This window comes from Dama dama, chromosome 2 (genome assembly GCF_033118175.1).
Source record: "Dama dama isolate Ldn47 chromosome 2, ASM3311817v1, whole genome shotgun sequence".
Classification (NCBI taxonomy): domain Eukaryota; kingdom Metazoa; phylum Chordata; class Mammalia; order Artiodactyla; family Cervidae; genus Dama; species Dama dama.
The window spans coordinates 13,651,609-13,722,233 of record NC_083682.1 but is presented as its reverse complement, the minus strand read 5'-3'; the positions used below and the strand labels follow the sequence as shown (position 1 = coordinate 13,722,233).

The window sequence follows — 70,625 nt, the reverse complement described above, 5'->3', positions numbered from 1 at the left end:
TGTGGATGCAAAAGTGAACACACCGTCCCCAGGTTCAAGGAAGTCACCTTCTTGGTTGGGACTTTAGAAGAAACAAGATATCTCCCTATTCTAGCCATCTCAGTCCTTCAGATGACCTTGATCAGGAACGGAATACATATTAAAGTGGTCATTCTGTTTCTGTCTGCTTCTCAATACTGAGTCTTGTTATGCTGGTGAACCCTGATACTGGGAAAGACTGAAGGCAAGAGGAGAAGGGGATGATAGAGGACAAGATGGTTGAATGGCATCTCAATGGACATGAGTTTGAGCAAGCTCTGGGAGATGGTGAAGGACAGGGAAGCCTGGCGTGCTGCAGTCCATGGGATTGCAAAGAGTTGGGCATAACTGAGTGACTGAACAACAACAAATGCTGGTGGACTGGATGAAGATATGATGTGAACAGAAGTAAGGAAGGTGAGACAGGCAGGTCAAAATGTGAGGTAACAAAGACAAGATACTTAAGAAGCTGAGATATTGAGAAAGACTTGCAACCTGAGTTGGAAAAGCAGTTTTCCAAAAGAAGTTTGACTGTGTGGTAGATTTAATCCCCAATTCAGTGCTCAGGAGATCTCCAGTGAAGACTTTGTCTTTTCTATTTGTCCCGTGAGCTCTCAGGTCAGATCCACGTAGCTGTTTCTCATTTTGCTCCTCCCTAGTGACTCCCACACTGTGCCTTGCATTTCGGCCTGATCCATCTTTTTGGATGGATCTTTTGTGTCTCTTGAGGCAGGGGGTGGTAGCTACTTATGAAATTGCCATTCTCAGGTTATTTTTAAAAACAGAATGCCTTCTGTTATATAGCCATGTGCCCAGTAGCTACAAGATTGCATTTCCCACCCTCCTTTGCTCTTAGTCATGACTGGTGACTTTGTGATATAAGCAGACCTGTAAGAAGGATTTCTTGGAAGACTGCCTTCAAAGAGCTGATTCAGTTGAGAGATGAGTCTCTTTCCTTCCCCACCTTCATCTTAACTGTTGTCTGGACTTCAGATATGATGGTTGGAACTCCTGCAGTTGTACTGGCCCATCATGTGACCTTGGAGATGGAAACTAGGCAAGCTCTGGATGGCCCACATCCAGACTTCTTTTTGTGGGAGAAAAAAAAAATAAAATTTTATCTTCTTAAAGATATTGATGTTTTGGGTTTTTTGCAACGTGCACCCAAACTTAAACCTGACACTATATGTGCTTAATATTGTAAGGCTTTATTATTATTTATTAGTTGGATTTGATCAATAAGTTCAGTTCAGTTGCTCAGTCTTGTCCGACTCTTTGCAACCCCATGGACTGCAGCACACCAGGCTTCCCTGTCCATCACCAACTCCCGGAGCTTGCTCAAACTCATGTCCATCGAGTTGGTGATGCCATCCAACCATCTCATTCTCTGTCGTCCCCTTCTCCTCCTGCCTTCAGTCTTTCCCAGCATCGGGGGCTTTCCCAATGAATCAGTTCTTCTCATCATTTGGCCAAAGTATTGGAGCTTCAGGTTCAGCATCAGTCCTTCCAAAGAATATTCAGGACTGGTTTCCTTTAGGATTGACTGATTTGATCTCCTTGCAGTCCAAGGGACTCTCAAGAGTCTTCTCCAGCACCACAGTTCAAAAGCATCAATTCTTTGGCACTCAGCTTACTTTATAGTCCAACTCTCACATCCATTCACAACTACTAGAAAAACAATAGCTTTGTCTAGACCTTTGTTGGCAAAGTTATGTCTCTGCTTTTTAATATGCTGTGTAGGTTTGTCATAACTTTTCTTGTAAGGAGCAAGCATCTTTTAATTTCATGGCTGTAGTCACCATCTGTGGTTATTTTGGAGCCCAGAGAAATAAAGTCTCTCACTGTTTCCATTGTTTTCCCATTTTTGCCATGAAGTGATGGGACTGGATGCCATGATCTTGGTTTTTTGAATGTTGAGTTTTAAGCCAACTTTGTCATTTTATTCTTGCACTTTCATTAAGAGGCTCTTTAGTTCTTCTTCATTTTTTGCCATAAGGGTAGTGTCATCTGCATATATGAGGTTATTGATATTACTCCCAACAATCTTGATTCCAGCTTGTGCTTTATCCAGTCTGGCATTTCTCATGATGTACTCTGCATATAAGTTAAATAAGCAGGTTGACAATGTACAGCCTTGATGTATTCCTTTCCTAATTTGGTCAATAAATGTATATTTAAATTTCTTTCCTTTATGTTTTTTGTTAAATTTATTTATAAACTGCATACATACCTAATCCTATATAAATGCAGAGTTGCAATTACAAGCATGTTTTCTAATAGATTTTGGACTTCTTTCTTTTTTTTTTGGCTTGGTTTCCCCACTTATTAAGAGCCTTGTATATGCCCTGCCATATAAATCCCTCTCATCTAAATCTGAATCTACAGGTCAAAACAGGCTGAGAGCAGGGTGGGGAGAACCAAAGACAAACAAAGCACAGGGACATGAATGAAGGGTGGCGGCCCTTGTTGCTCGTCGTGAATGTTCTGCAGTAGGATCACATGCCCCTGCCCTTCTGTGTACCCACCATCCCCAGGTTTGCCACGACCATGGAAGTTACTTCAGCCAGTGGAGTTTGAGTAGAAGTGATATGTCACTTCCAAGTGGAACCCTTTAAGAAACAGAGCCCAATTTGCCACACACTCCCTTCCCCTACATCCAGAGGGAGCCTCCACCCGCTTTCCTCCCTGAGAGAGTGTGATGAGCAGGGCTCCCTGTCCACTAAGTCAGATGTGAGTGAGAAATAAACCTCAGTTATGTCAAGACTTTGAGGTTTGGGGGTTTTATGTCTTCATAGTGTAACTCAGTTTCTCTCCACTTAAACAGGAGGGTATAACAGGCACTCCTAATTGTCTCCTTCTTCATTTGGTAACTAAACCCCTAGACTAGGGCCACCGAGCTAAAAAGTTCATTTCCTAGCCTCTATGACTTGATCGTGGCCAATGAAAAATGAGTGGAAGTGAGTTTATAACTTTTGGTTGTGGCCTTTAATGAAAGGGGCATATCCCCCTTCTGTCCTCCTAGCTGGAATGCAGATGTAATAACAGGAGCTGGAGCAGCCATGTTAGACCAGAGGTGAGTATCACATGTGGAAGATGGCAAAGCAGCAAGAAAAAACTGGGTCCCCATCACTGTGGAGTGATCTGGACTATTACTGCGTGAAAGAAATGGAAGTGTATTCTATTGAAGGCAATGTTATTTAGGCTTTGATTACAACAGTTGAGCCTGTAACCTAACACTCATAATCTATTAACAAATCTCTGTGTTAACTTTGCTTTGACAATTAGAGTCTGATGGATACAGACAAGATCTCACATGGACTTACAAGTGAGTCAAGTAAGATCCCTGCATTCTGGAACCTGTGGTCTAGCATGGACTTCAGAAACTCAAGCAAGGACAAAGCTACATAGCTGAGACAGCATCAAGATGCTGTAGGAAGACTTGGAAGGGGAACCTATATCACTTGGGGTTTCAGGGGGGTTGCCTAAAGAAGGGGGTCATCTTAGGTCATTTGCCCCAGAGTAGCCCATGATGCCAGGTTTCCTGTACAAGTGATTTATTTCAGAGATCTTCCCGAGAAACCAGTGAGGGCACAGGGGAAGCAGGACAGGAAAATGGATGAAACCGAGCCTTGTGTGATATCATGGAAGTCTTGGAGAGGGGAACTGTAGCCTGCTCCCACAGGCAGCTCTGGAACATAAGTTGTGCCTCAAACATGCCCTGATCCAACGCTCGGGAGCTGGGCTTTCACACTCCCACTGGCTCCTATCTCTCAGCCTTCAACTAATGACCATCCACTGTCTATGGGCTCTTGTATGAGATCCTCCAAAATCAAAGGTGCCCACTAGAAGCCAAAGAACACCAAAGCCAGGGAAAAGGCAACTTCAGATAATGTTGAATTGCTCTGCATTTGCTCTGCCGGCTCCAGCATCACATCAGGAATCCCATGAGGAAAAAGAGCCCATTCTAGTCTTTAGAAGAAACCTATCTTTTTAAAATTTAACTTTTATTTTATATTGGGGTATATATGAGTTACAATATTATGTTAGTTTCAGGTATACAGCAAAGCAATTTGGTTATTTTTATATATCCATTCTTTTTAACATTCTTTTCCCATATAAGTTACTACAGAATATTGAGTAGACTAGACTTTCCTGTGCTATAGAATAGCTCTTTTTTGATTTCATACTTTACATATATTAGTGCTTTATATATATATATTACTTTATACATATGTATTATATATAATGCATATAATAATATATAAACATATTAAAATATATAAATATAATATATATTACTTTATATGTATTAGCCCCAAACTCTCAATTTATCCCTCATCCCCTCCACCTTTCCTCTTTGGTTGCCATAAATTTGTTTTTGAAGGCTATTTCTGTTTTGAAGAAATCATTCCTGATGAACCAGAATGATATATCAGCTGGAGTGAGGGTGCACTTCACCCCAATGGAAAGCATTTCACCCTAGCATTTAAGTCCCCCATAAAGCTTGCACACACACACACACACACACACACACACACACTTAAACCTTTTTTAACAGCATGATGCATGAACTGGTGTAATTATTGATAAAATGCTCAGCCAAGACATTCGAGGTTCGGTGTCTAGTTTGGGTACCCTTTGGTGTTACACTGCAGCCCTGCGTATTTCCATCCCCATTGACCTTGGCATTGGCTGTGATAAGGCTCCAGAAGGACAAAGAAAACTCCCCAGCCACTCAGGCCAGATGGATGTAAGAAGGAAAAAACAGCTCTCTTCCAGGCAGCAGTCCCAAGGCAGCCCCGAGAGCAGCCGCAGGTCAGACAGCCTCTGCTCGCCTTGCTCAGGCCTGGAGGCCCACAGTGTAGCCCATTCATTCCACCGCTGGACAGCTCTGCACAGCACTCACACAGCTCTCCAGAGGCTGACTCATGGCTCCAACCGCCTGAGTTCCAGTCCTTAGTTTGTCACTAAACTCCCTTGGTCTACAGCGACTTTTCCTGATGGCTTGGTGCATAAAGAATCTGCCCGCAATGCAGGAGACACAGGAGATGTGCGCTTGATCCCTGGGTGGGAAGATCCCTGGGAGGAGGAAATGTCAACCCACTTCTGTATTCTTGCCTGAAAAATCCCATGGACAGAGGAGCCTGGCAGGCTACAGAGTCAGACATACCTGAGCGACTCAGTATGCATGCACACATTTTTGCTCAAGTATTTTGAGGAAGAGATTACCATTTCACAAAGTATCAGTCAGTTCAGTTCAGTCACTCAGTCATGTCCGACTCTTTGCAACCCCATGAATCGCAGCACGCCAGGCCTCCCTGTCCATCACCAACTCCCGGAGTTTACTCAAACTCATGTCAATCGAGTCGGTGATGCCATCCAGCCATCTCATCCTCTGTCGTCCCCTTCTCCCCCTGCCCCCAACCTCTCCCAGCATCAGGGTCTTTTCCAGTGAGTCCACTCTTCGCATGAGGTGGCCAGAGTATTGGAGTTTCAGCTTCAGCATCAGTCCTTCCAATGAACACCCAGGACTGATCTCCTTTAGGATGGACTGGTTGGATCTCCTTGCAGTCCAAGGGACTCTCAAGAGTCTTCTCCAACACGACAGTTCAAAAGCATCAATTCTTCGGTGCTCAGCTTTCTTCACAGTCCAACTCTTACATCCATACATGACCACTGGAGAAACCATAGCCTTGACTAGAGGGATCTTTGTTTCACAAAGTATAAACAACCACAATGCTATTTTGTTCCAAACAAAAGTAACATCTAGTATCCCATCCGTGTCCAATCCTCTAAAAAAAAAAAAAAAAAAAGACTTTTCACAGTTTGTTGATTCAAATCAGAATCTAGAGAATGGACACGTATTGCATTTGGTTGTTGTCTTTGAAGACTTTAAATAAGTAACAGTCTCCCCTCCTTTTATGTCATTTATTTGTTTAAAATATTTGAGGAGGTGAGGTTATTTGTCTTATAGAATGTCCCAAGTACTGGCTTTAGAGCAGGGGCCCACAACCCCCTGGCTGTAGACCAGTACCGGTCCTTCAGTCCTTGGTCTATTAGGAACCAGACCCACAGCAGGAGGTGAGCAGCAGGCCAGTGAATGAGGCTTCATCTGCATTTATAGTTGCTCCCCATCACTCTCCCATCACCCCCAGATGGAACAGTCTAGTTCCAGGAAAACAAGCTCAGGGCTCCCACTGATATTGCATTATGGTGAGTTGTATAATTATTTCATTATATATCACAATGTAATAATAATAGAAATAAAATGCACAATAAATGTAATGCCCTTGAATCATCCCCAAACCATCCCCACATGTCCTCCTCCTCCTGCTGCCACCCCATGCCCCTCTGCCCCAGCCCCAACCTGTCCTTGGAAAAATTGTCTTCCAGGAAACCAGACCCTGTTGCCAAAAAGATTAGGGACTGCTGATTTAGAGGATTGCCGCTCTGTTCCTCTATCTGTGTATTTCCCCGCAAACTGGTAGTTAGATCTAGTCATGAGTTGAAAATTTTTCATTGGAATATTTCATACAGAGCTCCATATATTTCTTGTGGCACCACTTCAAGAGGCTCATAACTTCTAGTTGATCCACTTTGATAGATGCTGAGATGCTGTGGGTCCTGATGTCAAACTCATACACCCATTTATAAATTTCCCCTTTGAGTTTTCATCCTATGGTTTTAGTGTCCATTGATGACCTTTGCCTAGATCTACTGTTTCATGAGGATGTTGCAAAACAATGATTTGCTGTTTCTACCACTCCTTCTGAATTTAATTCCTAGAATTCTTCAATTAAAAAGAGTATTCCTTCAACTATGTGTAGTTACATGAAATATGCTTCACAGCAACAAAAATAGCATAAATATTGATGATTATTTCCCTTTCTCAATGGTCAAAATAATGAGTTGGTACCACTGTGATCTGTCACAGTGACAAATTAGATCGTTGGCTATTACCATTTGGAACTACTGGATTTTCATATATTTGCTGTGATGCTAAAATTGTCCCACCTTTGATCTTTTCACATGGATTTGTAAACTTTGTCTGACCTCTTATGGTCTTTGAAGGTCCTCAACTTTCTGGTCCTTCAAGATTCCCAGGCTTATCTTCTGCATTTCTTGGTCCAGCCCTGAAGTCAACCATTTCTTCAAAAATTTCTGCATGTTCTAATGAGAAATGGTAATTAGAGGCCACAAGCTATGCCTCAGGATAGTCACAGTTAGCACATTGCCATTGCTTCGAGGCTTTTTAGTGGTCAGCCTGAAGAAGTACAGATATTCTGTAAAGAAAAAAAAAAAAGGAAAAGAACTAATGGGTACAAACTTATTTTTCCAAGTTTAAAGACTGTAGGCTTCCACTTACACTTTTTTGTTTTATACTTAAACATCTTTTCCCTATCCACTGAAAGTCTTGCTTCAGAACAACATTAACATTAATTACTTATTTGCTTTAACCTGTAACATAAAACATGATACTTTCAAAATAACAGTAGAACTATCACCAGCCATAAGGTATTGGATACAGTCTCACATTTCTCTGGATTTTTGAATTTGTTTTGGAGGGAGGGTGCTTTTCTTTGTTTCTCTTTGCCCGTAGAAGTACTCTACTCTGAACACACAGTCAAAATCCTGCATTTAAAATCCTCTTAAATAATGTTTTGTTCTGTGCAACTGTGTCACCAGCTTGAAACAACTAGGTTCATTTGTCTTAGTTTGTTCTCAGTTTTGACAGATATATTTTTCTATTTTTGATACTATATGTTTGCAAAGTCAAACTATAAAACAAGAAAAAAACTCACTTTTGTCTCTGCCCCTCTTCTTTAAATTACTATTTTTATTGGTTTTGGTTTAGTTTTCCACTGTTTCTTATTGAAAATAGACATGCATGTGTATGTAAAAGCAACAAACTATAGGTACTTTTCCAGTCCCTCTGTTTTAAAAACTAAACAGTGCACCCTGAAGATCTCACCCATTCCCCGCCTCCCTCCATCCACATCACACCCAGGTGTTGGGATGCCCTGTGCCTTAATTCACACTCCCGGGTGGATGGTGACTTCAGGTCTATTTCTGATCTTCTGCTTTTACAAACAATGTTGCAGTGAGTAGCTTGTGCATCTGGATTTTTTGTATTCTTGCCAGTGAATCTTTGGGATAATTTCCTAGTAGCAGAATTGCTGAGGTAAATGGTATTTGTGTGTGTCATTTGCTAGGTGCTGTCAAATTCCTTCTGTAGTGATTGAGTCACAAAAACTGAAACTTAACAATTTGTAAAAACTGAGGGTTAAGACAAATCACCCCAACTATCACTGACCTGGTGACTAACACCCTCCTGTTGTTTTATGAAAGGGACAGGCCTGGATAGAAAGCAGGCAGGAACACCCAGGACCAGGGAGTCCTGGAAGGAGCCATAAAAATCCAGGACTTTATTTTGGCTGGAATAACAGTTTAACAGGTAGCCCTGTTCATCTCAGGCTGAGCTGGAGTTCTGATTGGTCTTTTTTGTCTTCTTTGATAGATAAGAAGCTTCAAAATTAGTTCATTGTATATTTGGTTTGGCAGACAAAGTGTTTCAAGGCATGACCCCACTATGGGGGAATAACATCAGCTGCTGAGCAAATGGACATTAATAAACTTGTTGGTTTATATGACCCTTGTAAATTTTTTTTTTAACAAATGGAAGAAAAATTAACATGGTTAAAATGCATTGAGCCTCTTATTCAGTCTATTAACGTGAACTGAATCCTCTCTCTGTCTCGTCTCTACACCTACCTCTTTGTTGTTATTGTTGTTTAGTTCTAAGTCATGTCTGACTCTTTGAGACCCCATGGACTGTAGCTGCCAGGCTCCTCTCTCCATGGGAATTCCCAGGCAAGATTACTGGAGTGGTTTGCTGTTTCTTCCTCCAGGGGATCTTTCTGACCCAGGAATTGAACCCATGTCTCCTGCATTGGCAGGTGGATGCTTCACCACTGAACCACCAGGGAAATGACTCCTACTCTAAGCTAGACATAAAAACCCACACAGTTTGCAGGCTGAATCAAGCACACAGTTGTTGGAGGTTTAGATTTCACTATGTTTATTGAAAAAAGAAAATTAGTTGCTAACATTTAAAATCAGAGATTTTCTGTAAATATTGAGATTCTGATTTCTCCTGAAAACTGGGCCAATTAACCCACTTTCCAGCATGGCAGCCTCTGCTTGGAGCTGAGAGGCTGCCCCCAGTAGTAGGGCATGTGCTGCCCAGTGTCCTGGGTGTCTGCCCAGCCCTTCCATTCATTTCTCTTGCTTCCTGGGCCGGGAGTTTGTGAGAACTGCCCTCCACTGCTAACTCCCTGAAGATAAGGACCACCTGTATGTTACTTGACTTCAGGGGCGGCGGCCAAGAAGAGCTACCCCGCACTAAAGGTCAGGGGCAGTGGCCGAGAGAAGCTACCCCACATCTAAGGTAAGGAGCAGCGGCTGCACTTTGCTGGAGCAGTCGTGAAGAGAGTTCCCATGTCCAAGATAAGTGAAACCCAATAAGATGGTAGGCACTGAGAGAGGGGCTCAGAGGGCAGACAGACTGAAACTACAATCACAGACAACTAACCAATCTGATCCCATGGACCACAGCCTTGTCTAACTCAATGAAACTAAGCCATGCCATGTGGGGCCACCCAAGATGGACGGGTCATGGTGGAGAGGTCTGACAGAATGTGGTCCACTGGAGAAGGGAATGGCAAACCACTTCAGTATTCTTGAGGACCCCATGAACAGTACAAAAAGGCAAAAAGATAGGACACTCAGAGATGAACTCCCCACGTCGGTAGGTGCCCAATATGCTACTGGAGATGAGTGGAGAAATAACTCCAGAAAGAATGAAAGGATGGAGCCAAAGCAAAAACAACACCCAGTTGTGAATGGGACTGGTGATAGAAGCAAGGTTTGATGCTGTAAAAAGCAATATTGCATAGGAACCTGGAATGTTAGGTCCATCAATCAAGGCAAACTGGAAGTGGTCAAACAGGAGATGACAAGAGTGAACATCAACGTTCTAGGAATCAGTGAACTAAGATGGACTGGAATGAGTGAATTTAACTCAGATGACCATTATATCTACTACTGCAGGCAGGAATCCCTTAGAAGAAATGGAGTAGCCATCATAGTCAACAAAAGAGTCCAAAATGCAGTACTTGGTTGCAATCTCAAAAATGACAGAATGATCTCTGTTCGTTTCCAAGGCAAACCATTTAATATCACGGTAATCCAAGTCTACGCCCTGACCAGTAATGCTGAAGAAGCTGAAGTTGAACAATTCTATGAAGACCTACAAGACCTTCTAGAACTAACATCCAAAAAAGATGTCCTTTTCATTATAGGGGACTGGAATGCAAAAGTAGGAAGTCAAAAAACACCTGGAGTAACAGGCAAATTTGGCCTTGGAGTACAGAATGAAGCAGGGCAAAGGCTAATAGAGTTTTGCCAAGAGAACGCACTGGTCATAGCAAACATGCCCTTCCAACAACACAAAAGAAAACTCTATGCATGGATATCACCAGATGGTCGACACTAAAATCAGATTGATTGTATTCTTTGCAGCCAAAGATGGAGAAGCTCTATACTGTCAGCAAAAACAAGACCGGGAGCTGACTGTGGCTCAGATCATGAACTCCTTATGCAAAATTCAGACTTAAATTGAAGATAATAGGGAAAACCACTAGACCATTCAGGTATGACCTAAATCAAATCCCTTTTGACTATACAGTGGAAGTGAGAAATAGATTTAAAGGACTAGATCTGATAGAAAGAGTGCCTGATGAACTATGGAGGGAGGTTTGTGACATTGTACAGGAGACAGGAATCAAGATCATCCCCAAGAAAAAGAAATGCAAAAAAGCAAAATGGCTGTCTGAGGAGGCCTTACAAATAGCTGTGAAAAGAAGGGAAGTGAAAAGCAAAGGAGAAAAGGAAAGATATACCCAATTGAATGCAGAGTTCCAAAGAATAGCAAGGAGAGATAAGAGAGCCTTCCTCAGCAATCAATGCAAAGAAATAGAGGAAAACAATAGAATGGGAAAGACTAGACATCTCTTCAAAAAAATTAGAGATACCAAGGGAACATTTCATGCAAAGATGGGCTCAATAAAAGACAGAAATGATATGGACCTAACAGAAGCAGAAGATATTAGGAAGAGGTGGCAAGAATACACAGAACTGTACAAAAAAGATCTTCATGACCCCGATAATCACGATGGTGTGATCATTCACCTAGAGCCAGACATCCTGGAATGTGAAGTCAAGTTGGCCTTAGGAAGCATCACTATGAACAAAGCTAGTGGATGTAATGGAATTCCAGTTGAGCTATTTCAAATCCTGAAAGACAATGCTGTGAAAGTGCTGCACTCAATATGCCAGCAAATCTGGAAAACTCAGCAGTGGCCACAGGGCTGAAAAGGTCAGTTTTCATTCTAATCCCAAAGAAAGGTAATATCAAAGAATGCTCGAACTAGTGCACAATTGCACTCATCTCATACACTAGTAAAGTAATGCTCCAAATTCTCCAAGCCAGGCTTCAGCAATACGTGAACAGTGAACTTCCAGATGTTCAAGCTGGTTTTAGAGAAGGCAGAGGATCCAGGGATCAAATTGCCAACATCTGCTGGATCATCGAAAAAGCAAGAGAGTTCCAGAAAAACATCTATTTCTGCTTTATTGACTATGCCAAAGCCTTTGACTGTGTGTATCACAATACACCGTGGGAAATTCTGAAAGAGATGGACATACCAGACCACTTGACCTGCCTCTTGAGAAACATGTATGCAGGTCAGGAAGCAACAGTTAGAACTGGGCATGGAACAACAGACTGGTTCCAAATAGGAAAAGGAGTAAGTCAAGGCTGTATATTGTCACCCTGCTTATTTAACTTATATGCAGAGTACATCATGAGAAACGCTGGGCTGGATGAAGCACAAGCTGGAATCAAGATTGCCGGGAGAAATATCAATAACCTCAGATATGCAGATGACACCACCCTTATGGCAGGAAGTGAAGAAGAACTAAAGAGCCTCTTGATGAAAGTGAAAGAGGACAGTGAAAAAGTTGGGTTAAAGCTCAACCTTCAGAAAACTAAGATCATGGCATCCAGTCCCATCACTTCATGGCAAATAGATGGGGAAACAGTGGAAACAGTTGGCTGACTTTATCTTTCTGGGCTCTAAAATCATTGCTGATGGTGATTGCAGCAAAGAAATTAAAAGACGCTTACTCCTTGGAAGGAAAGTTATGACCAACCTAGAGAGCATATTAAAAAGCAGAGACATTACTTTGCCAACAAAGGTCCGTCTAGTTAAGGCTATGGTTTTTTCAGTGGTCATGTATGGATGTGAGAGTTGGACTATAAAGAAAGCTGAGTGCTGAAGAATTGATGCTTTTGAACTGTGGTATTGGAGAAGACTCTTGAGAGTCCCTTGGACAGCAAGGAAATCTGACCAGTCCATCCTGAAGGAGATCAATCCTGAGTGTTCATTGGAAGGACTGATGCTGAAGCTGAAACTCCAGGACTTTGGCCACCTGATGCGAAGAGCTAACTCATATGAAAAGACCCTGATGCTGGGAAAGATTGAGGGCAGGAGGAGAAGGGGATGACAGAGGATGAGATGGTTGGATAGCATCATTGACTTGATGGACATGGGTTTGGGTGGACTCCGGGAGTTAGTGATGGACAGGGAGGCCTGGCATGCTGTGGTTCATGGGGTCACAAAGAGTCGGACACAACTGAGCAACTGAACTGAACTGAAGTGAACCCAGACTCCAGCACACAGGGTTCTCTTTTCAGGTTTGTTGGCTGATATAAAGTATCTTGTGGATGCCTACATCACATTTCTTCCAATACTGAAACTCTGTAACTGTAATACTGCTCTAGTCTAGACCTTTGACACAGACTGGCATCAAAGGTGCCCCTGATCTATGCCATCTGTCCCAATACCTGAAGTCACTCATATGTCACTGGGCTGCCCCTAAATTCTTCACTTTGCCATTTGAACTCTTTTTCTTCTAGCAACCTCCTCCCCAACTAGGAGAGCCATGCACATCTCGTGAAGTTGCTTGGAAAGCCAGGCACATCTTGTGACCTCATGAGGTCGTGAATGTCTAGCACGGCCCCCAGCATTTACTTTTATCATGTTAATAGCAGTGTTTTTTCTCCAAGTTGGAAAGAGTCTCCCCACCCTTAGATAGTCTGTGCACTTCAGTTTGGTTTTTGGCCAAGCCCCACGGAAGAGATTGGAGAAGGCAATGGCAACCCACTCCAGTACTCTTGCCTGGAGAATCCCGTGGACGGAGGAGCCTGGTAGGCTGCAGTCCATGGGGTCACGAAGAGTTAGACACGACTGAGTGACTTCACTTTCACTTTTCATTTTCATGTATTGGAGAAGGAAATGGCAACCCACTCCAGTGTTCTTGCCTGGAGAATCCCAGGGACGGCAGAGCCTGGTGGGGTCGCACAGAATCAGACAGGACTGAAGCGACTTAGCAGCAGCAAGGAAGAGACTACAATCTCTGTAAAATTCTCTGTATTCTGAGAATTTTCTAAATCCACTCCCCAAAGACACTGATAGAGGTAAACATTTAATCAATAGGTATGCATTTCTTATCAGATCTTACCAGATCTTACCAGATCAGTGGCCTCAAGTGGACAATTGGTGCAGATAAGAGCATATATAACTGGGAGCTCTTGTCACCACGGCAAGCTCAGAGCCCTCTGTTCTGTGAGTATTTGAGCCCAGGAAAAAAGCATGAAGTGACTTGGGCTCCTCGGTCTGGTGGCCCTCTCAGAGTGCATAGTCATGTAAGTACAGGGGCTATAAGTGGCATCATCTGTCTTTCTGGGATTTTTCTTGTTGTCCTCTCTTCTACCATCTGTGAGGGTTGGAAGAGAAAGTAATCATTCTCTGGCAGCCTTACACTTCAACTTTCACTTATTGATAAGTACCTTGCCATGGCCACCTTAGGGCAAAGTTTTGGAATAGGCTTGCAGGGTTGCACATCTCTAGGGGTGCCAATCACATCATGACCTAAGTGAAAATGACACTCCTTGGAATTGTTCAGTGCACAACTTGTGCAACTGTTGGTGTGGTCCTGTTGCATTTCTCCTGCGTTCTCTTCTAGATCTTCTCTTAGCTCTCTTTCCACTTCTGTGTGTATGGGTCTGTGTCTTCATCTCTGTATCTCTCTCTTTTATCTCTCCATCTCTTTGGCTATCTCGGTGCATGCAAAAGTCTCCCAGTTTTTTTTTTTTTTTTCTTTTTCAATTTGTACTCTCTCTTGCTTCTCTAGCCTCTTAATTTCCCCAGTTTATTCCCTGTCTCCTGACATTCTCTCTCACCCTCTCTTCTGCTTGAGCCCAGAAGAAAGATCAGTAGTACTATTTCTCTGCTCTTTTAGCTCTAACAGTGTGACCACAGTCAAGTCTCCAACTCCCTGCATTTCAAATTCCTCCCCTGTTTAAAGAGGATGATAATCCCCTTCTACCTCCCTCCCAGAGCTTCATTGAGAAAGATACAGTGGGATGACCACAGCAATGGTAGTGGCTGTCATTGCTGAGACTTCCTATATATCAGGTGCACTATATCCATCATCTCCCCTAATACCCAAGACATTCTATATGAGGGATACTGATTATTACATTCCATCTTTTTACTGACAGGAAAATGGAGACTCCAAAAGGTCCAATGGCTTATCCAAGATTACACAACAGAACCTGTAGTCAGACCTAGGTCTTTGCCATGGTCTTTGCACAGTGTTCTAATAATAAGATGACCCTCATTAAAATGCTTAAAAAAATACACAGTGCCATAACAATGCCAGCTATGGCAGTCCTACTATAACACATATGGCTGATTGCTGCCCTTTCACTGTTTCCTTTTCCCCATGCTTGCGGAAAGAATCCCTCTAACGAAGATGAAGACCATGCAAGAAACCCTCGGGGAAAAAAAAACTTGGTGAAAAATTTCCCAGAGGAAGAAGCTTACAGCCTGTCCAAGAATTCTGCTCATGACCCAAGGGCGACTTTTCATCCCCTGAGAAACTACAAGGATGTGAGTGTGTTGGGAGGATGATGCTCCACAGCGCCCCCTGGTGCTCTGGCCTAGCACTGGGGTTCATTTGGAGGTGCCAGGTGGGGTGTTGCAGCTGCGGCTCCGTGGTGGAAACACTGGGGAACACGGACCCCATTCCCAGAGAAGAAGGCAGTCACGTCCTCAGCTCTTGGTCTGTGGTGACTGGGCCAAGCAATGACCAGGGGGTAGATAAACATCCATTTCTCTGCCAAAGATGTCATTAATTTGAGAGAGATTGTTCTTTCTGAACTAAGTGAGCCACTCAGTTACAGATGAAGGGTGAGCCATCTCTCATCAAAAGATAAAGACAGCTGCAAATCAAGTATGAATCGCCAGGCAGAGCAAGTTCAGTCTCAGCAGATCCAAGAGTGATACTGGTAAAAAGTTACTGAGTCCCTATGGCATGTGAGGCCAAAAAAAAATCTAATAGTGTGGTTATTGCCAAAGGTCTAACCTCTTCAAGAATGCACAGGCCATCCTGAGAGATGGGGAGAGGGTAAATACATGTCTAAACAAAGGGTCACCTGAGTGCTGTTGATCAGACATGGTCTGAGATTAGAGTCAGTGGCCTGGGGTGATCTAGGAGAAGGAGGGGTTCACGCTGGACATAGAGGGGAGACTGGAGAGCTTCTCAAATGAAGACACCAGTCCAAGTAGAGGCTGTGAGGTTGGGTGCTTGGGGCGTGATTTCAGGAGACCTGGGAAACCCAGCAGGAGGCAGTACTCGAATTGGGGGTGGAAAGGGGGTGAACAGGCAGCCAGGTCTGCCCTAACCATCCCTTCCTGGCCCCTGTAGTTCGTCTATGTTGGCACCATCGCCATTGGAACGCCCCCTCAGGAGTTCACGGTTATGTTTGACACTGGCTCCTCTGACCTGTGGGTGCCCTCCACCCACTGCCACAGTCTGAGCTGCTGTGAGTACCCCCGCCCCACCCCCGCATCCTGTGCTTGCCCTCCCACCCTGCTCTCTGTCTTTGGCACCTGAAGGGCAATCATCTCTTGTGTCTGCAGTGACGCACAATCTCTTCAACCCTCACAAGTCCACCACCTGCAAGCTCCCCGACAGCCCCGTCGACCTCATCTATGCCTCTGGGAGGATAAACGGAGTCCTTGGCCAAAACATCATTCAGGTAATGTGGAAACCAGCAGCTGCTGGCCCTGGGAGCAACTGCTGCTTACAAAACAGATGCAGATTTGTAGCTATTTTTAGCTACGAATTGGAAAGTGGAGACTTGGCCAGCTAAAATATAATTTTGACATTGTAACACAGACAATAGTTCTTGCAAATTGCTTAATTCTTTCTCCAATTTTGATTTCTCTTCAATGAATCTTAATTTGGCTTCATGAACCTTATGGGACTAGCACGACTTATTCTTGTCCTTTCTCAATTGAAATGACCTATAAAAGCTCAGTAACTTCTAAAGTTTTGACCAGCTTTAATTTAGAGTCCCAATTCTCACACAATCCAGTGAATATGCCCCATTCAGTAGCTAATAAGAAGTAAGGCAAATCTTCCTGTCCAGAAATGAAAGCTTGATTAAAGAGTGGCATTTTTCATGAATGGGCTCATGGGGCAAATGATGTTTTGCTGAAAGTTCATTTTAGGTTCAAAGAATCTGATAACACAATAAACAACTCTTTACAAAGAATTTCAATTTCTAAAGATAATTATTTGACTTAATTTCAATATGCAGTCCTTAAGAAAAGAAATAGGAGCAACAGAGAGAAGTAACAGCTTGTACATCACCAACTTGTGCTGACAACCTGTCCAGAATGGAAGAGCCCTGGAAAGTTCCAGAAGAAGGCAATCTGGAGTCCCAACTGGGAAAGAGTCCTAGGTGGTCCTTGGGCATCACGGGTAGGAGTACAGATTGCAGTTTTGGGGCCCTTTGCTTATAATCTCAGGCTGCAAACTGATATCATCACCAGTTTCCCTGTAAAGTGCAGCTCTAGTTTGGCTTTCAGAGAAGGCAATGGCAACCCACTCCAGTACTCTTGCCTGGAGAATCCCATGGAGGGAAGAGCTTGGTAGGCTACAGTCCATGGGGCCGCTAAGAGTTGAACATGACTAAGTGACTTCACTTTCACTTTTTACTTTCATGCATTGGAGAAGGAAATGGCAACCCACTCCAGTATTCTTGCCTGGAGAATCCCAGGGACAGAGGAGCCTGTTGGGTTGCTGTCTATGGGGTCGCAGAGTCAGACACGACTGACGTGACTTAGCAGCAGCAGCAGTGTGGCTTTAGTTTTTTAAAATGCTTTTTCTTTCACCTTGTGAATTACAAGATTTTCCAGACCCTGGGGGCTAGCCAGGCCTCAAGGGGCTCAGGAAATTCCAAGACTCACTCCCTCTTCTTGTCTAAGGTGCTAGTTGACGTTACTGATAACAGTTGGTGTGCTTGCAGCAGGCATGTATTCCAGGCGAAGTCCAGGAAAGGTCAGAATTTGATCAGAGGTCTGCTCTCCTACTTCTGATGCCTGAAGAAGACTGCCTCAATTTTAATTTCCCTAACAGCACCACAACTTCCCAAGTGGCACTAGTGGTAAAGAACTCCTGCCAATACAACAGCCATGGGTTTGATCCCTGGGTTGGGAAGGCCCTCTGGAGTAGGTAATGGCAACCCACTCCAGTATTCTTGCTTGGAGAATCCCATGGACCAAGGAGTCTGGCAGGTTATGGTCCATGGGATCACAAAGAGTCAGACAAACACACACACACACACACACACACACACACACACACACAGAGTCAGACACAAAGAGCATTACATTTCTTCCAATATTGAAACTGCCTAGAACTTTGATACAGTTTGGTGTCAATGGTGTCTCTGATCTCTGCCATCTGTCCCACTACCTAAAGCCACTCATATGTCACTGCGCTGTGTTGTGTTGTGCAAGTTGTTTCAGTCACGTCTGACTCTGCCATTTGACCTCTTTTCCTCCTAGCAGTCTCCTCTCCAACTGAGGACAGCAATGCACATCTCATGAAGTGGCTAGGAAGACCACATGAGATCACAAATGTCTAACATGGCCCTTAACATTTACTTTGATCACTTTATTAGCAATGTTTTACCTACAGATTGGAAAGAGTCTCCCTACTCTTAGATTGTGCGGTTCAGTTTGGTTTTTCACCCAAGAACGAAGGAAGAGATTACAGTGGAATTTTCTGTATTATGAGAGTTTTCCAATTCCACTCCTCACAGATACCAATGGAGGCAAAGATTTTATCTAGAGGTTCATATTTCTCATCAGACTCATGGTGGCTTAAAGGAGAATGTTAGAGCAGGTTAGAGCATATACAGCTAGGTAATCTTCACCTCCAGTGCATGCTCAGAAGTCAATCTGTCCTGAGTACTTCAATCGAGGACGGAAGCATGAAGTGGCTTGGACTCCTCGGGCTGGTAGCTCTCTCAGAGTGCATGGTCATGTAAGTGCAGGGACTATAAGTGATATCGTCCCTTTTTTTGTTTGTTTTTTATTCTCATCCTCTTATTCTTCCACCTGTCAGGGTTAGAAGGGAATGTAATCACTCCCTGACAGTCTAAAGTCAACTCTCACTTGTTGATACGTACCTTGCCACAGACTCTGTGAGGCCCTAGGCTCTCCAGGCAAACCTGTAGGATCGCACAACTCTTGGGGTCCAGCCACATCACGTCCTATGTAAAATTGCATTCCTTGAAATTGTTCAGTGCACAACCTGTGCAACTGTAGGTGTGGTCTGAAGAAACAACATTTCTCTTATATGTGGTTCTAGGTCTCCTCTCTGGTCTCTCTTCATTTCTGTGTGAATGTGTCTGTGTCTTCAACTCTGTATCTCTCTATTTTATCTATCTCTTTGGATGTCTCTGTGCATGCAGAACTCTCTTAGGTTTTTTTCCTTTTTAAAAACATTTTTCTTGGCTTCTCTTAGCCTCCTTAATTTATTCCCTATCTCCGGGCTTCCTCTCTCCTGCTTGAGCCCAGAAGAAAGATCAGTAGTACTATTTCTCTGCTCTTTTAGCTCTAACAAGCAGTGTGACCACAGACAAGTCTCCAACCCCCTGCATTTCAAATTCCTCCCCTGTTTAAAGAGGGTGATGAATCCCTTCTACCTCCCACCCCAAGCTTCCTTGAGAAGGATACAGTGGGATGACCACAGCGAATATAATGGCTGCCATTGCTGAGACTGCCTATATATTAGGTGCGTTATATCCATCATCTTACTTAATATCCAAGCCATTCTATGTGGGGGCACGGGTTGGTGGGGATTGTTTTATTCCACCTGTTTATCGACTGGGAAATTGAGACTTCAGTGGTTATATGCCTTACCCAAGATTATGCAACAGAACCTGTGTTCAGACCTAGGTCTTTTTATTTATTTATTTATTTTACTTTACAATATTGTATTGGTTTTGCCATATATTGACTTGAATTCGCCATGGGTGTACATGTGTTCCCCATTCTGAAACCCCCTCCCACCTCCCTCCCCATCCCATCCCTCTGGGTCATCCCAGTACACCAGACCCAAGCACACTGTATCATGCATCCAACCTGGACTGGTGATTTGTTTCACATACGATAATTTACATGTTTCAATGCCATTCTCCCATATCATCCTGCTCTCGCCCTCTCCCAGAGTCCAAAAGACTGTTCAATACATCAGTGTCTCTTTTGCTGTCTCGCATACAGGGTTATCATTACCATGTTTCTAAATTCCATATGTATGCGTTAGTATACTGTATTGGTGTTTTTCTTTCTGGCTTACTTCACTCTGTATAATAGGTTCCAGTTTCATCCACCTCATTAGAACTGATTCAAATATATTCTTTTTAATGGCCGAGTAATATTCCATTGTGTATATGTACAACATTTTTCTTATCCATTCATATGCTGATAGACATCTAGGTTGATTCCATGTCCTGGCTATTATAAACAGTGCTACGATGAACATTGGGGTACATGTGTCTCTTTCAGTTCTGGTTTCCTCAGTGTGTGCCCAGCAGCGGGATTGCTGGGTCATATGGCAGTTCTAGTTCCAGTTTGTTAAAGAATCTCCTGCTGTTCTCCATAGTGGCTGTACCAGTTTGCATTCCCACCAAGAGTGTAAGAGGGTTCCCTTTTCTCCACACCCTCTCCAGCATTTACTGCTTGTAGACTTTTGGATAGCAGCCATTCTGACCAGCGTGAAATGGTACCTCATTGTGGTTTTGATTTGCATTTCTCTGATAATGAGTGATGTTGAGCATCTTTTCATGTGTTTGTTAGCCATCTGTATGTCTTTTTTGGAGAAATGTCTGTTTAGTTCTTTGGCCCACTTTTTGATAGGGTCTTTTATTTTTCTGGAATTGAGCCGAAGGAGTTGCTTGTATATTTTTGAGATTAATTCTTTGTCCATTGCTTTATTTGCTATTGTTTTCTCCCATTCTGAAGGCTGTCTTTTCACCTTGCTTATAGTTTCCTTTGTTGTGCAGAAGCTTTTAATTTTAATTAGGTCCCATTTGTTTATTTTTGCTTTTATTTCCAATATTCTGGGAGATGGGTCATAGAGGATCCTGCTGTGGTTTATGTCGGAGAGTGTTTTGCCTACGTTTTCCTCTAGGAGTTTAATAGTTTCTGGTCTTATGTTTAGATCTTTAATCCATTTTGAGTTTATTTTTGTGTATGGTGTTAGAAAGTGTTCTAGTTTCATTCTTTTACAAGTGGTTGACCAGTTTTCCCTGCATCACTTGTTAAAGAGATTGTCTTTTCTCCATTGTATATTCTTGCCTCCTTTGTCAAAGATAAGGTGTCCATAGGTGCATGGATTTATCTCTGGGCCTTCTATTTTGTTCCATTGATCTATATTTCTGTCTTTGTGCCAGTACCATACTGTTTTGATGACTGTGGCTTTGTAGTAGAGACTGAAGTCAGGCAGGTTGATTCCTCCAGTTCCATTCTTCTTTCTCCAGATGGCTTTGGGTCTTCGAGGTTTTTTGTATTTCCATACAAATTATGAAATTATTTGTTCTAGTTCTCTGAAAAAAACATTGGTAGCTTGATAGGGCAGAGAAGGCAATGGCAACCCACTCCAGTACTCTTGCCTCGAGAATCCCATGGACCGGGGAGCCTGGTGGGCTGCCGTCTGTGGGGTTGCACAGAGTCAGAGATGACTGAAGCGATTTAGCAGCAGCAGCAGCAGCAGCTTGATAGGGATTGCATTGAATCTATAGATTGCTTTGGGGTAGTATACTCATTTTCACTGTATTGATTCTTCCAATCCATGAACACGGTATATTTCTTCATCTATTTGTGTTCTCTTTGATTTCTTTCACCAGTGTTTTATAGTCTTCTATATATAGGTCTTTTGTTTCTTTAGGTAGATATATTCCTAAGTATTTTATTCTTTTCGTTGCAATGATGAATGGAATTGTTTCCTTAATTTCTCTTGCTGTTTTCTCATTGTTAGTGTATAGGAATGCAAGGGATTTCTGTGTGTTAATTTTATATCCTGCAACTTTACTATATTCATGGATTAGCTCTAGTAATTTTCTGGTGGAGCCTTAGGGGTTTTCTATGTAGAGGATCATGTCATCTGCAAGCAGTGAGAGATTTACTTCTTCTTTTCCAATCTGGATTCCTTTTATTTCTTTTTCTGCTCTGATTGCTGTGGCCAAAACTTCCAAAACTATGTTGAATAGTAGTGGTGAGAGTGGGCACCCTTGTCTTGTTCCTGACTTTAGGGGAAATGCTTTCAATTTTTCACCATTGAGGATAATGTTTGCTGAGGGTTTGTCATATATAGCTTTTATTATGTTGAGGTATGTTTCCTCTATTCCTGCTTTCTGGAGGTTTTTTTTTTTTTTTTTTATCATAAATGGATGTGGAATTTTGTCAAAGGCTTTCTCTGCGTCTATTGAGATAATCATATGGGTTTTATTTTTCAATTTGTTAATGTGGTGTGTTACATTGATTGATTTGCAGATATTGAAGAATCCTTGCATCCCTGGGATAAAGCCCACTTGGTCATGATGTATGATCTTTTTAATATGTTGTTGGATTTTGTTTGCCAGAATTTTGTTAAGGATTTTTGTATCTATGTTCATCAGTGATACTGGCCTGTAGTTTTCTTTATTTGTGGCATCTTTGTCAGGTTTTGGTATTAGGGTGGTGGTGGCCTCATAGAATGGGTTTGGAAGTTTACCCTCTTCTGCAATTTTCTGGAAGAGTTTGAGTAGGATAAGTGTTAGTTCTTCTCTAAATTTTCATTAGAATTCAGCTGTGAAGCCGTCTGGTCCTGAGCTTTTGTTGGAAGATTTCTGATTGCAGTTTCAATTTCCATGCTTGTGATGGTTCTGTTAAGACTTTCTATTTCTTCCTGGTCCAATTCTGGAAAGTTGTACTTTTCTAAGAATTTGTCCATTTCTTCCAAGTTGTCCATTTTATTGGCATATAGTTACTAATAATAGTTTCTTATGATCCTTGTATTTCTGTGTTGTCTGTTGTGATCTCTCCATTTTCACTTCTAATTTTGTTGATTTGATTTTTCTCCCTTTATTTCTTGATGAGTCTGGATAATGGTTTGTCAATTTTACTTATCTTCTCAAAGAACCAGCTTTTGGCTTTGTTGATTATTGCTGTGGTCTCTTTTGATTCTTTTGCATGTACTTCTGCTCTAATTTTTAAGATTTACTTCCTTCTACTAACCCTAGGGTTCTTCATTTCTTCCTTTTCTAGTTGCTTTAGGTGTAGACTGAGGTTATTTGTTTGACTTTTTTCTTGTTTTTTGAGGTAAGCCTGTATTGCTATGAACCCTCCCCTTAGCACTGCTTTTACAGTGTCCCATAGGTTTTGGGTTGTTGTGTTTTCATTTTCATTCGTTTCTATGTATATTTTGATTTCTTTTTTGATTTCTTCTGTGATTTGTTGATTATTCAGCAGCATGTTGTTCAGCCTCTATGTGTTGGAATTTTTAATAGTTTTTCTCCTGTAATTGACATCTAATCTTATTGTATTGTGGTCAGAAAAGATGCTTGGAATGATTTCAATGTTTTTTAATTTACCAAGGCTATATTTATGGCTCAGGATATGATCTATCCTGAAGAAGGTTGCGTGTGTGCTTGAGAAAAAGGTGAAATTCATTGTTTTGTGGTGAAATGTCCTATAGGTGTCAATTAGGTCTAACTGGTCTATTGTATCATTTAAAGTTTGTGTTTCCTTGTTAATTTTCTGTTTAGCTGATCTATCCATAGGTGTGAGTGGGGTATTGAAGTCTCCCACTATTATTGTGCTATTGTTAATTTCCCCTTTCATACTTGTTAGCATTTGTCTTACATGTTGCGGTGCTCCTATGTTGGGTGCATATATATTTATAATTGTTATATCTTCTTCTTGGATTGATCCTTTGATTATTATGTAGTGTCCATCTTTGTCTCTTTTCACAGCCTTTATTTTAGTCTATTTTATCTGATATGAGTATTGCTACTCCTGCTTTCCTTTGGTCTCTATTTGCATGGAATATGTTTTTCCAGCCCTTCACTTTCAGTCTGTATGTGTCCCTTGCTTCGAGGTGGGTCTCTTGTAGACAACATAAATAAGGCACTTGTTTTTGTATCCATTCAGCCAGTCTTTGTCTTTTGGTTGGGGCATTCAACCCATTTACATTTAAGGTAATTATTGATAGGTATGATCCCATTGCCATTTACTTTATTATTTTGGGTTCAAGTTTTTACACCCTTTCTGTGTTTTTTCTCTAAAGAGAAGATCCTTTAGCATTTGTTGGAGAGCTGGTTTGGTGGTGCTGAATTCTCTCAGCTTTTGCTTGTCTGTAAAGCTTTTGATTTCTCCTTCATATTTGAATGAGATCCTTGGTGGGTACAGTAATCTGGCTGCAGGTCATTTTCTTTCATCACTTTAAGTATGTCCTGCCATTCCCTTCTGGCCTGAAGAGTTTCTATTGAAAGATCAGCTGTTATCCTTATGGGAATTCCCTTGTGTGTTATTTGTTGTTTTTCCCTTGCTGCTTTTAATACTTGTTCTTTGTTTTGATCTTTGTTAATTTGATTAATATGTGTCTTGGGGTGTTTCACCTTGGGTTTTTCCTGTTTGGGACTCTCTGGGTTTCTTGGACTTGGGTGATTATTTCCTTCCCCATTTTAGGGAAATTATCAACTATTACCTCCTCAAGTATTTTCTCATGGTCTTTCTTTTTGGCTTCTTCTTCTGGGACTCCTGTGGTTTGAACGTTGGGGCATTTAACATTGTCCCAGAGATCTCTTTAATTTCTTTTAATTCTTTTTTCTTTTTTCCTCACTGTTTCATTTATTTATACCATTCTATCTTCTACCTCACTTATCATATCTTCTGCCTCCGTTATTCTACTGTTGTTTCCCTCCAGAGTGTTTTTGATCTCATTTATTGCATTATTCATTATATATTCACTCTTTTTTATATCTTCTAGGTCCTTGTTAATCCTTTCTTGCATCTTCTCGATCCTTGTCACCAGGCTTTTTATCTGTAACTCCAATTTGTTTTCAAGATTTTGGATCATTTTCACTGTCATTATTGGGAATTCTTTATCAGGTAGATTCCCTGTCCCTTCCTCTTTTGTTTGGTTTGGTGGGCATTAATCCTGTTCCTCTACCTGCTGGGTATTTCTCTGCCTTTTCATCTTGTTTATATTGCTGTGTTTGGGGTGGCCTTTTCGTATTCTGGCAGTTGGTGGTTCCTCTTTATTGTGGAGGTTCCTCACTGTGGGTGGGGTTGGACTGGTGGCTTATCAAGATTTTCTGGTTAGGGAAGCTTGTGTTGGTGTTCTGGTGGGTGGAGCTGGATTTCTTCTCTCTGGAGTGCAATGAAGTGTCCAGTAATGAGTTTTGAGATGTCAGTGGGTTTGGTGTGACTTTGGGCAGCCTGTATATTGAAGCTCAGGGCTATTTTCCTGTATTGCTAGAGAGTTTGCATGGTATGTCTTGCTCTGGAGCTTGTTGGCCCTTGGGTGGTGCTTGGTTTCAGTGTAGGTATGGAGGTGTTTGGTGAGCTCCTATCGATTAATGTTCCTTGGAGTCAGGAGTTCTCTGGTATTCTCAGGATTTGGACTTAAGCCTCCTGCCTCTGGTTTTCAGTCTTATTCTTACAGTTGCCTCAAGACTTCTCCATCTATACAGCACCAATGATAAAACATCTAGGTTAATGATGAAAAGTTTCTCCACAGTGAGGGACACCCAGAGAGGTACACAGAGTTACATGGAGAAGAGAAGAGAAAGGAGGGAGATAGAGGTGACCAGGAGGAGAAGAGGGGGAATCAAAAGGGGAGAGAGCAGGCTAGCCAGTAATCACTTCCTTATGTCCCCTCCACAGTCTGGATCCCTCAGAGATGTTCACGGAGTTACACAAAGAAGAGAAGAGGGAGGAAGGAGACAGAGGTGGCTAGGAGGATAAAAGGGAGACTCAAAAGGAGAGAGACAGATCCAGCCAGTAATCAGCTCCCTAAGTGTTCTCCACAGCCTGGAACGCAGAAAGAGATTTACAGAGTTGGGTAGAGAAGAAACAGGGGAGGGAGGAGATAGAGGAGACCTGATGGAGAAAAAGGAGAGTCAAAAGGGGGAGAGAGCAGTCAGGCCAGTGATCTCACTCCCAAGTAAAAATGGGTACTGAAGATTGGGTTCTTAAAAGTACAAAGTTGATAACAAATACCAAAAAGCAAAGATTAAAAATCTTGAGTAGAGTTTACATTCTCAAAAATACAATATTAAAAAAAAAGTCACAAAAATTATTATATATATATATATATATATATATATATATATATATATATATAAAGCTTGCTTTAAAAATAGGGTCTTTATTTTTTTTTTTGCAAGGTAATTGTAGGTTATAAAAATGAAAATTAAAGGAGTAATGGGGACTTAAAAAAATTTTTTTTCCTCTAAATTTAAAAAATGATAATAGTAAAAATATATCTAAGACTTCTTCTGGAGCTGTTTTGTACAATGTGGGGACAGTTCATTTTCAGATAGTTTCTTGGTCTGGCTTGTACTTCTCAAGGTCTATAGGCCCCTTCTAATGTAGTCAGTGTTAACTACAGAGTTTTAATCTATTGCACCTGTCACTTCCAAAGCGGTTTCCTCTGTTTATTTTAGCTTCTTCTGTTTTCTGGTCTCTTCAGTGTCTAATTTCCACCTTGACACAAGGGGCGCGGTGGTGGTGACTTTTTTTTTAGGCTCGCTGTCCAGTTGGGCTTTGGGGAGGGAGGAACACTGCGAACAAATATCACTGGTGTGTGCTCACAGTGATTCAGCCACACTGGGTTTGCCCCCGCTCACGGCGTGTGTGCTTTCCCAGCCTACACTGCTCAGACTCTAGGTTGCTCTGCCGGGAACTCTGTGATGTGGACCCTGGTTTACATGCACTTCCCAGGTCTAAGCCGCTCAGGTTCAGGTTCTTGGTTACTTCACAAAGGCGCATACTTGGTTGGGCCTGTGTTTTGCGCCCGTTTCAGGTCCCAGCAGCTCAGGTGATCAGGTGCTTGGCGCACGAAGTCGCCCCCAGGTGAAGGCTCCGATTTATCCCTTCCCCCTTCCCAGCCACTCAGTTTTCTGGGTGTACAATGGGCGCGCCTTCTTAGGTGTGCCGTATGTCTCTTCTGGGGAGCTGATTTCTGGCTGTGACCCTCCCGGCAGATGTTCAGAATCCCAAGAAATCTTGGTTAGCAAAGAAGTCTGCTTGCAGTTTGGTATAGGATGCTTCTCTGCAGCCGCGATTGCCCCCTTCTGGCTCTGGCTGCCCTCGCCTGCCTCTCTCCAGCGGGGGATGGGCCGGTCTGCAGCCGGCTAGCTCTGCTCAGTCCTTTGTTTTGTGAGCGTGCCTGGCGGTGTCTTAGGTTAGGGCTTTTCGCAGGATCGCGGGATAGCTATCCCACAGTCTGGGTTGCTTTCTCAAGCTAACTCCCTCAGATTCAGGCCTGGACCTTACCCTAAGCATTGCAGCCCACTCCTCCCTGTCCCGCCCCGCTTGCTAGTGGGGGATGTGAGCATCTGGGCTGCTGCTCCACTGGGAGTTGCTGTTAAGCACATAATCTGTGGGGTTTAATTATTTATTTATTTTTCTTCCCGGTTATTTTGCCCTCTGAGATTCCAAGGCTCACCCAGACCCGCTGGAGAGAGTGTTTCCTGGTGTTTGGAAACTTCTCTCTTTTTAAAGACTCCCTTACTGGGACTGATCTCTGTCCCTACATCTTTTGTCTCTCTTTTTATCTTTTATATTTTGTCCTACCTCCTTTTGAAGTGAATGGGCTGCCTTTCTGGGTGCCTGGTGTCCTCTACCAGCATTCAAAAGTTGTTCTGTGGTATTTGCTCAGCGTTCAAAGGTTCTTTTGATGAATTTGTGGGGGAGAAATTGGTCTCCCCGTCCTATTCCTCTTCCATCTTAGGACCACCCCCAGACCTAGGTCTTTGCCATGGTCATTGCATGGAATCCTGATAATAAGGTGACAGTCATAAAAATGCTTGGAAAATACACAGTGCCATTACAATGTCAGGTATGACAGTCTTTATAACACAGACAGCTGATTGCTGCCCCTTCTTTGTTTTCTTTTTTCATGGCTGGTGAAAGAATTCCTGTTATGCAAATGAAGACCATGAGAGAAACCCTAAGGGAAAGAAATTTGCTGACAGATTTCTCTGAGGAACACCCTTACAGCCTGTCCCAGAATGCCACTAATGACCAAAACATAATTTATCATCCCCTGAGGAACTACAAGGATGTGAGTGTGTTAGGAGGATGGTGCTCCACAGCGCCCCCTGGTGCTCTGGCTTTGCACTGGGGTTCAAGCGGAGATGCCAGTGGGATTGTTGGGGCTGGGGCTCCTGCAGGAGTCAGAAACACGGGGGAACAGAGACCCATTCCCAGAGGAGAAGGCACTCATCCTCAGCTCTTGGTCTGTGGTGACTGGACCAAGCAATGACCAGGGGGCAGATAAACATCCTTTTCTGTGCCAAAGGTGTATTATTAGTTTAAGGAAGATTGTTCTTTCTGAACTAAGTGAACCACTCAGTTACAGATGAAGGGTGAGCCATCTCTCATCAAAAGATAAAGACAGCTGCAAATCAAGTATGTATCCCCAGGCAGAGCAAGTTCAGTCTCAGCAGATCCAAGAGTGATACTGGTAAAAAGTTACTGAGTCTCTATGGCATGTGAGGCAAAAAAAAAAAAAAAAAAAATCTAATAGTGTACTTATTGCTATATATATATATAGTTATATATATATATATAGTTATATATATGCTATATATATATTTAGTCTCTTCTTCAATAATGCACAGGCCATCCTGAGAGATGGGGAGAGTGTAAATACATGTCTAAATAAAGGGCCACCTGAGTGCTGTTGATCAGACATGGTCTGAGATTAGATTCAGTGGCCTGGGGTGATCTAGGAGAAGGAGGGGCTCATGCTGGACATAAAAGGGAGACTGGAGAGCTTCTCAAATGAAGACATCAGTCTGAGTAGAGGCTGTGAGGTTGGGTGCTTGGGGCGTGATTTCAGGAGACCTGGGAAACCCAGCAGGAGGCAGTACTCGAATTGGGGGTGGAAAGGGGGTGAACAGGCAGCCAGGTCTGCCCTAACCATCCCTTCCTGGCCCCTGTAGTTCGTCTATGTTGGCACCATCGCCATTGGAACGCCCCCTCAGGAGTTCACGGTTATGTTTGACACTGGCTCCTCTGACCTGTGGGTGCCCTCCACCCACTGCCACAGTCTGAGCTGCTGTGAGTACCCCCGCCCCACCCCCGCATCCTGTGCTTGCCCTCCCACCCTGCTCTCTGTCTTTGGCACCTGAAGGACAATCATCTCTTGTGTCTGCAGTGACACACAATCTCTTCAACCCTCACAAGTCTACCACCTTCAAGCTCCTGGACAACCCTGTTGACCTCATCTATGCCTCTGGGAGGATAAACGGAGTCCTTGGCCAAGACATCATTCAGGTAATGTGGAAACCAGCAGCTGCTGGCCCTGGGAGCAACTCCTGCTTACAAAACAGATGCAGGACCAGCTGGGAGGGTCTATCCTTCTGAAAGTCCCCTAATGGCTGTAAGGACTCTGTCCTTGGGGAGACAATGCCCCTGCTGACACACAAACTCCCCATGGCTAACCCAGAGAGTGGCTTGGCATGTGGATTTGCAGCTTCTTTGCCTGTGAGGAGTCCAAGGTTCCTTTTGGTATGAGCTGAGAGAGATGAGGGAAAAAACTCCTACTTTTATATCCTCAAACTGTGCTAGGCATTTTCATGGTAATAACTTGTTTAAAGTGAAAGTGTTAATGAAGGTCCCATACTCTGGTCACCTGCTGCAATGAGCCAACTTATTGGAAAAGACCCTGATGCTGGGAAAGATTGAGGGCAAGAGGAGAAGGGGGTGATAGAGGATGAGAGGTTGGATGGCATCTCTGACTCAATGGACATGAGTTTGAGCAAACTCTGGGCAGTAGTGAAGGACATGGAAGCTTTGTGTGCTGCAGTTCCTGGGGTCACAAAGAGTCAGACATGACTTAGCCACTGAATGATAAGAAACTTGTTTAATCCTGCAATAACCCTACACAGCAGGTACTATGATTAACTCATGAAATAGATGAGGGAACTGAGATGCAAAGAACAAAGGCCTTGCCAAGGTCACACACATGCTAAGCAGGTGAGCTGAGCTGGCTAGTCAGGACTTAGGCAGGTGTGGGGTATTTGGGGAGAGGATAAAACTGCTTGGGACCCTGGGGGCAACCCAGGGCTTGAGGTATCCAGACAGGGAAAGCAGGAGGCCATAGATGTGGGAGGGGCCTGATAAATGGGTTCTCACTCTCGAGGGTCTTTGAGAGTCTAATAAAAACTATGGCATGCCTTCCCCAAAATGTCTGAGTATTCCACACTCCCCAACCCTCCCCCCCAACACACGTGTGTGCACGTATATCCCAAAAAGTTAGTTTCCCGGCAGAATTTTCATAAGAACCCTGCCAGTGACATTGTATAATGGGCTTCTGTCTTCGGGGCAGATGCAGAATCACAATACACTGCAATGAATTCAGTCTGTTTCTGTCCTCAGATCACAGTAATACTGAAGAGAAGACTACCCTGCTTTCTACTCATTTTGTCCACAAGGGGGAACCATTGTGTCCTGTCCTGAGTCTTGGTTGCCCCACCTGTACAGAAGGCATGAGGCCAATCTGATTCACTGAGATGGTGTTTGTGGGGAAGCAGGTGATGTTAAAAGCCACAGCCCCACACAAATGGAACCTGAATTCCTCTCCCAGCTTGATCTAACTGAGGCCAACGCAGGGCACAGACAGTCCTCAGGTCCTTTATGTGGGAACACTCTCCTCTCCCAGGCTTCCCTTGTGACTCAGCTGGTAAAGAATCTGCCTGCAATGTGGGAGACCTGGGTTCAATCCCTGGGTTGGGAAGATCCCCTAGAGAATGGAAAGCCTACCCACTCCAGGACTCTGGCCTGGAGAATTCCATGGACCATATAGTCCATGGGGTCACAAAGAGTCAGACACGACTGAGCATCAAAGTTACTCTGTGCTCTCACAGATTGGGAACCTTCTCCACTTCAACCAGACCTTTGCCCTGAGCCAGAAGCAATCCAAACATTTTTTTCAAAATGCACCTTTTGATGGCATCCTGGGCCTGGGCTTCCCCAGCCTTGCCATCCAAGGAACCACCCCACTCTTTGACAACCTGAAGAACCTTGGACTTATTCCTTACCCTCTCTTTGCCTTCTACTTGAGCTGGTAAGTCTGAGATGGCAAACACCCTCTTCAAATCAGCTGAAACATGCTTTAACTTGCATGAAAAATTATAGACCTCTTGAGGGCAGTGGCTTGGTTCAGGGGGTAGGGGGAAGGGGGAGAGCAATGGAAGGTGTCAGGGTATGGGTTGGAGGAAGTGCATCCGGATTTGCTGTGGATTTGATACTGAAAGAAGGAGAGGAATGGTGGGAATATTTCCTTTCTCACTAACATTGCACCAGGAGCCCAGGACCAGCTACACAGTTTGCTGGAGCCAGTTGAAAATGCAAATGCATGACCCCTTGTTCAACAAGTTTTAGGAATTTCAAGAGAGGGTAACAGAGCTTGGGGCCTGCGGAGTGTGGGGCCTCATGGTTGGCACAGGTCATAGGCCAGTGACGCCAACCCTGGGTGACCCTGGATCCACGCCCTTAGTGCCCTTGGGCGTGGAAGTTTTGAAAAATGAAAGGCTAGGCAAGGCGGATGCCAGACTCCTCTAGCATGGAGCCCTCTGAGGGGATCTCTGAGCTCTCAGGTTGTGGGAGGGGACCAGGCCCTCTTCAGAAGGTTGGGTGGTCAGAGCCAGGTCAGGCTTCACACTTCTGTGGCACTGATTAGACGGTGACAGACCTGGGTCAGGAACTCAACCCCTCAGTTCCTCAATCTCCACATCTGTAAAACGGGGACAGTTGTGGTGCCTCTGATGGGTGGAGGAGCACAGCCCGCAGACCGTGCTGGCGTTACTCTCCTCCAACGAGCCCCTCTCTCACTTCTCTCCACAGCTGGAGGGAGAATGGCAGTGTGGTGATGTTTGGTGGGGTGGACCACTCCTACCACACGGGAAAGCTCAACTGGGTACCAGTGTCCCGAACCCACTACTGGCAGATAACCATGGGCCGGTAAGCCTCACCCTCCGAGGGCCACTCTAGCAGTGCTCCCACATGTGTGCACTGACACATGTAGACACACACAGATTTAACACAGACACACAGTCTCACACACAGACATGTCCACCCACAAAGACACACATATAAACACACACAAGACAAATAGAAACACCCTCACAGACACACATGTAAACATGCACAGGCACACAGATATACACACACGTGGCCAGACACAAGCACAGAGACACACAGGCACACACACAGGAAGACATACACACAAGACCCAAGGGACCATAATCATCCTAGGCCTCCTGACCGGCCCTGTGGCCAGGGTCCTGAAAGGGTCCAGAGAGGTCTGTGCAGCTTGGGAAAGGCTGTACCCACCTCACTGTGAGGTGGGCAGCATGGTTAGAGGACCTGACTGTGTGTTGAAAAGAGGATCAGGGAGAATTTCACCAGCCTGAACAGGTTTATGTTCAGATGACCAACTGTCCGGGGCTGCCCGGGATCGAGAAGGTTCTTGATACACAGAACTGCAAGTTTAAAAATAGAGAAAGTCCTGGACAAACAAGGAAAACTCGTCTCCATAGAGAGAAGCTACCTAGCAGTGGAGAGAGGTTGGCTGCAGTCTTGAGACCTGAGAGCATCTCTTACAAAGAGACATTCCCTCTATCCATAGGTACCTACCTACTTTCTAGGACACACAGTGGGGCAGGGGTTGTTTCAGAGAAAATCAGGGAGCTGGGATCCAGGAGTGGCCTGAGAATAATGGGCAGTAATTGATGGCATTCTGTGTGATACCCTCAGACAAAAGCTTTCATGTCCTTTGGAGCCCTCTGGGTTAGCTTGAGCATCCCCTAGCTGGGGCCTTAATGTCTGAGCCGGATGAGGGGCTGGTGCTGGGAGACAACCTCTCCCAGGGCAGCTTGTGTCTCCCCTACCACCACTCCAAGAATCTGGGGCCCCAGGGAATCTCCATCTTCACCGTGTGGTTGACCCATCGTTGATTGGTCAGACACCAGATATAGGTCTCTGGGTGTTCTTCATTCATTCATTCAACAAACATACACTTGCATCCCTTGTGTGCTGGGCACTTGGGGGAGGCACTGAGGATACAACTTGCCCTCACATCTAGTGAGGCAGATGCACATGAAACGAGTCACACACATAGTGAATTACCGCTTTGGTACATGCTAGACACGAGGAAGTGTCTACAGAGATTGAGCAGGGCAGGGGCCTGATCTGGTCTAGGGTGAAGACTTTCCTGACAAAGTGACAATTAAGCAGGAACCTGGAAGATGTGGAGAAATTAGCTAGACAAAGGGGTTGGGGGTCTTCTAGGAAGGGCAACCAACAGGTGCCAAAGCCCTGAGACCTGAAAGAGACTGGTGCATTCAAGAACTGAAAGGAAGTCAAAGTAGGGGACATGACCAGAGCAAAGGAAAACAGCGAAGGGCAGGAGCTGAAGAGCTGTTCAGGAGATGGTCAGGGAGGGGGCAGTCGTGGGGGAGACTTCAGAGTGACCGTGGTGTCCGCTTTGTCCCACTTTCTCTCAGCATCTCCATGAACGGGAAGGTAATTGCTTGTAAACGCGGCTGCCAGGCTATTTTGGATACTGGGACTACATTCCTGCTCGGCCCAAGTAGACGCATCGCCAAAATCCACAGGCTTATCCACGTCAGGCCCTTTGAAAGTCTGCAGGTGAAGGGTCATACCACAGGGTTGCCCCCAGGCTCCCCAAACAACAAGGATCAGCTGAGCTGACCTCTCTCCCTCTTTCTCTAACAGTACACGGTTCCATGTAACACCACCAGCACCCTGCCTCCTCTCATCTTCACCATCAAGGGCATCGACTACCCAGTGCCCGCTCAAGCCTACATTCACAAGGTGAGGGGGTCAATCCTGAGGGCTGGCTCTCAAACTGTGACTTGCAGGAACCCTTGGGCTGTGGCTGAGAAGAGGGCGCCCTCTGCAGGCCAAATCAAACCATTGCAGATGCTGCTGAGCCCCAGTGACTGGGCCAGTGCCTCTCACAAAACCAACCACTTGCGAGTGAAGGGCAGTCTGGGACATCCATCCTCCTGAAATAAATATGGAGACACCACTCCGTCCTGTCCTGGTGGGAGTCACAAGGAGAGGGGAACACTAAGGTCCTCAGTTTCAGTTCAACCAGAGACCTCAGGTGCATGAACACAGAAAGTCAGCTCTAGCAATCCCTGAAATATACCAAGTGACAAGAAGATTGGCTGGGGACAGTCCCAGCGTGCTGTGCCACCATAGGGGTTAACAGTTTCCCTTCCCATCTTGAAAGTGTCCAGGTTGGGATGATATGTTACATGGTAACCCTAGTCCTCAGGAGCAACTTCCCCTTGCTAAGCCTCAGCACCCCCTTCGTGAGTTGGGGTACCAGCCCCTCTGTGGGGAGGTGGGTTGTTAAGGTGAATAAAGGCTACACAGTGACTGCTCAGCCCCGGCACAGGGTGGAGGCTTCATGTCATCTCCCTGTGGGAGTTCAGAGCAGGCTGATGGGCTCAAAGAAGGCTTTGAGGAAGAAAGCAAGCTTCAGTAATTCTAAACCCTCAGCTTCATGGAGGAATGAGGAAGCCTGCTTGGGTTGAGGCAAATCTATACCGGATTCCATGCAAATGGCACCCCTGGGGTCTGTGCAAAGGGGCACCGGGTGCAGATTAGGGGTGATGCACCCAAGCCAGCCTGGAGTGGCCAGGGAGGGTGAGGGTGTGTCCAAGAAGACTTCCTAGAGGGCCTGAGTGAAGTCTTAAAGACAAGGGTTGTGGGGAACAGGGAGAAGAAAAGGCATTCTCTGCAGAGAAAAGAGTGAGCAGAGGTCAGAAGGAAAGGAACAGCAGAGTGTGAGGGAACTTTGGGCCATTCTTCTTCTTTTTTTTTAATTCACTGAAGTATTGTTCATTTACAATGTGTTAAATTCTGCTGTACAGCAAAGACGCGGTTACACATATACATTTATGTATTTTTTATATTTTTCCATTATAGTTTCTCATGGGATATTGAATATAGTTCCCTGCGCTATACAGCAGGACCCGGTTGTTTATCCATCCTCCCTATATCAGTTTGCATTTGATAATCTCAAACGCCCAATTCTCCCCTCCCTCACCCCCAGGCTTCATAGAAACCATAGGTCTTGGCCTTTCTTGTTCTTGGGTGAACCCCGACTCGTGCAGTGGCTAAGAGACCCACTTGATTTTTATCAAAGGAGGGATATGAATCCAAGAAGCTTCCAGCTCTGGATCTTGATTGGGGGAGGCAGGTAGGGGCTCAGACTGACTGGTGTGCATTTCCCTCTCCCCCAGAATTCTGAGGGCCTCTGCTACAGCACCTTTCGGAATGGCAAACAGCATGAGAACGAGGCAGAGACCTGGGTCCTGGGTAACGCCTTCCTGAGGCTGTACTTCTCAGTTTATGATCGGGAAAAGTACAGGATTGGCCTGGCTCCTGCAGTGTAAATCCAGGCTGCTACAGGAATCAATCAAGCTCACACCGCACGCACACTCACTCACACATAGGGCACTCTGGCCCGGGGATGCTGGTGAGCTGTGCTTGGTGCTCTGCAAAGCCCTAGTCTCAGGAAAGAATAAAGGATCTCGGGATTTCCTTGATGGCTCAGTGGTAGGGAATCCGCTTGCCAGCGTGGAAGACAGGGGTTCAGTCCCTGATGTGAGAATTTCCCACGTGCTGTGGGGCAACCACGCCCCTGCGCCACAAACACTGAGTCTGTTCTGGGAGCCTGAGTCTGGGAGCCACAATCACTGCGCCCACATCCACAGCCACTGAGGCCCGAAGGTGCTCTAGCGCTTGCCCTGCAACAAGAGAAGCCACGACAGTGAGAAGTCCACACACCGCAACTAGAGAGTAGCTCCTACTAGCCACAGTTAGAGAAAACAGAAGCCTGAACAGCAGAGAATACCCAGCACAGTAAAAAATAAACTAAGTAAATAAATAAAATTATTAAAAAAAAATAAAGATTTCGTTTCAGTGGTGCTGGTATGAATGGGGGCCTCTCTTTGGGTCGGGGGTGGCAGTGCACCATAGCCAGACAGGGCCTAAGATCAAGTCTGAACCACAAGTGAGAGGAGCCCGACTCATATATCTCCTATGTTGAAGGCAGACTTTTTTACTGCTTGTTGTAGTTCAGTCACTCAGTCATGTCCAACTCTTTGTGACCCTGTGGACTGCAGCACGCCAGGCTTCCCTGTCCTTCACCATCTCCTGGAGTTTGTTTAAACTCATGTCTATCGAGTCGGTGATGCCACCCAACCATCTCATCCTCTGTCATCCCCTTCTCCTCCTGCCTTCAATCTTTCCCAGCATCAGGGTCTTTCCAGTGAGTCAGCTGTTTGCATCAGGGGGCTGTTGTATTGGAGCTTTAGCCTCAGCATCAGTCCTTTCAATGAATATTCAGGGTTGATTTCCTTTAGGATTGACTGGTTTGATCTCCTTGCTGTCTAGGGACTCTCAAGAGCCTTCTCCAACACCACAGTTTGAAAGCATCAATTGTTCAGTGCTCAGCCTTCTTTATGGTTCAATTCTCAAATCCATACATGACTCCCGGAAAAATGGTAGGTTTGACTATATGGACCTTTATCAGTTAAGTGATGTCTCTGATTTTTAACATGCTGTCTAGGTCCGCCATGGCTTTTCTTCCAAGGAGCAAACGTCTTTTAATTCCATGACTATAGTCACCATCTGCAGCGATTTTGGAACCCAAGAAAATAAAGTCTTTCACTGCTTCCATTTTTTCCCCCATCTATTTGCCATGAAATGATGGGACTGGAGGAGAAGGCAATGGCAACCCACTCCAGTACTCTTGCCTGGAAAATCCCATGGACAGAGGAGCCTGGTAAGCTGCAGTCTATGGTGTCGCCAAGAGCTGGACACGACTGAGTGACTTCACTTTCGCTTTTCACTTTCATGCATTGGAGAAGGAAATGGCAACCCACTCCAGTGTTCTTGCCTGGAGAATCCCAGGGACGGGGGAGCCTGGTGGGCTGCCATCTATGGGGTCTCACAGAGTTGGACACAACTGAAGTGACTTAGCAGTAGCAGCATCAGATGGGACTGGATGCTATCATTTTAGTTTTTTGAATGTTGAGTTTAAGCCAGCTTTTTCATTCTCCTCTTTCACCCTCATCAAGAGGCTTTTTAGTTCCTCTTCACTTTCTGCCATAAGGGTGTCATCTGCGTATCTGAGGTTACTGATATTTCTCCTGGCAATCTTGATTCCAGCTTGAAATTCATCCAGCCCAACATTTCACATGATGTATTCTGAATATAAGTTAAATAAGCAGGGTGACAATATACAGTCTTAACATACTCCTTTCTCAACAGAACCAGTCTGTTTTCCCATGTCCAGTTGTAACTGTTGCTTCTTGACCTGCATACAGATTTCTTAGGAGGCAGGTAAGGTGGTCTGATATTCCCATCACTTTAAGAATTTTCCACAGTTGTGATCCACACAGGCAAAGGCTTTAGCATAGTCAATGAAGCAGAAGTAGATGTTTTTCTGGAATTCCCTTGCTTTTTCAATGATTTAGCGAATGTTGGCAATTTGATCTCTAGTTCCTTTGTCTTTTCTAAATCCAGCTTGTACATCTGGAAGTTCTCGGTTCACATACTGTTGAAGCCTAGTTTGAAGGATTTTGAGCATTACCTTGCTAGCCCGTGAAGAGTACAATTGTGTGGTTGATTGAACATTCTTTGGCATTGCCCTTCTTTGGGGTTGGAATGAAAACTGACCTTTCCTGCTCCTGTGGCCACTGCTGAGTTTTCCAAAGTTGCTGGCATATTGAGTGCAGCACTTTAACAGCATCATCTTTTAGGGTGTTTGCCACTGAGTCACCATAATAATAAATTTTCCTGTCCTCTGGAAATTTTCTACTTCAGAAGCCCAAAGACACTCTTTCCCTTGCAGTTATTGTCATAAGCTCCAATTAACATACAATTCACTTGTAGACAAATGTAATTCAGTGTCACCAGGTGGTACTGGCCATAAATCTAAAGCAGGCTGTATTGCACTATTAGCAACATTGAAAGCCTATTCTTGATTGTCAGCCCAATGAAATTCATACCTTTTTTTCCCTAATTACTTTGTGCAGTGAACTCAATATTTGACTCAAGTGTATAATATCCTCTTGCCAGAAACCAAATAGCCCTAAAAAAATTTAAGCCTCCCTTTTCTTCCTGGGATTTTGAAATTCCATTATCTTTTGTTTAACCTTAGGTAGAATCTCTCTATGTCCTTTAGCCCATTGTATTCCCAAATACTTTACAGTTTGGACAGGTCCCTGATTTTTGGATGGATTAATCTCCCATCACAATCTTCCCGGTATCTCCCCTCAACTTCCACTTTGGCTATTGACAGATGGACTTTCTTTTTGTTTACCTTACTGAGGCACTTTTGATATTTAGTTTGTGCAAACTTTGCAGTGGCTATTTCAGTTATCATCTGGAAAGTGGAGACTTGGCTAGCTAAAATATAATTTCACTTTTGTAACATGAAAAATCATCTTTGCAACTTGTTTAATTCTTTTTCTAATTTCGACTTCTCTTCAACCAATTTTAATTTGGATTCATGCACCTTATGGGAGGCAGAGTGGAGAATCCAGCCTCTGCAAACCAATAAGGTACACTCTTTTTCTTTCTCATTTGGCAGGATCTAACTTTGTTAGACATTCAATAACTTCTAAAGGTTCAGCCTGCATTAATTTGGGGTCCCAATTCTCAGGCAATTCAGTGGATCTACACCATTCAGTAGCTAACAAGCGTTAAAGCAAGACTTCCTCTCTGGGAATAACAACTTGATTAGTCTTATCCTCTTTCTGTTTAAAGAGTGGCATTTGGTTTCATGAATCCTGATCACAGCATCAATTGCTATTTTCCCAAAAGTTTTCTTCCATTTTAAGTTGATAGAATCTAGCAACAAAAGAAATCAGTTGTTACACACAAATAAACAGTTTTAACTTGTTATAGAAAATTATTTGACTTGTTTTGATATACAGTCTTCAAAAGAAAAGAAATAGAAACAATAGAGAGAAGTAATAGTATGCACATCACTGAACTGGGCCAAAGACCTGATCCAGACCTGAATAGCACTTGGAAGACCCAAAGGACAGCAATCTGGCGTCCCAATTGGTAAAGGGTCCACTCCATGAGTGAGACTTCAAACTGCAGTTTTTTGGGTCCAGCTTATAATTTCAGCCCGCAAACTGATATTATCATCAGGTGGTATGGAATAATGCAACCCTGGTTTTCCTTCAACTTTTACAACATTGTTTCACCTTGTGAGTTCAGGCTTTCTAGACCCTGGGAGGCTGGCCAGGCCTCCAGGGGCTCAGGTGCTATTTGACATACTGGTAGCAATTTGTGTACCTGCAAGTAGGCATGCATGTAATCCAGGCCCGATTCAGGCAAAGTTAGGTCTGTCAGAGGCAGCTCCACTTCTTCTGAAACCTAGACAAGACTACCTCCCCAATTTAACTTCCCTAACAGCATCACATTTCTTCCAGTATTGAAAGTGTGCAATTATAATACTGCTCTAGCCTAGATCTTTGATGCAGGTTGACATCATAGAGGCCTCTGATCTGTACCATCTGTCCCACTACCTAAAGCCACTCAAATGTCAATAGATTGCTCTTGAAGTCTTCACTTTATTTTTGCTGTCTTTTCCTCCTAGTCATCTCCTCTCCAATGGAGGACAGCAATGCACATCTTGTGATGTGTCTAGGAAGACCACATGAGATTAGGAATGTCTAGCATGGCCTCCACTGTCTACTTTTATCATATTATTAGCTGCTTTTTCTCTCCAAGTTGGAAAGAGTCTCCCTATGCTTAGGTAGGCTGTACAGTTCAGTTTGGCTTTCAGCCAAGCTCCAAAGAAATGATTACAGTAGAATTCTCTGTATTATGAGAATTTTCCAAGTCTACTCCCCACAGATACTGATGGAGGCAAAGATTTTATCAAGAGGACGTATTTCTCATCAGACCATAGTGGCTTAAAGCAGAGTATTAGAGCAGATTAGAGAACATATAACCAGGTAATCTTCAGCACCACTGCAAGCTCAAAACTTGATCTTTCCTGAGTTCTTGGACCCAGGAAAGAACCATGAAGTGGCTTGTGCTCCTCGGGCTGATGGCCCTCTCAGAGTGCATAGTCATGTAAGTAAGGGACTGTTGGCATCATCTCTCCTTCCGGGACTTTTCTTGTCGTCCTTTTACTCTTTCACCCAGCAGGGTTAGAAGGCAATGTAATCATTTCCTGACAGTCTTAAAGTTCAACTCTCCCTTATTGATAAGCTCTTTCCCATGGGCACTGTGGGGCCCAAGGGTCTTGGGGTAGGCCTGCAGGTTTGCATATCTCTTGGGGTTTCAGTTACATCATGACTTCTGTGAAAATGGAATTTCTTGGAATTGTTCAGTGCACAACATGTGCAACTTTATGTTGTGTCCAATGAAATAGCATTTCTTTTGTTTTTGGTTCTAGGTCTTCTCTGTGCTCTCTCTTCCCAGCTGTGTGTATGTATCAGTGTCTTCACTTCTGCATCTCTTTCTTTCCCCCTCCACATTTTGGATGTCTCTGTGCATGCAGAATGCTCAGAGGTTTTTTCCTTTTTAAAAAGTTCTTCCTTGCTTCTCTAGTGTCTCAACTTCCTTAATTCATTCCACATCTCCTGGCTTCCTCTCTCACCACTCTCTTTGGCTTGATCCTGGGAGAAAGATCAGGAGTATTACTTCTGGGCTGTTTTACATCTAACAAGCATCGCGACCACAGCCAAGTCACAAACTCCCTGCATTTGAAATTCCTCCCTCATAAAAAGAGGATAATGGTCCTACTTCTACCTCCCTGCCTGAGTTTCTTTGAGAAAGATATGGTGGGATGCCCACAGCCATGGTAATGGCTGTGATATTTGAGACTTCTTTTATATCAAGTACGTTGTATTCATCACTTCACTTAATATCCAAAACATTCTATATGGGGGGGTGGGAGTTATTACATTCTATCTTTTTTTCCATGGGAGAAACTGAGATTCCAAATGGTTTATCCAAGATTACCTAACAGAACCTAAATTTAAACCTAGGTCTTTGCCATGGTCTTTACATGGCATCATGATAAAATGACACTTACAAAAATGCTTTAAAAAATACAATGCCATTCCAAAGCCAGGTATTATAGTCATACCATAACATAAACAGTTGATTGTTGCCCCTTCCTCGTTTCCTTTTCCCAATGCTTGGTGAGAGAATCCCTTTAACAAAGATGAAGACCATGTGAGAAACCCTCAGGGAAAGGTTGCTGAAAAATTTCTCTGAGGAACAAACACACAGCCTGTCCCAGAATACTGCTGATGACCAGAAATCCTCTTCTCAGCCCTGGACGAACTACATGGATGTGAGAGTGTTGGGAGGATGGTGTTCTTCCCTAGCACCGTGATTCTTCTGGACTTTTAGGGTGGGTTATTGGGGCTGGGGCTCCTGCAGTAGGCAGAAACACTGGGGAACAAGGACTCCATTCCCAGAGGAGAAGACACTCTCATCCTCAACTCTTGGTCTATGGTGACTGGGCCCAGCAATGACCAGGTGGCAGGTAAACATCCATTTCTGTGCCAAAGATGTATCACTAGTTTGAGAGAGACTGTAATTTCTGAACTAAGTGAACCCCTCAGTTACAGATGAATGGTGAGCGATGCCTGATTAAAAAATAAAGTGAACTACAAATGAGTTTGAAAACCAGGCAGATGAAGTTCAGACTCTGCAGATCCAAGAATGATACCGGTAAAAAGTTACCAAGCCCCTATTGCATGTGATGTCATAAAAATCTAACACTATAGTTATTGTTTATTGATTTGAAAGATCTTGACTCTTCTTAAAAAATGCACAGGTCAGCCAGAGAAATAGTCAAAGAGTAAATACTTGTCAGATGAAAGGGCCACCTGTGTGGTTTTGATAGGAGTCTTGAGTTTAAGGGATGCAGCCTGGGGAACCTAGGAGCGCCACCTGGGGAAGGAGGTGCTGAAGCTGCTCCTTGAAGAAGAGCCCGGAGAGCTTCTCAAATGAAGGCACCAGGACTTCCCTGGTGGTCCAGGGGTAAAGATTCTACACTTCCAATAAGAGAAAGCAGGGTTCCACTCTTAGTCAAGAAAGTAAAATCCCATATGCCAGTCAGCCCAGAAAAAAATAAAAAATTAAATCAGGCACCAGTCTGAGCAGAGACTGTGAGGTGGGACAGTTGGAAACTGATTTCAGGGGACATGGGACACCCAGAGGGAGGCAATGTTCTGGGAATCAGAGGTGGACATGGCAGTCAGATCTGTCCTAGCCTCCCTCCCATGCCCCGTAGATGGCCTACATCAGCAACATCAACATTGGAACACCCCCTCAGGAGTTCTGGGTCGTATTCAACACAGGCTCATCTGACTTGTGGGTACTCTGCATCTACTGCCTAAATCTTGAGTGCTGAGAGTGCCAGCCCCCTTGCCCATCTTTTATTTCCCCTCCCATCCCCTTTTTCATCCTTGGCACCTGACCGATTGTGTTCTTTTGTGTCTGTGGATGAACACAGCAGCTTCGCTCCTCACTGGTCCACTACCTTTATATGCGTGGGTCAGCCTTTCGGTGTCAACTACAGTACTTGGTCGATCAAAAGATTTCTTGGCTATGACATTGCTCAGGTAATGTAGAAACCAGATGCTGAGTCAAGGCTGGCCATGGAGTGACCACTGCTTACTAAATAGATGCTGGACCAGCTGGCAGAGCCCATCCTTCTCAAAATTCCCTAGTGATTGGCCATCTGCCTGTCAGGGCCCTGTCCCTGGGGAGACAGTGCCCTGCTGACACACAAACTCCCAGAACACCTAACCCAGAGAGTGGCTGGGAGTGTGGACCTGCTGCTCCTTTGCCTGTGAGCAGCTCAAGGTTCATTTTGCTGGGACAGGGATGGGGGAAAGGGCAGCTACTTTTATACTCTCAGAAAGCTCCAACCTCTTTCATGACAATAACTTGTTTAATTCTGCAACAAATCCATGCAGCATATACAATGATTAGCTCCATGATAGCTAATCATAGCTCCACAGACAATGAAACTGAGGTGCAGAGAGCAAGGGCCTTGCCAAGGTCACATATCTGATAAGTGGTGGACCTAGGCTGGCCAGTCAGGGTTCCAAGTAGGTAAAGGTTATTTGGGGAGAGGATAAAACTGATCTGGGGCCCTTGAGGGGCAGCCAAGGGCTTCAGGTATCCAGGCAGGGAAAGCAGGGACCACAGATGTGGGAGGGGCCTGACAAATGTGTTATCACTAGGGGACCTTTAAGAATCTAATACAAACCTTGGCCGGCCACCCCAAAGTGCCTTAGTATTTTCTGTCCCCCTCACTATCTCTTTTTCTCTCTCTTTTTTTTCTCTCTCTCTCTCTCACACACACACACACACACATCCCCAGAAGCATGTTTCCCAGACAGAATTTTCTTAAGAATTTCTGTTGGTGACATTGTAGGATTCTGTCTTCCTGGGCAGATGCAGAATTCACAATGCATTGCCTTGATTTCAGTCCAGTTCTGTCAATAGATCATAGCGATGCCAAAGAGAAGACTACCCTGCTCGTTACACATTTTGTCCTCAGGTGGGAACTGTTGCATCCCGTCCTGATTCTTGGTTGCTGCACCCATACAGAAGGCATGAGGCCAATCTGACTCATTCAGATGGTGTTTGTCAGAGAGCAGGTTGCTGTTAAAATCCATAGTCCCACACTAATGGGACCCAAATTCCTATCCCAGCTTGGTCTAACCACCTGAGGTCAATGCAGGGCATAGCCAGGCCTCAGTTATTCTCTGCAGTGGTAATGAAAGCTGCACCCCAGCCCAGTCCCAGCCCCACTTCCTAAACCTTTATGAGGGAACACTCTACTGTCCCACAGATCAAGTACCTTGTTGGTGTGACCCAGCCACTCAGCCTAAGCTATGAAGAGTACAGGTTCAAAGATGCACCCTTTGATGGCATCCCGGGCTTGGGCTACCCAAACCTCTTTGTTGGAGGGACCACTCCAATCTTTGACAACCGGAAGAAACAAGGAGTCATTTCTCAGCCTGTCTTTGCCTTCTACATTAGCAGAAAAGTCTGAGCTGGACAAACCCTCACTCCAAATCAGATGTATGATGCTTTTAGTTCCATGAAAAATTATAAACCATCTGATCCAGAAGTTTCCTTTATTCTAGCCCAGGGTAACTATGGCACCAGGGCCCCACTCAACACTGCCACTGGTTTTTTATAAGTAAAGTTTTATTGGAACCGTGCTCATGAGCTCCAAGGGATTGGCTTGGTCAGGAAGGAGGAAAGAAGATGAAAAGCAATAGAAGGTGTCAGGTAACAGGTTGGAGGAAAAAGCAACAGTATTTGTTGATGGGTTTGATATGGAAGAAAGGACAGGGATGTTGGGAATATTTCCTTCCTTTCTGACATTTCACCAGGAGACCAGGACCAGCTAAACAATTTGCAGGAGCCAGTGCAAAATGAAACTGGGACATTTTGTTCAACAAGCACTGAAAATTTAAAGACAGGGGTGGTAGAGGCATGGGGCCCTGTTGAGTATGGGCCACATGGATAGCATAGGCACAGGCCCATGAAGCCAAACCTGGGTGAGCTTGAATCCACACCCATAATGCCCTTGGGCCAGGGCTTTTTGGAAAAACGATAGTCTAGACAAAGAGCAAGCCAGACCCCTCCAGCACAGTGACCTCTGAGGGTATCTCTAAGTACTCAGGTCACTGGAAAGAACCAGATCCTCTTCCACAGTTGGATGGTCAGAGTCTGGCCAGGCTGCCCAGTTTCAAACCTCCTCTGTGCCACTCATTAGCTGGTGAGTGACCTGGGTCATGTACTGAATCCCCCAGTTCCTCAATTTCCACATCTGTAAAATGGGGACAGCAGTAGTGCCTTTGATGGGTGAATAAGCACAGCTCTCAGACATTGCCTGGCATTACTCTCCTCCAACAAACCCCCTCTTCCTTCTCTTGCCAACTGGGGAGGGGTGGGGGAGAATGGCAGCCTGGTGATGTTTGGTGGGGTGAATGAACACCACCTACCACAAAGGAGATCCTAACTGGTCAGCAGTGTTTTGAACCCATCACTGGCAGATTGCCATGGGCCAGTAAGCCTCCCCCTCTGAGGGTCACCCCAAGTGATGCTTCCACAAGCATCCACACTTGCAGACACACACAAATGCATGCCTAGATACCCAGTCACACACACAGACACACACTCCACCCACAAGACACATGTAAAAAGACACATAAACACACGCTCACACAAATACCCACACAAACAAACACACAGACACAGATAGAGACTGGCAGACACTCAGACACACATAAAAAGACACATACAAACACAAGCAGTCAGACCCATAAACACACAGATACACACACCACCCATGGGTTCATAATCGCTCTGGGCTTCCTGAAGAGGTCACTGATCAGGGTCCTAAGAGGTCTGTGCAGCTGGGGGAAGGCTGCCCCCCTGAGTGTGAGGTGGGAGCACACACACTAACCTCTAGTGTGAGGTTAGAGGACCCTACAGTGCGGTGAACAGAGGATCAGGGAGAATTTCACCAGCCTGAACAGAGTTATGATAAGATGACCAACTGCCCAGGGATACTGGAGAAGAAGGGGATTCTTGGTACACAGAAGAGCCAGTTCAAACACAGAGAAAGTCCTGAACAAACCGGTAATGCTGGTCTCCTGGTTTCCTTAAGGAGAAGCTACCCAGCAATGGAGAGAGGGTAGCTGCAGTCTTGAGACCTGAAGACAGCTCATACAAAGAGATATTTGCACTACCTACAGCCACCTACCTACAGGGGGACACAGTGGATCAGGAGATGTGACAGAGAGAATCAAGAAGCTGGAATCCAGGAGTGGCCTGAGAACAGGGGCAATATTTGATGGGATTCTGTGTGACACCCTCAGAAGAAAAAGCTGACCTCTCCTTAGGAGTCCCCTGGACTAGCTTGGACATCCCCTGGCCAGGGGCCTCAGTATCTGAGCCGCGTGAGGGGGCGGTGCTGGGAGATACCCTCTCCTGGGGCAGCCTTTGTCTCCCTCACCACCACTCTGAGCCCCAGGGAACCTCCATCTTCACTGTGTTTGCTGAACCATTATTGGTCAGACACCAGATACAGGTATCTAGATGTTCTCCATTCATTTTTTCATTGACGGATTCATTCATTCACAAACATACATTGTGCATCTGCTGTGTGCTGGACACTTCAGGATGATACTGATTATGCAACTTGCCTTCACATCTAGTAAGGCGGACACACATGAAACAACTCTCACACCCAGTGAGTTACCACATTGGTACATGCTAGACATGAGGAAGATTCGATAGTGAGCAAGCGAGACAGGAGCCTGATCTAGGCTGAGGGTGGGGTGGGGTGGGGACGACTTCCCTGAAAATGTAACAAATAAACTGAGACCTGAAAGTTGAGGAGAAATTAGCTAGACAAAGGGGGTGGGAGTCTTCTTTGAAGGGCATCCAGCATGTGCCCAGGCCCTGAGGCGTGAAAGAGCCTGGTGCATTCAAGAACTGAAAAGAAGTCAAGGAAGGTGACTTGAACAGAGCCAAGGAGAACAGAGTCAGGGCAAGAACTGAAGGGCTGTTTAACAGACAGTCAGGGAGGGGACAGTCACGGGAAGACTTCAGGGTGACCCTGCTGCCCGTTCTGTTCATTTTCTCTCAGCATCTCCGTGAATGTGATAGTTACTGCTTGTAAACACCGCTGCCAGGCCCTTGTGGACACTGGGACCTCGTCTCTGTGTGGCCCGAGAAGTGTGGTCACCAACATCCATAGTCTCATCGGAGCCAGTCTCTTCCAGGATGACAAGGTGAAGGGTCACTCTGGGGCTCTCCTCACAATGATCACCTGGGCCAACCTTTCTCCCTCTTTCTCTAACATCCTTGGTTCCATGTAAAGCCATCATGACCCTGCCTCCTCTCACCTTCACCATCAATGGCATCGACTACCCTGTACCCACTCAAACCTACATCCAGAAGGTGAGGGGCCAACCCTGAGGGCTGGTTCTCAAATCTAAGACTTGCAGGAACCCTTGGGCTACTGCTGGGTGGAGGGGTCCCCCGACAGGCCAGGTCACCCCGTTGCAGATGCTGCTGAGTCCCTGTGTCTAGGTCACTGCCTCCCACAAAACCAACCCCTTGAGTATAAAGGACAGTCTGGATACCCATCATCCTGAAATAGACATAGATATACCAGCCCAATATTGGCCTGGTGAGGGGCACAAGGAGATGAGAACTCTAAGGGCCTCAGCCCTCAAAAAGCTTCAGTTCATCCAGAGCCCTCAGATGCATGAACACGGAAAGTCAGCTCTAGCAATCCCTGAATACACCAAGTGACAAGAAAGATGGCTGGGGATAGTCCCAGTGTGCTGTGCCACCGTAATGATTAGCAGTCTCCCATCCCATCTCAAAAATGTCCAGGTTGTGATGATAAATTAAGTGGTTGCCTTAGTCCAGGGCTGCAACTTCCCTTTGCTAAGCCCCAGTTCCCCCTCTGTGAGTTGGGATACCGATCCCTCTGTGGGGAGGTTGGATGCTAAGGTGAATAAAGGAGCACAGTGACTGCTCAGCCCCAGCATAGGGTGGAGGCTTCATGTCAGCTCCCTGTGGGAATTCAGAGCAGGCTGGTGGGCTCAAAGAAGGCTTTGAGGAAGAGAGAGAGTTGCAGTAATTCTAACCCCATGGCCTCTTGGAGCCATGAGGAGGCCTTCTTGGGTCCAGCCAAATCTACACTGGATTCTATGCAAATGGAATCTGTACCCCTGTGGGTTGTTCAGAGAAGCGCCCGGGGTAGATTAGGGGGTGATGAGGTGAGGGCTTTAGGCCGAGGGTGGGGACAGGCACCAGGGTAAGTCAGGCAACCTAGCCTGTAGTGGCCAGAGAGTGTGAGGATCAGTCAGGAAGTATTCTTAGAGGGCTTGGCTGGAAGTCTTTTTTTTTTTTTTTTCATTTATTTTTATTAGTTGGAGGCTAATTACTTTACAATATTGTAGTGGTTTCTGCCATACATTGACATGAATCAGCCATGGATTTACATGTGTTCCCCATCCTGATTCCCCCTCCCAACTCCCTCCCCATCCCATCTCTCTGAGTCTTCCCAGTGCACCAGCCCTGAGCACTTGTCTCATTGGCTGGTCTTAAAGAAAAGTGTAGAGGGGACAGGGAGACGTGAAGGCATTCTCTGCAGAGAAAAGACAAAGCCGAGATCAGAAGGCAAGATACAGCAGAGTGTGAGGGGGCCTACAGGCCATTATTGTTCATTTCTTTTCTAAAATATATTAAAATGTAGTTTATTTACAAAGTGAAAAGTGAAATTCGCTCAGTTGTGTCCGACTCTTTGCAACCCCATGGACTATATGGTCCATAGAATTCTCCAGGCCAGAATACTTTAGTGAGTAGCTGTTCCCTTCTCCAGGGGATCTCCCCAACCCAGGGATTGAACCCAGGTCTCCTGCATTGCAGGTGGATTCTTTACCAGCTGAGCCACAAGGGAAGCCCAAGAATACTGGAGTGGGTAGCCTATCCCTTCTCCAGCGGATCTTCCTAATCCAGGAATCAAACCCAGGTCTCCTGCATTGCAGGTGGATTCTTTACCAACTGAGCTACCAGGGAAAAAATGTTGTGTTAAATTCTGCTGTTCAGGAAAGTGACACAGTTACACACACACTCACATCTGTGTGTGTGTTTCATATTGTTTTCCATTACAGTTTATCATGGGATATTAGATATAATTTCCTGTATATATAGTAGGACTTTATATATCCTCTCTATATTAGTTTGTACCTGATAATCCCAAATACCCAATCCTTCCCTTCCCCAACTCCATCTGTCATAAGAACCACACATCTTGGCCCTTCCTGTTCTTGCATGGGCCCCCACTTTCCCATCTGTTCTGAGACACACTTGATTTTTACCAGAGGAGGGAAATTAAAAAAAAAAAACTGAGAAAAAAATTAAAAAGAAACAAAAAACAAAAACAAAACTGAGAACATGCCAACTCTGGATAAGGAGGAAGAGGCAGGTAAGGTTCAGGCTGACTGGTGTGTATTCTGTTTTCCCCAGAATTGGCAGGACTGCTGATACAGCAGATTTCAAGTGAACAGAGACCTGGATCCTGGGTGATGTCTTCCTGAGGCTGTATTTCTCAGTTTTTGATCAAGAAAATGGCAGGATTGGCCTGGCTTCTTCAGTGTAAATGCTGGGTCTGCCTCAGGAGTCAATCAGCCCACTCTAAATACACACTCACTCACACCAAGGGAATTCCCACCCAGGGATGTTGGTGAACTGTGTTTGGTTCTCTGCAAAGCCCTATTCTCAATAAAGAATAAATGATTTCACTCTCAAAGGTACTAGCACAAATGAGTTTCTCTCTCTGGGTCTGGGAGATGCAGCAAAGCTGGGAAGGATCTAGAATCAGTCAATCTGAACCACACTCAGAGAAGCCTAACTCCGACTGATTTCAAGGAAAGGGGAGACTTATTGGAAAGATACTGGGGATCTGGTACAAAGGAATGAGAGCAGATCCAAAGATATCAGTGACTGGACCCAAGAAATCAGAAGCTATCAGCTCATTATTTCTCTCCTTTCCCCTTTTCCTTCCATCATCTTTGATTCTCTTAGTCTCATGGCTTTCTTCTCTCTTCCCTACTGAAGGATTCTGAAGCTGCCTGCCTCAGGGTTTTATATCTCTAAGGCATCTAACTAGGAAGGAAGGAAGCTAAGAAAACATCAGTTTACCAGGGAGGGCTCTGATTGGTCCCACTCAGATCATCTTTCCAGCTCTGAATCAACCATCCTGGCAGGGGCATGGGCTCCTATGATTGACTTTACTGGTCACGTGGCCCTGGCCCCACAGCAAACATGATTGACAGTTTCTTCCAGAACCACATAACAGGAACTAAGGAGAGGCAGCACCAAGGAAGTGTCAGAAGGATGCTTTAGACCATGAAAAGTTTATGACTGCCCACCCACTCCACCACCTCCTCATTAATGAAGCACTGTTTGCAATAGCTGGGACATGGAAGCAACCTAGATGTCCATTGGCAGACGAATGGATAAGAAAGTTGTGGTACATATACACAATGGACTATTACTCAGCTATTAAAAAGAACACATTTGAGTCCATTCTAATGAGGTGGATGAAACTGGAGCCTATTATAGAGGGTGAAATAAGTCAGAAAGAAAAGTACCAAATACAGTATATTAATGCATATATATGGAATTTAGAAAGATGGTAACGATGACCCTATATGTGAGACAGCAAAAGAGTCACAGATATGAAGAACAGACTTTTGGACTCTGTGGGAGAAGGCAAGGGTGGAGTGATTTGAGAGAACAGTATTGAAATATGTATATTACCGTATGTGAAATAGATGACCAGCCCAAGTTCAATGCATGAAGCAGGGCACTCAAAGCCGGTATACTGAGACAACCCAGAGGGATGGGATGGGATAGGGAGGGAGGTGGGAGTGGGGTTCGGGATGGGGGACACATGTATACCCGTGGCTGATTCATGTCAATGTATGGCAAATACCACCAAAATATTGTAAAGTGATTAGCGTCCAATTAAAATAAATAAATTAATTTAAAAAATATATATTCTATACTTCCCATCTTAGAGGACCTTGGGCATTGGCCTGCTATAGATGCTTCTGGGTAAGGCCATTGAAGCTGTGTTGGTTCTCTTTTGTCCCCACATCTCAGTCACCAACACTCTGCTGCTAACACCTGCAGTGTAGTTTCCAGTCCCACTTCCCAACTGTAGGGCCCCCGTGGATCCCTGATTCTTCCCCCTCTTCCAGGCTCCATTGCAGACCTTCCCTTGGCCTCCAATATTGCATGTAACAGGGGATCCAGGGTTTAATGAGCCTTCAGCCTTTCTGAGCTTCCTCCTGGGGCAGAGCTACAAACCAATTGGTTCCAGCTACCATGGTTTGGCACTTTGGCAGTGGAAGCATCACTTCTTCCCAACTGGAGACCCTAGGCAGAGGCCTAGGATTAGACATCAGGGGTCAGAGTCAGAGGGAGACCCAGGAAAGAGAAGATACAGGGAAGAATAAATAAGATGGAAAACACACCCCAACACAATGCATACTATGGGCCTTTTCTCAGGCAAGACAATCGCCAGGGAAAGCCATGTCTCCCTCCATTTCTTGCTCAATTTTTCATTCAGTGCAAATTTACTGAGCACCTACTATGTGCCAGGTGCTATGATGGACCGCAGGAATAGAGGGCTGGTTTAGGAGCCCACCACCAAGTCAAGAAGGCAGATGAAGAAACAATCCACAAAGGAGAGGGCCAGATAGAGAAAACAGCAGAGGTGTGAGTGGCAAGCCAAATGAGTGAAGGGCTTCCTCTTCAGGGAGCCAGAGAGAGGCTGGTGAATAGTGGGAAGTCTTGCCACCCCGCCCTGAAACACGTCCCTAAACCCCACAGTTTTCACACGTGTGCAGATTGGCCATGTGTCCATGGTTACATGTGCTTGGCCCTTTGAGATGGCACTTGATTATGATCAGCTTGAAGGGACTGAACGAGTACTGGCTGTGGAGCTGATAAGGTGGGGAAAGATGAGAACAGAATCTTTTTTTTTTTTTTTTAAACAGTAAATATCATGAAGTGACCTAAATGGAGACTCAAGTGAACAGTTTATCAAACTCATTTTCCAAGTGGTCTTCATGGAACCATAAGTAATGTTCCTGTTGGTGAGAAACGACCAATAAGATTAAGAATAATAGCTTTGGTTAATTACATATGCTATCTTACTGCCTACCCATGATGCCCGGCAAGGCAGGACCCCTACTGTAGAGGTGAAAAAAGTCTCTTCTGATCTTCTGGCTCCAGCACTGGTGACAGGCAATAGTAGGCCCTTATGAAATATATGGTGAATAAATTAATAGATGAATGAGGAGATGATTCCACAAGAATACTCTGTTGCATCCGCATCGGGAGACACAAGCTGTCAGAAGAATCTGCAAACATGAATAAGCAAGGATGTAGTCCTCAGAGTCTCTTACAAAAAGGAAAATCTGGGACATCCCAAGGCTCATTCAACTTAAAGTGTCCATAGACAGGCCAACATGCAGCCAACTGCCTTAAGAATGCATTTAATGTTATCAGAAATCCTTCCAGTAGGACATGGAGAGAAAAGAACAGAATACTAAACAGCATGATCCCAGGCATGCAGAGCACATGGAAGACAGTGCAGTGTCTTTGCCAGGCATGTATACACTGGAGCAGTTCTGCTTGGGTTAAAATCAAAGGACAGGAGTCAGAAGGTTGGGGGCAGGTGACAGCAAGGCCACCATAGGAGCCACTGCAGATGTGCGAGGCCTGAGACAGGGTGGGGAGGGCTAGGATGTGGGGAGACAGTGACACAGCATGCACACACAGGTAGAGAGACAATAACTCTTCTTTTAGGGGGTGGCCGGTGATACTGCCTACTCTAAGGAGATCAGACTACATGGAAAGTAGGAAAGGAATAGGTGCTAATCTGTGTTCCTTCCCCCTGAAGGAGAAACTGTATCACTGTTTCCTCACTTGGGATCCAGTGGAAGATAATGAGGCCCACAGGCTATTATACTACCCGCAGTGGGTGGAGGCCTGACCAGTGCCCTTGGTTACCACTCCCCAAGAGGAGACTGCAGAATGTTGTAGTGGGAAGGAGATGCTGGCAAGGGTTCAGCTCAGGGCAGCCCTCCAGATCTGACCTCCATGGTGGAAAAAGCAAGCTATTGACAACTCTTGCTCAATGAGGATCTATCCTGGGACTGTTCTGCTGAAAAACTACTTTCCACTGATATCAGATCCTGTAAAAAGTGAACCCGGGGGAAAAAGCAAAAGTAAAGACTGAAAGCAAAAGGCAGCACATTCTAAGTATGAGGTTGCTCAGATCAGAGTAAGGTATGAAGCCCTAGAGTTGGCTGGTGGTGCCTCTCCTGCCTTGCTTCTGCATAAACAATTAGTGCCAGCTCTCCCCGCTGGGAGCAGAGCAGAAACACAGAATTTGGGGACTGAGGCCTTGGGTTTGCACTTTGGATCCTAAGGTCTTTAGCTGTGTGACCTTGATCATGTCCCTTAATCTCAGTTTCCTCATCTGGAAAATGGGTACCATGATGATAATCCCACTTTGGGTATCATGTGTGTGACTGGGATGAGCAAGCAGCCATGAGAGGCATTTGCGAGCTTCTCAGTCTGAATAAATCTTAATTATTCTGTCTCCTGGTGGCAATCTGATGATTACAGGCAAATCCTGACTTCCCCAGCACTCAATATTGAGTGAGGAAAATGACTGCTCTTTCTGAACCATAACACAGAACTCTGACTGAGCCAATGCTTCTGTTTTCCTGGCTCCAATTACTCCCTTCCTCAGCTTTACCAGCCAATCTTTCCTTGCCAACTCTTTCAAGCCTGAAAACACACTATGAAGAGAGTTGTAAAGGCCTTTGGTTTCTTCTCAGGTTTCCACATCTTCCTAGAGTAGCACAAGAAGCTGTTACTATGAGAACTTGCACAGTTCAATCTCTGCTTGTTATGTGGAACTGGCCCCATTCTGCCCCTCATTTCGAAAACACCTGCAGTTGCCTTAGAAACCTTTTCAAAGCCTGCTGCTTAATGAGGATATGTGTGCTGAGCTGACGTAACTTTTAAACAGAGTACAGCCAAAGCACAGTCCTTAGCATGCTGGCCATAGCTGCGAACCGTTACCCACCACCACCACCATCTCCTTCACCACATAACCAGGTAATGGTTACCAGGGGACTATTAGTGGTCCTGTTCAGCCATTGGTTGGAGCCACACAGGCCCCTTTCCACAAGCATCCCACTGTCAGTGAGCCCATTCAGTAAAAGGTCCAGGGAGTGGTGGTCCTCAGTCAGACAGTGAGGTAGTAGGGGGATCCCGGCCTTCTCTCTGGGGACCTCCAGGCCACCTGCCCTCAGGCCAGCAGGTAAGCTAGGGGGACCAGAGAACAGGCTGGGGGCTGTGTCCTGCAGGGCTCCGGAGCCCTCACCAAAGACAACCACAGGGCTTGGCCCAGGCCTTGAGGCAGTGGAGAACCTGTTCCCCGTCACCGCCTCTGGGAATTAATGGCAACGGCAGTCTGCACAGAGAGCAGTCTGTGGGACCTGGTCCCTGTCAGTTGGGCCGCCTGAGGAGCCTGAGGGCCAAGTGGGTCTGGGACGCTGACCTAGAGGGGACTGCCAGCTGAGATTTGCCTCTTCATCCGCAATCTTGATCTTGGACCGGGATCATTGTGCTTTGAGACCTTGCCCTTTCTTGTTAGAATAGAGAACAACATTTGCTTGGGGGGGAGGGGGGGGAATTTACAGGAACAATGGGAACACCATTACCTGACCATGACCTAACCTCTAAGAACAAAGGATCTAACACCAAGACTATTGCAACAGCTAAACATGCCCCTCCCTCACTTTTCCCAGAAAAGGGGTTTGCTGATAGAGTTCAGGGAACTGGGAGTGTTTCAGACATTAGCCACCAATCTTCTTGCTGGGCCCTGTAATAACCCTCTGCCAGCCACGTCTGACCCTACAAACCTTTGGGTCCTGCAGATACAGGGTCCTGTGCAACAATGTGGCTGCAGATAAAGAGAAACCAGGCCAGAGCCTCTTCAAATGTACTCATGACTCAGGCAGGAATCTACAGAAGCCATCACCACACAGGTGAGAGTAGGCAGAGCTGTATTAGTGCTGCAGTGAACTCTGGACTCTTTCCCTCATAGTACAGAATATCCACCAGGAGCTAGGCTCTCCAGCAGCTGCCCACCTTGTTTTAGCTGACTCACCCTCTTGGGCTCTCTTCCACTTTCCCAGTAATCTCCAGAGAACACAGTCAATCAGAACTCTTACACCCTGCTGAAAACTGGGAGGGGAGTTTAGAGGAGAATGGATATATGTATATGTATGACAGAGTCCCTTAGCAGTCCAACTGAAGCTATCACACATGGTTAATTGGCTATGCTTATGTGCTCAGTTGCTCAGTCCAGTCTGACTCTTTGCGAGCCCATGGACTGTAGCTCGCCAGGCTCTTCTGACCAAGTAAGAACACTGGAGTGGGTTGCCATACCCTCCTCCAGGGGATCTTCCCAAACCAGGGATTGAACCCAGGTCACATTGCAGGCAGATTCTTTTTTTTTTTGGGGGGGGGGGAGGTTAAGGAAAGTGTCTTTATTTATTTATTATTTATTTAAATTAATTAATTAATTTGTTTTACTTTACAACATTGAATTAGTTTTGACATACATTGACTTGAATCTGCCATGGGTGTACATGTGTTCCCCATCCTGAAACCCCCTCCCACCACCCTCCCCATCCCAGCCCTCTGGGTCATCCCAATACACCAGACCTGAGCATCCTGTATCATGCATTGAACCTGGACTGATGATTCATTTCACATATGATAATTTACATGTTTCAATGCCATTCTCCCATATCATCCTGCCCTTGCCCTCTCCCAGAGTCCAAAAGACTGTTCAATACATTGGTGTCTCTTTTGCTATCTCTCATACAGGGTTATCATTACCATCTTTCTAAATTCCATATATATGCATTAGTATACTGTATTGGTGTTTTTCTTTCTGGCTTACTTCACTCTGTATAAGAGGCTCCAGTTTCATCCACCTCATTAGAACTGATTCAAACGTATTCTTTTTAATGGCTGAGTAATATTCCATTGTGTATATGTACCACAGCTTTCTTATCCATTCATCTGCTGATGGACATCTAGGTTGCTTCCATGTCCTGGCTATTATAAACAGTGCTGCGATGAACATTGAGGTACACTTGTCTCTTTCAGTTCTGGTTTCCTCAGTGTGTATGCCCAGCAGCGGGATTGCTGGGTCATATGGCAGTTCTATTTCCAGTTTGTTAAAGAATCTCCACACTCTTCTCCATAGTGGCTGTACCAGTTTGCATTCCCACCAAGAGTGTAAGAGGGTTCCCTTTTCTCCACACCCTCTCCAGCATTTATTGCTTGTAGACTTTTGGATAGCAGCCATTCTGACTGGTGTGAAATGGTATCTCATTGTGGTTTTGATTTGCATTTCTCTGATAATGAGTGATGTTGAGCATCTTTTCATGTGTTTGCTAGCCATCTGTATGTCTTCTTTGGAGAAATGTCTGTTTAGTTCTTTGGCCCACTTTTTGGTAGGGTCTTTTATTTTTCTGGAATTGAGCTGCAAGAGTTGCTTGTATATTTTTGAGATTAATTCTTTCTCCATTGTTTTGTTTGCTATTGTTTTCTCCCATTCTGAAGGCTGTCTTTTCACCTTGCTTATGGTTTCCTTTGTTGTGCAGAAACTTTTAATTTTAATTAGGTCCCATTTGTTTATTTTTGCTTTTATTTCCAATATTCTGGGAGGTGGGTCATAGAGGATCCTGCTGTGGTTTATGTCGGAGAGTGTTCTGCCTGTGTTTTCCTCTAGGAGTTTTATAGTTTCTGGTATTACGTTTAGATCTTTAATCCATCTTGAGTTTATCTTTGTGTATGGTGTTAGAAAGTGTTCTAGTTTCATTCTTTCACAAGTGGTTGACCAGTTTTCCCAGCACCACTTGTTAAAGAGATTGTCTTTTCTCCATTGTATATTCTTGCCTCCTTTGTCAAAGATAAGGTGTCCATAGGTGTGTGGATTTATCTCTGGGCTTTCTATTTTGTTCCATTGATCTATATTTCTGTCTTTGTGCCAGTACCATACTGTTTTGATGACTGTGGCTTTGTAGTAGAGACTGAAGTCAGGCAGGTTGATTCCTCCAGTTCCATTCTTCTTTTCAAGATGGCTTTGGGTCTTCGAGGTTTTTTGTATTTCCATACAAATTATGAAATTATTTGTTCTAGTTCTGTGAAGAATACCATTGGTAGCTTGATAGGGATTGCATTGAATCTATAGATTACTTTGGGTAGTATACTCATTTTCACTATATTGATTCTTCCGATTCATGAACATGGTATATTTATCCATCTATTTGTGTCCTCTTTGATTTCTTTCACCAGTGTTTTATAGTTTTCTATATATAGGTCTTTTGTTTCTTTAGGTAGATATATTCCTAAGTATTTTATTCTTTTCGTTGCAATGGTGAATGGAATTGTTTCTTTAATTTCTCTTTCTGTTTTCTCATTGTTAGTGTATAGGATTGCAAAGCATTTCTCTGTGTTAATTTTATATCCTGCAACTTTACTATATTCATTGATCAGCTCTAGTAATTTTCAGGTGGAGTCTTTAGGGTTTCCTATGTAGAGGATCATGTCATCTGCAAACAGTGAGAGATTTACTTCTTTTCCAATCTGGATTTCTTTATTTCTTTTTCTGGTCTGATTGCTGTGGCCAAGACTTCCAAAACTATATTCAATAGTAGAGGTGAGAGTGGGCACCCTTCTATTGTCCCTGACTTTAGGGGAAATGCTTTCAATTTTTCACCATTGAGGATAATATTTGCTGTGGGTTTGTCATATGTAGCTTTCATTATGTTGAGGTATGTTCCTTCTATTCCTCCTTTCTGGAGGGTTTTTTTTTTTTTTTCTTATCTTAAATGGATGTTGAATTTTATCAAAGGCTTTCTCTGCATCTACTGAGATATCATATGGTTTTCATTTTGCAATTTGTTAATTTGGTGGATTACACTGATTGATTTGTGGATATTGAAGAATCCTTGCATCCTTGGGATAAAGCCCACTTGGTCATGATGTATGATCTTTTTAATATGTTGTTGGATTCTGTTTGCTAGAATTTTTTTTAAGGATTTTTGCATCTATGTTAATCAGTGACATTGGCCTGTAGTTTTATTTGTGGCACCTTTGTCAGGTTTTGGTATTAAGGTGATGGTGGCCTCATAGAATGAGTTTGGAAGTTTAACATCCTCTGCAATTTTCTGGAAGAGTTTGATTAGGACAGGTGTTAGTTCTTCTCTAAATTTTTGGTAGAATTCAGCTGTGAAGCCGTCTGGTCCTGGGCTTTTGTTTGTTGGAAGATTTCTGATTACAGTTTCAATTTCCATGCTTGTGATGGTTTTGTTAAGATTTTCTATTTCTTCCTGGTCCAATTTTGGAAAGTTGTACTTTTCTAAGAATTTGTCCATTTCTTCCAAGTTGTCCATTTTATTGGCATATAGTTGCTTATAATAGTCTCTTATGATCCTTTGTATTTCTGTGTTGTCTGTTATGATCTCTCCATTTTCATTTCTAATTTTGTTGATTTGATTTTTCTCCCTTTGTTTCTTGATGAGTCTGGCTAATGGTTTGTCTATTTTATTCACCTTCTCAAAGAACCAACTTTTGGTTTTGTTGAATTTTGCTATGGTCTCTTTTGCTTCTTTTGCGTTTATTTCTGCCCTAACTTTTAAGATTTCTTTCCTTCTACTAACCCTGGGGTTCATAATTTCTTCCTTTTCAAGTTGCTTTAGGTGTAGAGTTAGGATATTTATTTGACTTTTTCTTGTTTCTTGAGGTAAGCCTGTATTGCTATGAACCTTCTCCTTAGCACTGCTTTTACAGTTTCCCATAGGTTTTGTTTTCATTTTCATTCGTTTCTATGCATATTTTGATTTCTTCTGTGATTTGTTGGTTATTCATCAACATGTTGTTCAGTCTCCGTATGTTGGAATTTTTAACAGTTTTTCTCCTGTAATTGACATCTAATCTTACTGTATTGTGGTCAGAAAAGATGCTTGGAATGATTTCAACTTTTTTGAATGTTCCAAGGCTAGATTTATGGTGCAGGATGTGATCTATCCTGGAGAAGGTTCCGTGTGCGCTTGAGAAAAAGGTGAAATTCATTGTTTAGCGGTGAAATGTCCTATAGATATCAATTAGGTCTAACTGGTCTGTTGTATCATTTAAAGTTTGTGTTTCCTTGTTAATTTTCTGTTTAGTTGATCTATCCATAGGTGTGAGTGGGGTATTGAAGTCTCCCACTATTATTGTGTTATTGTTAATTTCCCCTTTCATACTTGTTAGCATTTGTCTTACATATTGTGGTGCTCCTATGTTGGGTGCATATATATTTGAGATTGTTATATCTTCTTCTTGGATTGATCCTTTGATCATTATGTGGTGTCCATCTTTGTCTCTTTTCACAGCCTTTGTTTTAAAGTCTATTTTATCTGATATGAGTATTTCTACTCCTGCTTTCTTTTGGTCTCTGTTTGCATGGAATATCTTTTTCCAGCCCTTCACTTTCAGTCTGTATGTGTCCCTTGCTTTGAGGTGGGTCTCTTGTAGACAACATATATAAGGCAGTTGTTTTTGTATCCATTCAGCCAGTCTTTGTCTTTTGGTTGGGGCGTTCAACCCATTTACATTTGAGGTAATTATTGATAGGTATGATCCCATTGCCATTTACTTTAGTGTTTCAGGTTCGAGTTTATACACCCTTTCTGTGTTTCCTGTCTGGAGGAGATCTTTTAGCATTTGTTGGGGAGCTGGTTTGGTGGTGCTGAATTCTCTCAGCTTTTGCTTGTCTGTAAAGCTTTTGATTTCTCCTTCTTATTTGAATGAGATCCTTGCTGGGTACAGTAATCTGGGCTGTAGGTTATTTTCTTTCATTACTTTAATTATGTCCTGCCATTCTCTTCTGGCCTGAAAAGTTTGCATTGAAAGATCAGCTATTATCCTTATGGGAATCCCCTTATTTGTTGTTTTCCCCTTGCTGCTTTTAATGTTTATTCTTTGTGTTTGATCTTTGTTAATTTGATTAATATGTATTTTGGGGTGTTTCGCCTTGGGTTCATCCTGTTTGGGACTCTCTGGGTTTCTTGGACTTGGGTGGCTATTTCCTTCCCCATTTTAGGGAAGTTTTCAACTATTATCTCCTCAAATATCTCACGGTCTTCTTTTTGTCTTCTTCTTCTGGGACTCCTATGATTCGAATGTTGGGGCATTTCACATTATCCCAGAGGTCTCTGAGGTTGTCCTCATTTCTTTTAATTAGTTTTTCTTTTTTCCCTCTCTGTTTCATTTATTTCTACCATTCTATCTTCTAACTTACTTATCCTATCTTCTGCCTCTTTTATTCTACTCTTGGTTCCCTCCAGAGTGTTTTTGATCTCATTTATTGCAGTATTCATTATATATATTGACTCTTTTTTATTTCTTCTAGGTCCTTGTTAATCCTTTCTTGCATCTTCTCGATCCTTGTCACCAGGCTATTTATCTGTAACTCCAATTTGCTTTCAAGATTTTGGATCATTTTCAGTATCATTATTCGGAATTCTTTATCACAAAGATTCCCTCTCTCCTCCTCTTTTGTTTGGTTTGGTGGGCATTAATCCTGTTCCTCTACCTGCTGGGTATTTCTCTGCCTTTTCGTCTTGTTCATCTTGATGTGTTTGGGGTGGCCTTTCTGTATTCTGGCAGTTGGTGGTTCCTCTTTATTGTGGAGGTTCCTCTCTGTGGGTGGGGTTGGATGGGTGGCTTGTCAAGGTTTTCTGGTTAGGGAAGCTTGTGTCGGTGTTCTGGTGGGTAGAGCTGGATTTCTTCTCTCTGGAGTGCAATGAAGTGTCCAGTAATGAGTTTTGAGATGTCAGTGGGTTTGGTGTGACTTTGGGCAGCCTGTATATTGAAGCTCAGGGCTATGTTCCTGTGTTGCTGGAGAATTTGCGTGGTATGTCTTGCTCTGCAGCTTGTTGGCCCTTGGGTGGTGCTTGGTTTCAGTGTAGGTATGGAGGCATTTGGTGAGCTCCTATCAGTTAATGTTCCCTGGATTCAGGAATTCTCTGGTGTTCTCAGGATTTGGACTTAAGCCTCCTGCCTCTGGTTTTCAGTCTTATTCTTACAGTAGCCTCAAGACTTCTCCATCTATACAGCACCAATAATAAAACATCTAGGTTAATGATGAAAAGTTTCTCCACAGTGAGAGACACCCGGAGAGGTACACAGAGTTACATGGAGAAGAGAAGAGAATGGAGGAAGTTAGCGGTGACCAGGACGAAAAGAGGAGGAATAAAAAGGGGAGAGAGCAAGCTAGCCAATAATTACTTCCCTATGTAATCTCCGCAGTCTGGACCCCTCAGAGAGTTCATGGAGTTACACAGAGCAGAGAAGAGGGAGGAAGGAGACAGGTAGCCAGGAAGATAAAAGGGGGACTCAAAAGGAGAGAGACAGATCCAGCCAGTAATCAGTTCCCTAAGTGTCCTCCACAGCCTGGAACACAGAAAGAGATCCACAGAATTGGATAGAGCAAAAACAGGTGAGGGGGGAGATAGAGGCGACCTGGTGGAGAAAGAGGAGAGTCAAAAGGGAGAGAGAGCAATTAGGCCAGTGATCTCGTTCCCAATAGAAATGGGTGCTGAATATTGGGTTCTTAAATGTACAAACTTGGTAACAAATACCAAAAAGCAAAGGTTAGAAATCTTGAGTAAAGGTTAGATTCTTAAAAATACAGTATTAAAAAACAAAAGAAACAAACGAAAAACCAAAGAAAAACAAAAAACCAACAAGCAAAGAAAAACATACAAACAAACAAAAAAACCCCACAAAGTCACAGAAATTATAAGATATATATATATATATGAAGTTTGCTTTTAAAAATAGGTATGAAGTTTGCTTTAAAAATAGGATGTTTCTTTTTTATTTTTTTTGCAATGTAATAACAGGTTATAAAAATGAAAATTAATATAATTTTTTTGAAATTAAAAAAAATGATAATAGTAAAAATATATCTAAGACTTTCTCTGGAGCTGTTGCAGACAGTGTGGGGTCAGTTCAGTTTCAGATAGTTCCTTGGTCCGGCTTGTACTTCTCAAGGTCTACAGGTGCCTTCCTCTGTAGTCGGTGCTAACTACAGGGTTTTAATCTATTGCACCTGTCACTTCAAAAATGGTTCCCTCTGTTTATTTTAGCTTGTTCTGTTTGCTGGTCTCTTCAGTGTCTAATTTCCACCCTGACACAAGGGGCGTGGTGGTGGTCACTTTTTTTTAGGCTTGCTTATTCAGTCATGCTTTGGGGAGCGAGGAACACTGCAAACAAATATCACTGGTGTGTGTTCCCAGTGATTCAGCCACACTGGGTTTGCCCCTGCTAACAGCGTGTGTGCTTTCCCAGTCTACACTGCTCAGACTCTAGATTGCTCTGCTGGGAACTGTCTGATGTGGGCCCTGGTTTACATGCACTTCCCAGGTCTAAGCCGCTCAGGTTCAGGTTCTTGGTTACTTCACAAAGGTGCAGACTTGGTTGGGCCTGCGTTTTGCGCCCGTTTCAGGTCCCAGCAGCCAGGTGATCAGGTGCTTGGCGCACAAAGTCGCCCCCAGGTGAAGGCTGCGATTTATCCCTTCCCCCTTCCCAGCCACTCAGTTTTCTGGGTGTACAATGGGCGCGCCTTCTCAGGTGTGCCGTATGTCTCTTCTGGGGAGCTGATCTCTGGCTGTGACCCTCCCAGCAGATGTCGAATGTTCAGAATCCCAAGAAGTCTTGGTTAGCCATGAAGTCTCCTTGCAGTTTGGTACAGGATGCTTCTCTGCAGCCGCGATTGCCCCCTTCTGGCTCTGGCCGCCCTCGCCTGCCTGTCTCCAGCGGGGGATGGGCCGGTCCACAGCCAGCTAGCTCTGCTCAGTCCTTTGTTTTGTGAGCGTGCCTGGCGGTGTCTTAGGTTAGGGCTTTTCGCAGGATCGCGGGATAGCTATCCCACAGTCTGGGTTGCTATCTCAAGCTAGCTCCCTCAGATTGCCCTCGGGGCATTCAGGCTGGTCCATACCCTAAGCAATGCAGCCCACCCCTCCCTGTCCTGCCCCGCTTGCTAGTGGGGGATGCGAGAATCTGGACTGCAGCTCCACTGGGAGTTTCTGTTAGGCACATAATCTGTGGGTTTTAATTATTTATTTATTTTTCTTCCTGGTTATTTTGCCCTCTGAGATTCCAAGGTTCGCCATAGACTCGCCAGAGAGAGTGTTTCCTGATGTTTGGAAACTTCTCTCTTTTTTAAGACTCCCTTCCCCGGACGGATCTCCGTCCCTACCTCTTTTGACTCTTTTTATCTTTTATATTTTGTCCTACCTCCTTTCGAAGTGAATGGGCTGCCTTTCTGGGTGCCTGATGTCCTCTACCAGCATTCAGCAGTTGTTCTGTGGAATTTGCTTGGCGTTCAAATATTCTTTCGATGAATTTGTGGGGGAGAAATTGGTCTCCCCATCTGATTCCTCAGCCATCTTAAGACCTCGCTGCAGGCAGATTCTTTACCATCTAAGCCATCAGGGAAGCCCAAGAATATTGGAGTGGGTAGCCTATCCCTTCTCTAGGGGAACATCCTGACCCTGGAATTGAACTGGTGTCTCCTACATTGCAGGCAGATTCTTTACTAGCCGAGCTACTATAGTCTAATACAAAATAAAACTAAAAAAAAAAAAAAAAAAAAAAAAAAGAAACGTGATATTCAGTGCACTTTTGGGAGCACAAGCTATTCAAATTTTGATGTCTCTGCATATATTCTTAGGGATAGGACTGCCAGGCTTAAAGAGATGGGAATACCAGACTACCTGACCTGCCTCCTGAGAAATCGGCATGAAGGTCAAGAAGGAACAGTTAGAACTGGACAGGGAGTGACAGACTGGTTCCAAATCAGAAAAGGAGTACATCAAGGCTGTATATTGTCACCCTGCTTATTTAACTTACATGCAGAGTATTTTATGTGAAATGTCAGGCTGGATGAAGCACAAGCTGGAATCAAGATTGCCGGGAGAAATATCAATAACCTCAGATATGCAGATGACACCACCCTTATGACAGAAAGCAAAGAAGAACTAAAGACCCTCTTAAAGAAAGTGAGAGAGGAGAGTGAAAAAATTGGCTTAAAACTCAACGTTCAGAAAACGAAGATCATGGCATCCGGTCCCATCACTTCATGGCAAATAGATGGGGAAGCAATGGAAACAGTGAGAGACTTTATTTTGTGGGGCTCTAAAATCATGGCAGATGGCGACTGCAGCCATGAAATTAAAAGACTCTTGCTCCTTGGAAGAAAAGTTATGAGCAGCCTAGACAGCATATTAAAAAGCAGAGACATTACTTTGTCAACAAATGTCCATCTAGTCAAAGCTATGGTTTTTCCAGTAGTCATGTATGGATGTGAGAGTTGGACTGTAAAGAAACCTGAGTGCTGAAGAATTGATGCTTTTGAACTGTAGTGTTGGAGAAGACTCTTGAGAGTCTTGAGAGCCCCTTGGACTGCAAGGAGACCCAACCAGTCCATCTTGAAGGAAATCAGTCCTGAATATTCATTGGAAGGACTGATGCTGAAGCTGAAAATCCAATACTCTGGCCACCTGATGCGAAGAACTGTCTCATTTGAAAAGACCCTGAGGCTGGGAAAGATTGAAGGCGGGACAAGGGGCTGACAGAGGATGAGCTGGTTGGATGGCATCACTGACTCAATGGACATGAGTTTGAGTAAACTTTGGGTGTTGGTGATAGACAGGGAGGCCTGATATCCTGCAGTCCATGGGATTGCAAAGAGTCAGACACGACTGAGTGACTGAACTGAACTGATCTGAGGACTGCCAGGTCATGTGGCAGCTCTATTTTTAACTTTAAAAGATACTTCCATATTGGTCCTTATAATGGCTGTTACCAGTTACATACCACCGGTAGCAAATGATGGTCCTTTTTTTCTTAATCCAGCTTCAGCATTTCTTGAATGTAGATTTTTTGATAGCAGTCTCTTTTGCTCTTCACACAAATGTTACTATCATGATTCAAAATGTTGTTTTGGATTTTCACTTTAAAAATAGTATTGAAAGACAATACCACAAACTTTTCAATATCTTCAAAAGTGTTTCATATTTGTTTTTTGAAAGTGAATTTTAATTATGAGAAATGCTTAAAAATAATTTGAAATCTGATTTTAGTAATGATGGGAATAAGCAAACTGATAAATAAACTTTTATTTAAAAATAGTTGTGACTGTGGAGTAGTGAATCCACCTGCCAAGGTAGGAGACTCAAAGGACCCAATGGGTCTGTTCTCTGGGTCAGGAAGATCCTCTGAAGTAGGAAATGGCAACCCACTCCAATATTCTTTCCTGGAAAAGTCTATGGACAGAGGAGCCTGGTGGGCTAGAGGACTTGGGATCACATAGAGTTGGACATGACTGAGCACACACAGGCACTGACACACACACACACTTGGAAAGTGGTAATTCTATCCTTAATTTTTTGAGGAATAGTCATACCATTTTCCATAGCAACTGTACACTTTACATTTCCACCAGCAATATAAATAAGGGCTCAAATTCCTCCACATCTTGGCCAATGATTCACTTTTTTTTTTTTAACAATAGTTATTCTTGTGGATAGGAAGTGCTATCTCATTTAATTTTGATTCACATTTCCCTAATGACTATTGATGTTGAGTGTCCTCATGTGCATAATGGCGATTGGTATATCTTCTTTAAAGAGATGTCTGCTCAAGTCCTTTGCCCATTTTAATCAGGTTTTCACTGTTGAGTTATAGGAGTTCTTCAAGTATCCTGTATATGAATTCATTAGCACTAGTTTTTTAAAGTTGGATTGGCTATACAAATACGATAAAGAATGGATTTCAGAGCAAAGTATCTTACCAGGGATTAAAAAGATCATTTTATGACGTGCTGTGCTTAGTCGCTCAGTCGTATCCAACTCTTTGCAACCCTATAGACTGCAGCTAGCCAGGTTCCTTCTCCAGGCAAGAATACTGGAGTGGGTTGCCATTCCCTCCTCCAGGGGAATCTTCCCAACCCAGGGACTGCACTCAGGTCTCCCGCATTGCAGGTGGATTCTTTCCTGACTGAGGCACCAGGGGAGCCCCACTTTATGACAAAGAGGTCAATTCATCAAAACATAACACCTGGAAATGTTTTATGGAACAGTAAATTTGAACAATTCAAGACATTCAAAGTGCATTCTCTACTTACAATAAAATTAAATTGCAATTCAATGTTTACTGGACAGAAAGGAATAAAGTAGTAGCATAATGCTGATGTTTGGTCTTTTATTACCTGTAATTCTGCTTAAGAGGGAGCAGATAAAATAGCAGTACTTATGTGTCTTCAATGCTACACATACCCGACCTGGGTTATTTGTTTGATTTTCATGGTTCAGCACCCCCTCACTTCTCCTATCTGGCCATCCTTAGCCAAAGGGTCTGCCTCTATCAGTCCCAGATGAATCACTCCAAACAAGGAGTGTAAGTGCTGTTGCTGCTAAGTCGCTGTGTCAGACTCTGTGTGACCCCATAGACAGCAGCCCACCATCTAAGTACCAAGTGTCCATTTTAAGTGCTAAGTCTTTAACATAAACCAGTAAAACTTTCTTAATAATTTCCACTACTGACTCTTCAGCTTCCTCTGGCTCCAGTTCTACTCTTCTGAATATCACTTTCACCTATGTTCCCAGAAACAAAGTCCTCAGTTATACCCAATGTCATTCCTATTCAGAGTGGCCCTGATACATGCATAGAGAGAGAAAGAGAAGAGAGTTCCTTATTCTCTTTACGTGTACATTCACTCCATGTACATACACTGAATACCTGTACAACAAGTTGGCCACATACAAACCTTCAAGCTGCAAACTTTCAAAGATGGGAAAATGTATTCACATGTTGAATTTCCTTAGTTAGTTCAGGTGTCTGGCATACACTGTCATGTACAGGCCTCTTCTCAAGTAGCTGTACTTATGTGTACTTTACTATAAAGTACTGTATAGAATACAGTATACATTACCTTTATTTCAAGACCATGATGTATGAAAGCAAGCATAAAATCAGTGTTGTTGCTGTTCAGTTGCTCAGTTGTGTCCAACTCTTTGCAGCCCCGTGGACTGCAGCGTGCCAGGCTTCCCTGTCCTTCACTATCTCCCTTTGTTTGCTCAAACTCATGTCCATTGAGTCAATGATGCCTTCCAACCATCTCATCTTCTGTCGCCCCCTTCTCTGCCTGCCCCTAACTTTTCCCAGCGTCAGGATCTTTTCCAGTGAGTCGGCTCTTTGCATCAGGTGGGCAAAATATTGGAGCTTCAGCTTTAACATCAGGGTTGGTTTCCTTTAGGACTGACTGGTTTGATCCCCTTGCTGTCTGCTGATATTACTATACTTTTCATGGTATTGAACTGTAACATTAAAAATGCATTCTTTATTGTGAAGAGGAAAAGTTAAAATTTTATGCAACCTCCTGCTTGTTCTGCCTCTGTAACTCAGCTTGCTCCTTGTAAAGTCTGGATCATGTAGGTCACATGGTCTCAGAAAGTGGAAACTTACAATACTAGGAACTGGAGCTTATCTTTCTCACCCTTGTCCTGCTCTTTGCAATTGCCCAGCCCCTGGAAACCTGCTTAATAATGCCTGTCCATGTAAAGTTCAGGCAACCCCCTCCCCATCTTGGCTGCTGTTCCCGCATGAGCAAAACACCTTAGTTTAAACCAGTCTATTAGCAGCTCGTGTTGCCTACTATAGACTGTCTATAAAAACTCTGTAAGCCCTTTATTTGGGGCTCAGAGGTTAGAGTGTTAACTCCTCCGGGCCTGCCAGCATAATAAACCTGAGTTCTCCAACTCTCTGAGTGTGGTGCTTGGTTTCTCGATTACTGGTTTCTGCAATAATTGCTTGTGCTTGTTTTTTATCTATTATTTGTATAAAGTATTATAAACCAATTACACAACAGTACTATATAGATGGCTGTGAATTGAATCTCCTCTTTGCCCACTCTGTACTTCCATTCTAGGCCAGACATAAAAACCTGCTTTCTGCAGCCTGAATCAAGCACACATTTGTTGGATGTTTGGCTTCCACTATGTTTTTTGGAAAAGAAAATTAGTTGATAAAAGTTAAAATCAGAGAGTTTACATAAATACCCAGAGTTCTGACTTCTTTTGTAAACTTGGGCCACCAGCCTGCTTTCCAGCATGGGAGCCATTGCTTGGAGCTGAGAAGAGGTTGCCCCCCATGGTAGGGCCTGTGCTGCCCTTTGTGCAGCCTACCCTCACAGCCCTTCTATTAATTTTTCTTGCCTCCTGGGCCAAGAGTTTACAAGACTTGCCCTAGACTGCTAGCTTCCTGAACATCAGGACCACCTGTGACTTACTTGACTTTTGTCTTTCTAGCCTCTAACCCAGATACCAGCACACAGGGTCCTCCATAATTGCTTGCTGGCTGACTAAAGTATCTTGTGTATTCATGGATCTGTTTTGTCAGATGTTTTACTTTCATTTTAGGTTTAAAAGATTCCTTTACAAAAGGAAAGATTGCTCCTTGGTTTGGTGGTTTTACTTACGAAGTCATGCCCGACCCTTGCAACCCCATGAACTATGACCTAAAAGGCTCCTCTGTCCATCCATTCAACAATACTGAAATGTGTTGCCATTTCCTTGTGCAGGGGATCTTTTCAACCCAGCGATTGAATCCAGGTCTCCTGGATTGCAGGTGGTCTCTTGCATTGCAGGTGAATTCTTTACTGCTGAGCCACCAGGAAGCAAAAGAGACCATTCCTTATGCACAAATAAATGATTTAAATTTATTATGGAAGTTTATTTCACTTAATTGCAATATACAGAAATTAAAAGAAAAGAAATAGAAAAAAATAGAAGTAATAGCTTCCTAGGTGGCTCAGTGGTAAAGAATCTGCCTGCCCAGCAGAAGACCTGGGTACCACCCTGGGTTGAGAAAATCCCCTAGAGAAGGAAATGGTAACCCACTCCATTATTCTTGCTTGGGAAAGCCCATGGACAGAGGAGTCTGGTAGGCTATAGTCCATGGGGTCACAAAGAGTTGGACACAACTTAGTCACTGAACCAAATAAAAGCAAGGTGTATGTAACAAAATGTGCCTCCAATCTTCATCCAGATTTGAACAGCACTGGGAAATCCTAAATTGCGACAATCTGGAGTCCCAGTTGGGAAATAAAACTGAGCAGTGTGTCTGCCTCTTGGGTAAGACTACAAATTGCACTTTTGATGGCTCTGGCTTATAATTCCAGGCCACAAACAGATATCATCATAGTTTGCCTATAAAACTGCAGCTCTGGTTTTCCTTTAAGTTTTACAATGCTGTTTGTTTCACCTTGTGGGTCACAAGATTATCCACACTCTCATGGGCTGACCAGGCCTCAGGCACTCAGGAAATTCCAAGAAATTGGCTTAGCCAATTCACCTTGGCCTAGCTAAGGTACTACTTGACTTGCTGACAACAATTGATGTGCTTGCAGGTATGTTCTCCAGGCAAGGTCCAAGCAAGGTCAGAAGGCGGTCAGAGGCCTGCTCCCATACTTCTGAAATCTGAGCAAGACTATACCCGTTTTATTTTCCCTAACAATTGACTTTAGGTTTGCTTAGATTGAAGAGCATAAGAATAAGGACAAAGAACACAAGCAGTCTTATGAATTCTATAAATCAAATAACAATTCCAGATAGTCAATAGAAATAAAGTGATCAAAGAAACAACAGTTAAGCAATGGAAAAAACAATTTTTGAGCAGTACAGGATTAAGTAAAGAAAAAGTCCCATCATGAATGAGAATTATGATTCTGTACATCAAATATATCCATTAACTTATTGGCAGCAATAGTAGTAATGATAGAATGTTCTATCAAGATATGATTACATTTATCAATGAAATTTTGTTCACTCTTCGAAAATAAAAGTATTAGTAGCTCAGTTGGGTCCAACTCTTGGTATCTCCATGGACTGTAGCCTGCCAGGCTCCTCTGATCTGAGGTGGACCATCAGAGCTCTCCACTCTTCCCCAGGAGCGTACTGGACATCTTCTAACTTGGACAGCTCATCTTACGGTGTCATATTTTTTTGCCTTTTCATATTGTTCAAAGGGTTCTTGCAGCAAGAACACTGGAATGGTTTTGCCACTTCCTCCCTCAGTGGACCACAGTTTGTCAGAACTCTTCACTAGGACCCATATGGCTGGCCCTGGCCAGCATGACTCATAGTGTCTTTGAGTTATGCAAGCCCTGTCCCCATGACAATGATGTGATCCATGAAGGGGAAGCAGTGACAGATTTTATTTTCTTGGGCTCCAAAATTGCTGTGGACCGAGACTGCAGCCACAAAATTAAAAGAAACATGCTCCTTGAAAGGAAAGCTGTGACAAACCTGTGCTTGCATGCTAAGTCATTTCAGTCATTTTTGACCCTTTGTGACCCTATGAACTGTAACCTGACAGGCTCCTCTGTCCATGGAGATTCTCCAGACAAGACTGTGTGCTGGAGTGGGTTGCCATCTCTCCTTCAGGGGATATTCCGCACCCAGGGATTGAACCTGCGTCTCTTATGTCTCCTGAATTGGCAGACATGTTCTTTACCACTAGCACCACCTGGGAAGCCCTGACAAACTTAAGCAGCATATTAAAAAGCAGACATCACTTTGCTGACAAAAGTCCCTATAAGCAAGGCTGTGGTCTTTCCACCAGTCAGATATGTTTGTGAGAGTTGGACCATAAAGAAGGCAGAGTGCCAAAGAATTGATGCTTTCAAACTGTGGTACTGGAGAAGCCTCTTGAGGGTCCCTTTGATAGCAAGGAAATCAAACCGGTCAATCCTAAAGGAAATCAATCCTGAATCCTCATTGGAAGGACTGATGCTGAGCTGAAACTCCAATACTTGGGCTACCTGGTGTGAACAGCTGATTAATTGGAAAAGACCTTGATGCTGGGAAAGATTGAAGGCAGGAGGAGAAAAGGGCAACAGAGAATGTGATGGTTGGATGGCATCACTGATGTGATGGACATGAACTTGGGCAAACTCCAAGAGATGGTGAAGGACAGGGAAGCCTGGCATGCAGTAGTCCACAGAGTCACAAAGACTTGAACATGACTTGGTGACTGAACAATGATGACAAC

At 44.0% G+C, this 70,625-nt stretch overlaps 1 protein-coding gene across 1 annotated transcript; it reads left to right on the top strand.

Moving 5' to 3' along the window:
* The first annotated feature begins 18,490 nt into the window (after window positions 1–18,490).
* LOC133066398 (pregnancy-associated glycoprotein 2-like) lies at window positions 18,491–35,209 on the top strand. The gene is made up of 9 exons (XM_061157435.1): window positions 18,491–18,543; window positions 27,684–27,834; window positions 28,718–28,835; window positions 28,933–29,051; window positions 30,644–30,843; window positions 31,623–31,739; window positions 33,284–33,428; window positions 33,516–33,614; window positions 35,057–35,209. Exons 1-9 carry the CDS (start codon window positions 18,491–18,493, stop codon window positions 35,207–35,209), a joined length of 1,155 nt encoding a protein of 384 aa, XP_061013418.1.
* The last annotated feature ends 35,416 nt before the right edge of the window (window positions 35,210–70,625 follow it).

Coding starts and splice junctions, on each gene's coding strand:
- LOC133066398 (XM_061157435.1), top strand. CDS start 18,491: ATGAAGTGGCTTGGACTCCTCGGGCTGGTAGCTCTCTCAGAGTGCATG. Junction 31,740..33,283: donor TGGCAGATAACCATGGGCCG/GTAAGCCTCACC, acceptor ACTTTCTCTCAG/CATCTCCATGAACGGGAAGG. Junction 33,429..33,515: donor GGCCCTTTGAAAGTCTGCAG/GTGAAGGGTCAT, acceptor TTTCTCTAACAG/TACACGGTTCCATGTAACAC.